This window comes from Hemitrygon akajei, unplaced genomic scaffold, assembly GCF_048418815.1.
Source record: "Hemitrygon akajei unplaced genomic scaffold, sHemAka1.3 Scf000041, whole genome shotgun sequence".
Taxonomy (NCBI): domain Eukaryota; kingdom Metazoa; phylum Chordata; class Chondrichthyes; order Myliobatiformes; family Dasyatidae; genus Hemitrygon; species Hemitrygon akajei.
Window position 1 is genome coordinate 4,802,784 of NW_027331927.1, and position 72,089 is coordinate 4,874,872.

Below are 72,089 nucleotides of genomic sequence, written 5' to 3' on the forward strand. Positions count from 1 at the left end.
CAGTCCCGACATTTTCACTGCCATCATATTTGACCTACCAAAATAAACCACCACACTTATCTGGGCTGAACTCCATCTGCCACTTCTCAGCCCTATTCTGCATCATATCAATGTCCCGCTGTAAACTCTGACAGCCATCCACACTATCCACAAAACATCCAACCTTTGTGTCATCAGCAAACTTACCAACCCATCCCTCCACTTCCTCATCCAGGTCATTTATAAAGAACACAAAGAGGTAAGGGTCCCAGAACAGATCCCTGAGGCACTCCACTGGTCACCGGCCTCCATGCAGAACATGACCCGTCTACAACCACTCTTTGCCTTCAGTGGGCAAGCCAGTTAATGTCCCCTTGGATCCCATGGCTCCTTACTTTCTCAATAAGCCTTACATGGGTTACCTTATCAAATGCCTTGCTGAAATCCATATACACTACATTTACTGCTCTTTCTTCATCAATGTGTTTAGTTACATCATCAAAAAATTCAATCGGGCTCGTAAGGCACGACCTGTCCTGCACAAAGTCATGCTGACTATTACTAATCATATTATACCTCTCCAAATGTTCATATCCATAGCGACTTATCCAACTTGATGCTTTCCAAAAGCTGCAACACATCCTCTTTCTTAATATCTACATGCTCAAGCTTTTCAGTCTGCTGCAAGTCATCAGTACAATCACTAAGATCCTTTTCCATAGAGAATACTGAAGTAAAGTATTCATTAAGTACCTCTGCTATTTCCTCCGGTTCAATACACACTTTCCCACTGTCACACTTGATATTTCAGGGTGAATGGTGAAATATTTTGGGGGAATCTGAAGGGGAGTTCTTCATTCAGAGGTTGGTGAGAGTGTGCAATGAGCTGCCAGTGAATGTGGTGGATGTGGGTTCGAGTTAGACACTAAAGAGAAATTTGGTTAAGGACATGGATGGGAAGTGTATGCAGGTAGTTGGCAGTAAAAACACAAACGGGTCGGTATTGACTAGAAGGGCCGAAATGCCTGTTTCAGTGCTGCTGGGCTCCGTGACTCTAATAAAATTCTGATTTGTAATTTCCACAGTCATGTGCTTTGCTGCTAATTATCGAACCCAGTAATTTACAGCATGGGTGTAGAGGCTGCCCAGTTACTGTTCCTGTGATCAAAGTCACTGGGACGTCTCATCATTGAGCAGATAATGTCTTCACCATTCTCCTTCACTCAGTCCGTCACTCAACACGTTCCATGTTTACAGGAAATCACATAACTCACAGAGAAGGAAACCGCGACAGAGTAATCCCCGCTTTTCCTCAGACCTGGTGATGGGGAAAGGCTCCCAGTCCCAGAGAGTGATGTGGGAATCAGGAATGAGTTTGCAAAGTTGGACAAAAGGCTGAAAGAATTTCTGCAGCTCGGTACGGTAAAACAATGCACCGAACTGAAAATGACATTGAAATATTGCTGACGTAACAAAGTACGTCAACAAAGTTCGGCCCATCATGTTGAGCTCAGCCAAATAAATTAGCAACCAAATGGCCACTAAACTGATTCCTTGTGCCTGCACAATGTCCATCTCCCTCCATGTTCTTCACATTTATGTGCCTGTCTCAGCGTCTCTTAAAAGTGTCTAATATATCTGCCTCTACCATCACCCCAGGCATTCCAGACACCCACCAATCTCTGTGTGAAAGAACTTGCCTCTCACATCTCCTTTGAACTTACCCCCTCTCAGATTAACTGAGAAAAAGAATCACAATAAACATGCGATTGTACTGGAGTGAGTGTCATGGTCCGGTCCGTGAAATCCGCATTCCGGTTCACGGTCCGGTTAATCGATCCTCATTCCGGGATTTCCTGTTTTCCCTGGGTCCAGTGGCTGCCTTAATTGAGGCACCTGATTCTCGTTTTGCGCTGGCTCCATAAATAGCTTCGGGATTCATCTTCCGTCTGCTGGACTGTTCTCTCCTTTCTTCCTGTCCCTGCACATCTGAAATTCTGGCAGTTAGTTCGGCATCTTATCTCAACAGTTATTTTGGCACTAACCTTCGTCAGTGTCCTGCGCCTGCTACCTTGCCTGTAACCTCGCCTGATACCTTGCCTGTATCGCCGTCAAGTTCAACCGCCGGAGTGAGACTGGAGCCTCGGCATGCCAAGATATGGAGGTATCTATTACTGAGTTTGGATCTGTCCCTTTGTGTCCCTGTGTTTAGTGTCCGTCAAGGAAAGAGTCCCGGCCTTAGGAGGGTCCTGACTCTGCATAGATCCCCGGCCCTAAGTCCTGTTCCCAAGGAGGGGTCCTGGTTCAGTGTTCTGTGTAGAACCCCGGCTCTCAGACCTGTTCCCAAGGAGGGGTCCTGGTTCTGTGTAGAACTCCAGCTCTCAGACCTGTTCCCAAGGAGGTGTCCCGACTCTGTGACCCTGTATTCCAACACCAAGGCTCTGTGTTCCAAGATCAAGGCAGGGCGCCGTGTTCCAGCCCCGTCCAAGTCCGAGCTTCGTGTCCTCATCCAGTTCTGGTGCCTCACTGAGCCCAGGAGTACCTCGCCCAGCCTGGTGCTGGGGATTCCTCGTCCAGCCCTAGCCACGTCCAAGATCCTGGTCTAGTCCAAGCCACGTCCCTGTGATCCCAGTGCTATCTTGTGTCTAGTCTGTTCCTAGTCCCGAGTCCTCGACTGAATCCGGGTTCCGAGCCCGAGTCAAGACCCATGTTCCGGGTCACTGTCCAGTCTCTGTCTCGGAGTCCTAGTCCAGACATCTAGTTCCAAGTTCCTCATCCAGGTCCCGCTTTCACAGTCTGAGTCCTAGACCCGGCTCGGTGTGCTTGTCTCGTCCAGGGCCTGTATCCATGTCCAGCATCCTTTCCTCCTGACTTCCCTTGCATTCTGGATAATCTTAGCCCTGCTCCCAGTACTTCAGTGTCTGTGTCTTGCATTTGGATCCACTACCAGCGCCCCCCCCCCTCCCCCCGCTGGCAACATACATAAACCAGCCCTAACTGTTCCTAACTGTGATTTCCTCAATATAACGGACATTACCGAGAATCTGGAATCTGCAGCGTTCGCGGTTACAGAGCTACTGACTTGTTAAGTGATCTTTATATGAGGGTGGAGGTAGAGGTAGAACGCTACCTCCCTCCATTGCTGAGGAATGGGAGGAGAGTGAGGTGTTGAGAAAGTTGTGTGTGGAAAGTGGAGATCGGGTAGCTGCAGATGAAAGTGAGTGTGTGGAGAGATGGTGGGGAAAAGAGAGGAGGAGAAAGAGAGACCATAAGACATGGGAGCAGAATGAGGCCATCTGGCCAATCGAGTCTGCTCCGCCATTTAATCATGACTAAACCTTTTCCCCTCCTCCTCAATCCCAGTTCCCGCTCTTCTCCCCGTAATGTTCATTGCCATGTCTAATCAAGAACTTGTCAATCTCTGCCTTAAACATACCCAATGATCTGGCCATCACCGCTGCACGTGGCAACGAATTCCACACATTCAACATACTTTAGCTTGGGAAATTTTTCTGGATCTGTTTTGAAAGGGCGCCCCTCTATCCTGAGGCTGTGCTCTCTTGTCCTAGACTGTCCCACGATGGAAAATATCCTTTCTACACCCACTCTGTCCAGGCCTTTCGACATTCGAAAGGTTTCAATGAGATTCCCCCTCATCCTTCTGAATTCCAGCGAGTACAGACCCAGAGCCATGTAACGCTCCTTGTGTGATAACCCTTTCATTCCTGGAATCATCCTTGTGAACCTCCTCTGGACTCTCTCCAATGGCAGCAGATCTTTTCTAAGATGACGGGCTCGAAGCTGTTCAAAATACTCAAGGTGAGGCCTCACCAGTGCCTTATAAGGCCTCAGCATCACATCCTTGCTCTTGTATGCTAGACCTCTTGAAATGAATGCTAACATGGCATTTGCCTTCCTCACCACCGAATGAGCCTGCAAGATAACCTTCATGGTGTTTTGCACAAGGACTCCCATCTCCCCCTGCATCTTAGATTCCTGGAATTTCTCACAGTTTAAAAAATAGTCCGCACATTTGTTTCTGCTACCAAATTGCATGACCGTGCATTTTCCCACATTGTACTTCATTTGCCACTTTCTTCCCCATTCTCCTAAACTAAATCATTCTTCATCCTTCCTGTTTCCTCAACACTATTGCCCGTTCACCAACCTTCGCATCATCTGAAAACTTGGCAGCAAAACAATCTATTTCATCATCTAAATCATTTATATAAAGCATAAAAAGAAGCGGTCCCATTACTGACCCCTGCGGAACTAGTGACTGGCAAACAACCAGAAAAGGGTCCTTTTTATTTTAACTCCCTGCGTCCTGCCAATCAGCCAATGCTCTAACCACTTTAGTGAATTTCCTGTAATACCATGGACTCTTCACTTGGTAAGCAGTTCATGTGTGTGCACCTGGTCAAAGGGCTTCTGGAGTTCCAAATGTACAGCATCCAATTCATCACCTTTATCTAATCTACTTGTGATCTCCTTCGAGAATTCCGAAAGAGTCGCCAGGCAGGATTGTCCCTGAAGGAAACCATGCTGACTTTGTATTATCTTGTCCTGTGTCACCAGGTACTCCATCACCTCATCCTTAACAATTGATTCTAACATCTTCCCAACAACTGAGATCAGGCTAACTGGTCTATAGTTGCCTTTCTGCTGCCTTCCTCCTTTCTTAAAGAGTGGAGTGGCATCTGCAATTTTCCAGTCCTCCGACACCATGCCGGAGTCTAATGATTATCGCAAGATAATTTCTAATGCCAGCAGAATCTCTAACGCTACCTCTTTCAGCACCCCTGGGTGCAGTTCTTCTGGTCACGGTGACTTGTGTACCTTTAGGTCTTTCAGTATTTTGAGCACCTTCTCTCTTGTAATAGTAACTGCACCCACTTCTCTTCCTTCACACACCACAACATCAGGCGTGTTGTTAGTGTCTTCCACAGTGAAGAATGATGCAAAATACTCAATTAGTTTCATCAGCCATCTCATTGTACCCGGTTATTATTTCTCCTGCCTCGTTTTCTAGCGGTCCTTGATCCACTCCAATTTCTCTTTTATTTTTAATATACACTTGGGGAAAAACTTTTATATTCCACGTTGATATTATTTCTCAGCTTGCTTTCATATTTCATCTTTTTCCCTTCTGATGATTTTAGTTGCTCGCACTCGTGTTGCGATCACATTTTCCAAAGGTTCTTCTACTTTAAGCTCCCTAATCGCCTCCCGTTCATTGTATAGCACCCAATCCAGTACAGCTGATTCCGTAGTAGGCTCAACGACAAACTGTTCTGAAAGGCTATCCCTCGGGCATTCAACAAACTCACTCCCTTGAGATCCATTACTAACTTGATTTTCCCAGTTGACCTTCGTGTTAACATGTCCCATGACTGCCATAACATTGCCCTTTTGACTCGCCTTTTCTATTACCTGTTGTAACCTGTGGTCCACCTCCCAGCCACTGTTAGAGGCCTCTATATAACTGCCATCAGCGTCTTTTTACACTTGCTGTTTCTTAACTCAATCCACAAGGATTCAACATCTTCCAGTCCTATGTAACATCTCCCTGCCTTTACCAGTAGAGCCGCACTACCCACTCTGCCTGCCTTCCTATCCCTCTGATATAACATGTAACCTTGGGCATTCAGCTCCCAGCTGCAATCATCCTTCAGCCACGATTCAGTGATGGCCGCATCATCATACCTGGCAATGTATGATGTTGAGAGTGGACAGTCACGGGGGATATAGAGAGGGGGATTTAGAGATGGTTGGAGCAAGGGCAGAGAGCTGGAGAGTGAGGAGAGCGAGGTAGAGAGAAAGGGATAGAGGGCTAAAAGAAAGGGAGTGGGAGGTTTTTTTTTTACGGAGACTGGGATGGAAAGGTGGAATTGGTGGGGGGGGAGGCGGCGTGGTGGGCTACAGAAAGGGGTGAGGAAGGATGGGTGTGCAGGATACCGAGGTGGTGCGGGTGAGCCATAGGGGTGGCGAGGAAGATGAGGTGAGTGAAAATGGCGTCAAGAGAAAGGAGAGGGGGAGACGAGTTTGCAGCGTAAATGAGTGCAGTGTGGAAGGTGTGGTAAACTGACCGGGTTCATAGAAAGGAGGGTTCAGTGTTTTGGGTGGCGAGGAGAGTGGAGCGATTTGGAAGGGAAGAGGGAGAGGCTGGAAGAAGAGTCCACTGCGAAGGGGAGCGACAGTGAGGAGTCATGGATGAGTGAGAGGTGGTGCGTCTGGTCAGAATGATTAAACTAACCAGTTATTTATCCACAGTGGCGAATATGTTAGTCACGGTTGAGATTGTGGCCCTCGTCTCGGGATCCCACAGCGACAGTTTTACCGTACGTGGCCCCGGTTCTGCAACCCGACGCTGGGGTGGGGTAGGGGGTGTTGTGGGGTGAGGCGAGGGTTGGGGGTATTGCGTTTCCACGCACTGCTCCCGATCACTGTGTCGAACTGTAAATCCGTCAGATCATGCCCTCCCGTCCATGTACTTAACCAAGTTTCTGTATGTACACCAAGTGAGTGCATATTGGACAGCGAAGGAGGCCATCATATCTTGCAGAGGGATTTGGATCAGCTGGATAAATAGCAAATGGACCTTCGGTAGGAACCAGGAGGCTAGGGTTTACAGATTAAAAGTAGGACACTGATGAGTGTGTACAACAATGGGTTCGGGGAATACAAGGTCACAATACGTTGGAAATGGCGTCCTATGTGGATAGGGTCGTAAGGAAATGTTTTGACGCATTGGACTTCATGTACTGGGTGCAGGAGATGGGATGTTATGTTGAAGTTGGTGAGGCCTAATGTAGAGTATTGTCTGCAGTTTTGGTCACTTAACTGCATGAAATATGTAAATAGGTTTGTAAGAATACTTTGAGAATTTACAAGGATAATGCCACGATTGGAGGACCTACGATATAAGGAAAGATTGAATAGGTTAGGACTTTATTCCTTGGAATGTAGATTTCCGGGACATTTGATAGAGATTATACAAATTATGAGGATTACAGGTAGGGTTAATGGAGCGGAGGGATGGGAAGAGAGGGATAGGCTGGGGGAAAGGGGAATGAAGGACAAAGGATGTGCAGAGGAGAGTACAGTGGTGGTGAGGGGGGTGCTGACGGAGCGGTGCAGAGCTAGAGGCGAGAGTGTGGGCGGAGAGCGAGGGGGTTGAGAGAGTGCAGAGTGGGTGGAAAGACTGGTGGAGAGAGGGACAGAAATGTGAAGGGTAAGTGGAGATGGAGCACACAGGGGTGATGATGGTTTCACTCATCTTTCCTCCTCTTCTACACTTCGCTTTCCCCACTCTCTTCCCCAATCTCTTCCCATCACCCTCTCCCGCTCTCCATGTCCCCTGTAGAAGATGGTCTTGATTGACGCTAACCAACTCGCACCTTTAAACCTCGCCTCCAGTTGGCACAGAAATCCATTGAAGACACCTTCCCCGGTCTACAGCCTGAAGAGGTCAGTGCATTTCATCACAGGTGGCCATTTTCAATCCGCGGCTCACTCCTTCGCTGATTGTTAATCAGGTCGTCATACCCTCCCTTCGGGCATTTTAACACAGGTGAAAATTTTCAGTGAATGCATCTCTCCCTCCCAGACGACATTCTGACAACAATTTTTTACTGAAGTTCGTGCCTCACTCCCTCCATGGTTCCCATTTTGGATCAGCCCATCACTCTTTCCCGTGTTAAATCATTTGGCCCTTTGAAATAAGCGACATTCCAAGAGGATATCGAAAGTTTCTTTCGAAACACACAGTCGGAAGCAAAATGCGAGACTAGGTGTCGGACACTGGGAAAAGACGCTGGAGAGATAGTAATGGGGAAAGGAAATGGCGGACGAACTGTTTGAGTATTTTGCATCAGTCTTCACTGTGGACGACACGAGCAATATGGTGGAATTTCCCGGTGTCATGGTTCATGAAGTGTGTGAAGTTACCATCATTAGAGCGAAGGTTGTTGGGGAACTAAAAGGTCTGAAGGAAGATAAGTCACTTGGACCAGATGGTGAGATCCCAGGATTCTGAAAGAGGTGTCTGAAGAGATTGTGGAAGCATTAGTAATGATCATTCAAGAAGCACTGGGATCTGGAAAGGTTCCAGAACACTGGAAGTTTGCATGTGTCACTCCACTCTTCCAGAAGGGAAAGAGTCAGAAGAAAGGAAATTGTAGGCCAGTGAGTCTGATCTCGGGTTGGAAAGGTGTTGGAGTCTATTATTAAGTAGCTCTGACGGTACTTGGAATCACATGGTAAGATAAGCCGTCGTCAGCATGGTTTCCTCAAAGGACAATCTCGACTGATAAATCTGTTGGAATTATCTGAAGATATAACAAGCAGGAGAGGCAAAGGAGAATCGATCGAAACTGTGTACTCGGATTTTCAGAAGGCCTTTGACAAGATTCCATACATAGAACATAGAATAGTACAGCACATTACAGGCATTTCGGCCCAGAATGTTGTTCTAACCCTCAAACCCTGCCTCCCATATAACACTCCACCTTAAATTCCTCCATATACCTGTCTAGTAGTCTCTTAAACTTCACTAGTAGATCTGCCTCCACCACTGACTCAGCCAGTGCATTCCACGCACCAACCACTCTCTGAGTGAAAAACCTTCCTCTAATATCCCCCTTGAACTTCCCTCCCCTTACCTTAAAGCCATGTCCTCTTGTACTGAGCAGTGGTGCCCTGGGGCAGAGGCGCTGGCTATCCACTCTATCTATTCCTCTTAATATCTTGTACACCTCTATCATGTCTCCTCCCATCCTCCTTCTCTCCAGAGAGTAAAGCCCTAGCTCCCTTAATCTCTGATCATCATCCATACTCTCTAAAACAGGCAGCATCCTGGTACATCTCCTCTGCACTCTTTCGAATGCTTCCACATCCTTCCTATAATGAGGCTGCTTAACAAGTTACGAACTCGTGGTATTACAGGAAAGATTCTGGCATAGATAAATCAGTGGCTGATTGGTAGGCGGCAAAGAGCGGGAATAAATCGAACCTGTTCTGGTTAGCTGGCGATGGCTAGCGGTGTTCCACAGGGACAGGTGTTGGGACTGCTTCTTTTTGCGTTGTACACCAGAATCAGGTAACTGATTACCTTGTTGAAAAGCTTCAGGTGAGATGAAGAAGGGTGGAGGGACAGGTAGTTTTGAGGAAGTTGAGGAGGTACAGGGGGACGGACAGCCAGATTAGGAGAGTGGACAAAGAAATGACAGTTGGAACACAGTGTCTGCAAATGTACTGTCAGGTACTTTGGTTGAAGAGGTGGAAGGATTGAATATTTTCGAAACGGAGGGAAATTACGAAAAAAACACGAGGGCGCCAATGCACTTGGGAGTCCTTGTGTAGGATTCCCTAAAGGTGAGATTTCCGGGTGAGTCCGTGGTGAGGAAGGCAGGTGCAATATTAGCATTCATTTCAAGAGGAATAGAATATAAAAGCAAAGATGTCCTGTTGAGACTTTGTAAAGCACTGGTGAGGCCGCACTGTCAGCAGTTCAGGCCATTACCTTAGAAAAAGTGTCGTGAACCTGGAAGAAGTTCAAACGAAGTTGACGAAAACGATTCTGCGATTGAATGGCTTGTCATATGAAAAGTGTTTGACTCTGGGCCTGTATTCACTGGATTTCAGAAGGATAAGAGGTGACGTCATTGAAGCCTGACTGAAGAGTTTGACGGAGTGGATGTGGAGAGGATGATTCCTCTGGTGGGAGAGTCTGAGACCAGAGGACGCAACCTCACAATGGAGAGGCGTCCTTCTGGAAGGCATTTATTTTGCCAGGAAGCGGTGAATGTGTAGAATTCTTTGTTACAGGCTGCTGTGGAGGCCAAATCTTTATGTATATTTAAGGAAGAGTTTGATCGACTCTTGATTGGTCAGGGCATGAATGGATGCACGGAGAAGGCAGGAGACTGGGACTCAGACGGAAACTGAATCAGTCATGATGAAATGGCGGCGCAGACTCGATGGATCTGATGGGCTGATTCTGCACCGATGTCTTATGGTCATTTTGTCTTGTGGACTTTCAGGGAGACAAATTCCACAAATGATTCCGGTTGGGTGGGGTCAAAAACCCCTGCTTGTGAAATAAAACACGCTGTTTACCGTGGAGGGCGTTTCTTGCGACAGCAGTTGTCCGGATGGTATGGCTATAATATGGCTTAATGTTTGTGTTAAATAATGAACGTGAATAGACTCCTTTAGTTCTAGAATCACTGAGAAAATAATTGACAACATTTGTTCCTGTTGAGTGGGAGTTAATTGTCGAACGTGTTTTCTCTAATTTCAGCTGAGATTCTAACTCCCCATCTTCCCGATTTATTAATCTAATACCAAATACACATGGACGGGAGGGATATGAAGGACTCTCCATATTCCAGTTCTAGCTCCAGAGGACCATAAGATCAGAAGACGAAATGACAGAATTGGGCCATTCAGCCCATCGAGACTGCTCCGCCAGTTCATGGCTGATCCCGGATTCCACGCAACCCCATACACCTGTCTTCACACTATATCCTTTCATGCCCTGACCGTTCAGGAAACGATAGACTTGCGCTTGAGATGTAAGCAAAACTTGTCCTCCACCGCAGACTGTAGCAGAGCGTTCCACAGACTCTCATGCTCCATGATAGGTAATTGTAGTATGGCAAGCGGCTGCGGATTGTAACATTAACTCCGTGGTCACACTGGCACTGCTCAGAATTCTGCATTCTGAGAGGCATAACTACCTCTCAAAACTTCAGGAGCTTCACCGCACAGTCGGCGGTGACGTCACATGAAGCGGCCGCTGTGCAGAACGACTTTGAGGAACCTGCTTACAATCATGGGCACAGTATATCCCTCGGTTACTGACAGAGGTAAACAGACAGGGCTCTCCATTACTTTAACCTCAGTAACACCTGCTCTCTATGCTCCGGCAAACATGGAACATTATTTACTGCATTACTAAAATGGATATTTTAAATATCTGGCAAATTCACTTATAAATAAATAATTTCAGACCGCCGTTATATCTGTTTCTGTGCTCCATATTCACTGTCCCTGACGACACTGAAACATTCTTTAATCTGACCGAAGAGCACATCGCGGGAATTGCAAAACTTCGACGTTGAAGCGGTCGATTGAAGTGGAATATGGACAGAAACTTCACAGAAAGGCCCTGTCCTGTGGTCACATAATCTGTCGCATTGCGCTGTCTATAGTCAGCAGTTAGAATTGATTGGGCAGAAATAGTTTCTGATTGTAACAATATCTGGCACCAATAGAATCTGCTGCTGAACCTAGGTTTTGTCTGAAATCGAGATGGTATGTTGTTTCTGTAATCGGTACTATTGAATGGAAACTAATGCAATGAGCTACCCGCACAATCACAGTTAATTTGCAGGTAGATCCCTGCGCTGTCGCGGTTGTAGCCATTGCTCACGGTCCATTTATATTTTTCCTGTCATTTTTGTACAGATGTACATCTACAACCTGGCCGCGGTTCCGTCACCCAGCTTACAGCATCGCGTCCTCTCTCCCTCATCCCCTCGGGCCGACTCCCCAAAAGCCCGCCAAAACAGCTTACAGACCCAGAAGAGAGAATATGATTAATCCAAATTGGTTAACAAATGAATACAATTCTCGTTATCAGTAAATTTTAACCCAAACAAGCTTCCAGCGCTCTTTTATAACAAAGAAGCATTCTTACTTTTAACAAGAAAAAGAAGCCATTTTGATTAACAGACGGAGTAACAAAGAAGAAACGCCCTTTACACTCCCCTCCCACCAAATAAAAGTCATGTCCTCATGACTTCTAAATAACTCCCCAACCCTTCCTGCCAATACACACCCTAACCCAGGCACAAACAGTGACATTGCTCCCCAAACAGTAGACCTCACGCCCTGTTCCTCAGGCGCTACACAGGTCAACTTATCTGGGAGTTCCTTAACCCTCCGAGACCTCCGTACCCCTTCAGCAAAACCCTCCAGGCTCGGACACAACCGGGGATACCTCGGGTCCGCTTGCCAACTTCTCTCTCAATCTATCACTCATAACCCCTTGCAACTCTGAGCCCCCCGCTGTCCACGGCTAATCCTCCCCACTACACCTGACTCAGTGGTAGAAGGGCCAAAAGGTCTCTTCCTCAATCGAGGAGAATTTAGCAAAAGGCAGCATGTACCACACATCCAGCGCATCATCCTTCGAATCCGTATTCTTCCTCACTTCTGCGATCGGTTGCTGCTGTTTGATCTTCTCCAAACGGAAGCACGTGGCCTGCACTGTTCCCCCAGTATCTTCAGCCTCCCGCAATCGAGACATCAGCTTCCTCTCTGGCTCCTCCAACTCCCGCCACAGTCTCAACAATTCTGTATTCACTGCACTTACCTCCAGCTTTTCCTTCCTGATGACTTCTTCAAGGTCAACCTTCAGGGTTTCCACTTCATTTGGACTGTCGATGGTCATCTTCAGGTTCCCTTCAAACTTCCGCTTCCCTCTTCCAAGATCTGTCCGCAATTGCTTCACCTCCTCAAACTCCTCTCTCCGGGCTCTCGGTTTGCTGTTACTCTTAATCAGATAACTTTCTTGGTCTTCCAACTGATTCCGGATCACTTTCTCCGGTTTCTGCTGAGAATTCGGCCTCTCCATCTCCACATCAAACTTGATTCCGTAGAGACAGTCACTCACGAGCTGCGACCTTCGCCAGACCTGACACGTGTCCAGAGAAAGCTTTAGCTCTTTAGTTCTCAGTCGCTCCTGCAACAGTCTCGCTTCAGATTCTCCCGAGGCAAATCCAAATACCAGGAGAACATCCACATACGCCAAAACTCCAAAGACCTCCACATCCCCCATGGTCTTCCACATGCCCCGCGGGAAGGTTGCAAGGGCTCCGGATATGCCCTCTGGCATCTTTTCGTACCGGAAGAATCCTAGGGGAACTATAAAGGCCGTCTTCTCCTTGTCGGCCTCACTCATCGGGATCTGGCAACATTCGCTCCTCAGATCCAGCACCTTAAACCACTTCGCACCACCCAGACAGGCCATCGCCTCTTCGGCCCTCGGGGCCGTATTCTGGTCACTGACAGTGCACCTCTTCAGCGCACTATACTCCACACACAGGCTACGTCTCCCACGGCTTCAGGGCCCAGTCGCCGCGACCCCTCTCTCTCACCGAGGTATCTTCAGCGGTCAACTCCCCTCCCTCGTGGTATTTCGGAGCGTCCACTAAGAGGGTCTCACCCTCAGGTTCTTGCCCCTGGCCGTACCACCACCGGCTCTCGTTTGAATTCGGTACCGGCCCGTGGCTATTACACAAGTCCTCCCAAGCAGCTCGAAACTCTGGGTTTAATAAATAATAATAGACAGTACACCATATGCCATTAAATGATACCACTTTATAGATATTACTAGAACTATGTGATTAATAATGATACAATATATATAAAGGAAAAGAAAATAAAGAAAAGGCGCCAAGACTTATCAAAGTCCAAACCACTTCGTGTACAACCGTTGGAGCTCAATTAACAAAGTCTTCTGGCCACTATTTGATCCCCTCCGAACTCCTCGACTCGTAGCTCAGGACCACCCGAAGTGATCAACCAAGCACGTCTCTCCTCGCCGAACATCCTGGCCTCGGACCCCCACTCGGGGTCCGTTCCTCACCCAGTTTACAGCATCGCGTCCTCTCTCTCTCACCCCCTCGCGGCGATCTCCCCAAAAGCCCGCCAACAATAGCTTACAGACCCAGAAGAGAGAATAACATTAATTCCAATTGGTTAACAAATGAATACAATTTCCGTTATCAGTTAATTTAACTCAAACAAGCTTCCAGCACTCTTTTATAACACAACTAAGAAGCCATTTGATTAACATACGCAGTAACAAAAAAGAAAAATAAACCCTCACAAAGAAGAAACCCTCTTATACTAATAAGAAACCCCCTCTACACAACGTTCTCATGGATGCTGCCCGACCTGCTGAGTTCCTCCAGTGTGTTGTACGTGTTGCCTTTCCCAGCGTTTGAATGCCACCAATCCTTGAATGTGGAGTTGGAGATGCGAGAGAAGACAGCGCCCCACTGGCGTTTAATATTGTGGATCTGTGAAAGATAAATCAATTCTGTATCAAATCCCATGTCGCAGGTACTTACTGTCACTGCCAAACTCACAATGTACACCAGAAAGGCCACTCGGTCTATCTGCTCTCTGCCCAGGTTTCTGTTCCATATCCGTATTTTAAAAATTATCTCTCACTCTCCCTGTTGCAACTTGTCACCACTCCGTGGGAGAAGAGATTTCCCTTGAATTTCTTAGAATCAGAGAAATCTGCAGCAAATTACAGGCCCTTCGGCCCACAGCAACCAACTCTAGAAAATGCCTAGAATTACCCTACGACAGAACCCTCTATTTTCCTAAGCTCCATGTACCTCTCTAAGATTCTCTTAAAAGACTCAATTGTACCCGTCTATACCACCGTCGCTGGCAGTGCAGTCCACACACCCACCACCATCTGTATAAAAAAATATGTCTCTGACACCTCCATTGAACTACTTCCAAGCACCTTAACTATGCCCCCCCCCCCTTTTGCTGAGTTCTTCCAGCGTTGTGTACGTAACTATGTCCCCCACGTGTTCGCCATCTCAGTCCTGGGGGGAAAAAAGCCTCTGACTTTTCACACGATCAATGCCTCTCATCATCTGATACACCTGCATGAATTTCCTGCATGATTTTCCCCAGGCTAATTAACACGATGATCTCGCTGAGTATTTGACCTTCCCCAGGGCTCTGGACTAAGGTGGTTAAACTCCTATTTCCCTGCTCTTTTTAAATTTTGTGTCATTTTCACCAATTTCAAAGGACTGTGCCTCAGACAGCTGGGTTGCTGCAATGCACCTCTAAAGCCTGACAGCAGACTATCGAGTGAATCTTCAGTGGAGCAGAGTCAGAAACCAAAGAGTTACCAGCACCAATCAGGGCTTTGGGGCTCTGGAAAGAGATGGGGTCTGGAGGTTACGAGCATTAGGAGGAAGAGGAACCAGATCAGCAGGATGTGGCTATGAATGAAAGATGAGAAACATTTGGAAACTGGTTAATTGAAAAACAAAATGGTTAATTTCTACAAAACATTGCAGGTAATCAGCGGGTCAGGCAGCAAATGTGGAGAGGAATAAATGGGCAGCATTAAATCCGAGCCCCTTCAGCATGTCTAGACTGTGTACTCCTCTGCTTAGTTGCTGCCTGAACTGCAGAGTTCCTCCAGTATTGTGTGTGTGTGTGTGTGTGTGTGTGTGTGTGTGTGCGCGTCTCTGTATTTCCAGCAAGTGCAGAATCTCTTTTGTTTCACATCTGCATTTGTAAGGGGAGTGAACTTTGGCATTAGATACACGAAATGCCTGTTGATATTGAGTGTATCGTTTATGGGAGCCGCTTTTTGCGTTAAGAAAGCTGCTGAGTTTTCTACACACAAAAAAAAACTGAGATATGGACATGAAACCGAAGCTTCCAGAACTTTTTAATGGCACCGTGAGTACCCATAAAGCCGCGCGATTAAAATTTCGCTGTTGTTTGAAGCACCGATCAAATGCGCAGGCGCAGGGTTGCTGCCGTCTCCGATAACTACGCATGCGCGCAGTATACAAAATGTCGGGAGGAGCGGAAAGGTAAGGGCTTTTTCGACTCTAATTGAGTGACAATTGCTGTGAGAACCGGAGACTGTAGCCCGCAAACTCGGCACAGGCAGGTCTTTTTCCTCTCTCTCAGCCCCACGATCCGTACGCGGGCCCCGGGGAGCTTCCGGCTAATCAGGGAATGGGAGCAGATAGATCTCACAAACAGAGCTGAGCTCGAGCAATCTGAATGCAAGGATTAGGAACTCGGAAAAAAGAGAACAAAATCTTTCTATCAGCTGTTGAGAAAATCACCTTTGTTCTGCCTCCAACCGCAGCAAGAGAAAACCGCAGCTGCTGGAAATCCGGAGGAATTTCACACAAAATGCCGGAGGAACTCAGCATTAGTACTCTTTCCCATAGATGCTGCCCGGCCTGCTGAGTTCCTCCAGCATTTTGTGTGTGTTGCTTGTTCTGGAGTTTTCTACACGTGAGGATATGTTTTGACCTATTCTGTCTGGGTACATAATGATATCAAACAACTTTGCCCTGGGCAACAAGTAGCTTTCAGATCACAAATGTGCCAGACTCCAATGAGACAGACTACTGCCCTTCCCTTCATATTCATTGGCATCACCAAGTTCATCACCGTCAGTCACCTGAGGGAGGGTTCAGGGGAAATATTTATGCCCAATACAGAAACTGGTGTTACCTGTGTGTATTGTGGTGATGCAAAAATTGCTGGAGAATTTGCAAGTGGGAAGAAGGGGAGTGATATTTGGAAGTCCGACTTTTTAAAGCATCATTTAGCAAGAAAATTGCATACAGTGACATGCAAAAATTTGGGCTCCTTTCTGTTCCTGTGAATAGCTAAGCGAGTAAAACAATGACCTGATTTCCAAAAGGCATAAAGTTAAAGATGACACACTCTTTAATATTTTAAGCAAGATTACTCTTTTGTATCCATCATTTACAGTTTCAAAATAATAAAAAAGGAAAAGGGCCTGAAGTGAAAGTTTGGGCACCCTGCATGGTCAGTACTTAGTAGCAACCCCTTTGGCAAGTATCACAACTTTAAATGCTTTCTGTAGCCAGCTCAGAGTCTTTCAATTCTTGTTTGGGGATTTTTGCCCATTCTTCCTAGCAAAAGGCTTCTAGTTCTGTGAGATTCTTGGGCCGTCTTGCATGCACTGCTCTTTTGAGGTCTATCCACAGATTTTTGATGATGTTTAGGTCGGGGGACTGTGAGGTCCATGGCAAAATGTTCAGCTTGCGCTTCCTGAGGTAGTCCATTGTGGATTTTGAAGTGCATTTAGGATCATTATCCTGTTGTAGAAGCCATCCTCTTTTAATTTTCAGCTTTTTTACAGACGGTGTGATGTTTGCTTCCAGAATTTGCTGGTATTGAATGGAATTCAGTCTTCCCTCTACCAGTGAAATGTTCCCTGTGCCAATTGGCTGCAACACAAGCCCAAAGCATGATCAATCCACTCCCATGCTTAACAGGTGGGAGAGGTGTTCTTTTCATGAAATTCTGCACCCTTTTTTCTCCAAACATACCTTTGCTCATTGCGGCCAAAAAGTTCTTTTCTAACTTCATCAGTCCAGAGGACTTGTTTCCAAAATGCGTAAGGCTTGTTTAGATATCTGAAGCTGAATTTTGTGGCGAGGGCACAGGAAAGGTTTTCTTCTGATGTTTCTTCCATGAAAGTCATAGGTGTCCCTGTCGAGCACTCAAGTGTAGGTATCCCTGCGCAGTAGAGCAGTGCACCAACACTTCAGAGTCGGCTAAATATTCCTGAAGGTCTTTTGCAGTCAAACGGGGGTTTTGATTTCCCTTTCTGGTAATCCTACGAGCAGTTCTCTCTGAAGGATTTCTTGGTCATCCAGACCTCAACTTGACCTCCACCATTCCTGTTAACTGCCATTTCTTAATTACATTACGAACTAAGGAAATGGCTACCTGAAAATGCTTTGCTGTCTTCTTATAGCCTTCTCCTGCTTCGTGGGCATCATGTATTTTAATTTTCAGAGTGCTAGGCAGGGACTTAGAGGAGCCCATGGCTCTGATTGTTGGGATGAGGTTTGTGGAGTCAGGGTATTTATAGAGCTTTGAAATTTGCAACATCTGGCTTTTCCTAATGAAGACTGTGAACATGCCATTGCTCTAACAAGCTAATTAAGGTCTGAGACCTTGGTAAAAGTTATCTGAGAGCTCAAATCTCTTGGGGTTCCCAAACTTTTGCATGGTGCTCCTTTCCTTTTTTTTTTCCACTCTGAAATTGTAAAAACAAAAGTAATACTCTAATCTTGCTTAAAATGTTGAAAATAATGTTTCATCTTTAACTTCATGACTTTTAGAGATCAGTTCATCTTCTCAGGACTTTATTCCTTGGAATGTCGAAGATTGAGGGGCGATTTGATTGTGAAAGAGGGGCATAGATGGTGTAAATTCATTTTGCAATCTTTTTTATTGATTTCCAAATAAAGAATATACAAATCAGAAGAGGTGTTTAACAAGTAGATAATATAAAAGACATATAAACAGCAATAGTAAAAACAAAAATTATATAATATCAAAATCAAATAAGTAAAATATTATGCTGTTATATATACAATGGTAAAAAAAAAACTACAACTCATAATAATCAGAAAAAAAGGATTGGAGATTTTATTGATAAGGAAAAAAACCCACTAACTAAACTGAAACAAAAAACAAAAAAAAGAAAGAGAAAAAAAAGGAAAGAAAAAGAAAGATTGGGCAGTCCAATTGAGGATAAAATTAAAGAAAACAGAGAGATAGAGAAAAAAACACATCCTTCCAGTCATCTCCAAACCATCATGGATAAGGATTTTCCCCAAAGAGAATTAAAAAAAAAATAAAAATAAATTAAATCATGTGAAAATATTGAATAAAAGGTCGCCAGAATAGTTCAAAATTAAAGGATGGATCAAATGTTCGGCTTCTAATTTTCTCCAAGCTTAGACATGACATAATGGAGGAGAGCCAATAGAAAACAGTAGGTGGGTTAGATTCTTTCCAATGTAGCAAAATAGCTCCCCTAGGCAGTAAAGTTGAAAAAGCTATCACATGTTGGGTGGAAGCAGACACTTTGCTTGCTTCCTCTGGAATAATCCCAAAAATTGCTGTAAGTGGATTAGGTTGAACATCCATATCTATAACTTTAGATAATATTCCAAACACATCCCTCCAAAAATGATTTAAACTTACACATGACCAAAACATATGAGTTAAAGTAGCCATTTCTGTGTTACATCTGTCACAAATAGGGCTTATATTCGGAAATATATGCACCAATTTATCTTTGGACATATGGGCCCTATGTACTATCTTAAACTGCATTAAGATATGTCGTGCGCAGATAAATGAACTATTGACTAAATAATAAATTTTACTCCATTGATTATTTGAAAGTGAATGTTGAAGTTCTACTTCCCAGGTACGTATCATTAGGCGACATGCGAGCATTCATTAACTGTTTATAAATGATAGCTATTAATCGTTTTTGAAAAGGTTTAAACTGAAAAATAACATAAGCCAAATTTGAACAGCAGGCCAAGGGGTAATACGGTAAAAAATCGCGTAAGAAATTCCTAACCTGTAAATACCTGAAAAAATGTGTATTAGAGATATCATCTTTATCCATTAACTGTGAGAAAGACATTAAACAGTCTTGTAAAAACAAATCTAAAAAAGTTTTAATTCCCTTAATTTTCCATGTTAAAAAAGCCTTATCTAAAGTTGATGGTATAAAAAAGAAATTAGAATAAATATTACGAGGAAGTAAAGAATCATTTAATTAAAAAAATCTACGAAATTGAAACCAAATTTTTAAAGTATGTTTAAGAATAGGGTTAAGAGCTTGTCTACCTATTCTGGAGAACAAAAACGGAAGAGGAGCTCCTAATAAAGAAGCTAACGAAAACCCCATTACTGAATTTTCCTCCAACTGTAGCCATGAAGGGCGATCTTGGTCGTCTGTATCATAAATCCAAAAAGTAATATAACTAATATTAATTGCCCAATAATAAAATCTAAAGTTTGGTAAAGCCAGTCCTCCATCTTTTTTGATTTTTGTAATGAAAGTTTATTTACTCTAGAGCTTTTATTATTCCAAACCTAAGATAAAATCAAAGAATCTATTTTATCAAAAAATGTTTTTGGAACAAAAGAGGCAACTGCTTGAAATATATATAAAAATTTCATTAGAATAACCATTTTTATAGCATTTATTCGACCTGTCAATGACATCAACATAGGTGACCATTTAGAAAGCGCCTGTTGAGTATTTTCAACTAAAGTGAAGGTGTAAATTCAAGCTGGCTTTTACCACTGATTGATGTGGGACTACAACCAGTGGCCATGGGTTAAGCGTGAAAGGTGAAGTGTTAAGGGGAACATGAGGGGAAACTTCTTCACACAGACGGTCATCCGGGTGTGGGATGAACAGCCATCATGAGTGGTGCATGTGAGCTCAATTTCAATATTTAAGAGGTTTGTATAGGTACCTGGATGGTAGGGATATGGGAGTGGGCAATTTAAATAGTTCAGCACAAACTAGATGGCCCAAAGGGCCTGTTTCTGTGTTGTACTTTTCTACAAGAACCTGAAATATTACAAAAATTCACTCTAAGATCTTTTAACAGCTGTGTGGACCAACCATTCATTTTAGCAGGAATTTTTTATATGGCTTTAAAATTGTGGCACTTTAAGTTAATAATACATAAAAGAAGATCCCAGCTGCATGTCAAGAAAGATTGTTTGCGTGAGACTGTTTCAGTTACTGTGGGACCAGGCACCCATGCAGCTCAGCAGGAGCAGGGAATAATACCAATGGAGAGAGTCAAACTGAGCCAAGGCACAAAGTGGAGACAGCAGAAATGCCCCATTCTTTTAGAGACAGGAAGAGCATCAGGGAATTGATGGTCTTTCCAGATACCAGCACTCTGCCCAGTCAGGAGATGATTTCTCTGTCCAACTTGGGGAGAACCTCACTGTAACAGTGTGATACAGATCAAACCTTGGCAACTCAAGTAATCTCATCTGTAATGTTGTCCTACACCCATTGATGGATTTTATAAATCTTTTTACAGGTTAAAAATGAGAAGGAATTTGTCTCCAGGAATCTCAAACATGGCATGCCAATTTTGTTGTCTCTGTCTAGATGTTTAAGAAATGGGGCAAGGGATTCAATCGACCGTTCTTCATTTGACCAACCGTCATTTTATACAGGAGAAAGGCTGTTCACCTGCTCAGACAGTGGGAGTGGATTGACTCAGTTATCACAATTGAAGGTACATCAACAAGTTCACATTGGCCAAGGCCATTCATCTGTTCTGTGTGTGAGAAAGGATTCAGTTGGTCTTCCCACCTGTGGACACACCAGTCAGTTCACACCACACCGGGCAGAGGTTGGCCATCTGCTGAACTTCTGGGAAAGGATTCACTCAGTCATCTGACCTAATGGCTCACCAGCGAGTTCACACCAGGGAGCAGCTGTACACCTGCTCAGTCTGTGAGAAGAGATTCACTCACTCTTCCACGCTATGGAAACATCAGCGAGTTCACACTGGGGAGAAGCCGTACACCTGTTCAGTCTGTGGGAAGGGATTCACTGAGTCATCCACCCTACTGGTACATCAGCGAGTTCACACTGGGGAGAGGCCATTCACCTGCTCAGTCTGTGAGAAGAGATTCACTCGGTTATCCCACCTCCAGAGTCATCAGCGAGTTCACACTGGGGAGAGGCCGTTCACCTGCTCAGAATGTGGGAAGGGATTCACTGAGTTATCCAACCTACAGAGTCATCAGCGAGTTCACACTGGGGAGAAGCCGTTCACCTGCTCAGAATGTGGGAAGAGATTCACTGAGTTATCCAACCTACAAAGTCATCAGCGAGTTCACACTGGGGAGAGGCCGTACTCCTGCTCAGAATGTGGGAAAGGATTCACTGAGTTATCCACCCTACAGAGACATCAGCAAGTTCACACTGGGGAGAAGCCATTCACTTGCTCAGTCTGTGGGAAGAGATTCACTCAGTTATCCACCCTACAGAGTCACCAGCGAGTTCACACTGGGGAGAAACCGTTCACCTGTTCAGAATGTGGGAAGAGATTCACTCAGTCATCCACCCTACAGAGACACCAGCGAGTTCACACTGGGGAGAAGCCGTTCACCTGTTCAATCTGTGGGAAGAGATTCACTGATTCATCCACCCTACAGAGACACCAGCAAATTCACACTGGGGAGAAGCCGTTCACCTGCTCAGTCTGTGGGAAGGGATTCACTCATTCATCCACCCTGCAGAGTCACCAGCGAGTTCACACTGGGGATAGGCCGTTCACCTGCTCAGTCTGTAGGAAGAGATTCACTCATTTATCCAGCCTACAGAGACATCTGCAAATTCACACTGGGGAGAAGCCGTTCACCTGCACAGTCTGTGGGAAGGGATTCACTCAGTCATCCACCCTACAGAGTCACCAGCGAGTTCACACTGGGGAGAAACCGTTCACCTGCTCAGACTGTGGGAAGGGATTCATTTATTTATCCAGCCTACAGAGACATCAGCGCGTTCACACCGAGGAGAAGCCGTTCACCTGCTCAGAATGTGGGATAGCATTCACTCAGTCATCCCAACTGCTGGCACACCAGTCAGTTCACAATGGGGAGTGGCCATTGTTATGAATTGCTAGGTTTCGTTTGCTGTAGGCTGTCATTCTGAGAGAGAGATATTAAGGTGATTCAGTCTGATTTGCAGCTTGTTTAGTTTTAAGCGAGGACACAGACACTCAAGAGTCAGACGGAGATGAAAGAGGTAAAATGGAAGGATGAAAACCAGGGAACTAATGGCCAAGGATCACTGTTTGGAACTTTCCTATGCCCACAAGTGTGGATTAATCATCGATTCACCGTACATCGAATGTGTGGTTGTCACCTCGTTTGATCCATAGGAGTGGATCTGATTTGGGGTATCCTGTGAAGACTGCTGATGTGTTAACCCTTGCCTGGGTGTGGTGTGGTAATTCACTTGAAGATGATACCCCTTGTGACAAGTCACTTTGTGTGATAATTAGTATGTGAGATTTTGGAATGATGACAGATAAAATCTACAGCGACAGTTCTCTCATTTTGCCACCATGGAACCTGAGGAATTTGACATAATTGCCTTCTCTCAACATTTACCCTGGATTACAAATATCTCTCTCATCACCTATTCTGTGGATAATCTGAACTTGCCTACTTTACCATCTCAAGACTCTAAGCCTTGATTCCCCCGAGCTCAATAGTTTGGGCAACACACACAAAATGCTGGTGGAACACAGCAGGCCAGGCAGCATCTATAGGGAGAAGCTCTGTCGACGTTTCGGGCCGAGTCCCTTCATCAGGACTAACTGAAAGGAAAGATAGTAAGAGATTTGAAAGTAGGAGGGGGAGGGGGAAATGTGAAAGATAGAAGACCGGAGGGGGTGGGGTGAAGCTGAGAGCCGGAAAGGTGATTGGCAAAAGGGATACAAAACTGGAGAAGGGACAGCATCATGGGACGGGAGGCCTAGGGAGAAAGAAAGGGGGAGGGGGGCACCAGAGGGAGATGGAGAACAGGCAGAGTGATGGGCAGAGAAAGAGGGAACAAAAAATCAAAATATATCACGGATGGAGTGAGAAGGTGAGGAGTGGTGTTAACGGAAGTTAGAAAAGTCAATGTTCACGCCATCAGGTTGGAGGCTACCGGTAGATAAGGTGTTGTTCCTCCAACCTGAGTGTGGCTTCATCTTGACAGTAGAGGAGGCCATGGCCTGTTCTGCTTTGATAGTTGATGAAGCAGCTGATTATGACATAGTGAAACAGGCTGTGCTCAAAGCTTACGAGTTGGTCCCAGAATCACACAGGAAAAAATTTGGAAATTTGTGAATCAGACTTATCTGGCATTTGCTTCTCAGAAGTCTGTGTGTTTTGACCACAGGTGCATGTATAAAAATATAAATGATGATTTCACAGATAGAAAGAGTTGGTTTTAATTGAAGAATTCGAAAGGTGCGTCCCTGATGACATAAAGACATATTTAAATGAAAAGGATGCTGCCACTTTGCAGGAGTCTGCTAGATTAGCAGATGAGTTTGCTTTAACTCCTAAGGTTAAGTTTATCCCGAATAAGAGCTTCCAAAAGAGTAGCAGGGATAACCAGGGCAAACCAGAAATTAAAGTTTGGACTAGTGATAAGAGTAAGGATGAAGGGAAGCAGTTGAAGGAGAAATATTCTGGTCTTACTTGTTACTGTTGTAGGAAAGCTGGTTATGTGATGGCTAATTGTTCTGTCCTGAAGAAGAAAAAGGAAAAGGAGACAGTCCCAAATGCCTGTGTTCAGTCTGTTGAAGCACCTATAAACCCACAGGGTTCTGAACATTCTGTTGAGGCTCAGTTAAGGTCTGAGTTAAGAAAGGATTTGAACATTTTATGTCAGATGGGATTGTATTAGTAAATGAATGGTCAACCCCGGTACCAGTGAAAATTCTTCGAGTTACTGGGGCTCCTCAGTTACTCGTTCTAGGAGGCTGTGGTGGCCAGTGCTATAATATTTGCTGTTGTGTGCTGGGGCAGCAGGCTAGGGTAGCAGTATCAACAAACTCATAAGGCCAGTGATGTTGTGGGGGTGGAACTGGACTCTCTGACGGTGGTGTCTGAAAAGAGGATGCTGTCCAAGTTGCATGCCATCTTGAACAATGACTCCCATCCACTCCTTAATGTACTGGTTAGACACAGGAGTACATTCAGCCAGAGACTCATTCCACCGAGATGTAACACTGAGTGTCCTAGGAAGTCATTCCTACCTCTGGCCATCAAACTTTACAACTCCTCCCTCGGAGTGTCAGTCACCCAGAGCCAATAGGCTGGTCCTGGACTTATTTCCACTTGCATGATTAACTTATTATTATTTAATTATTTATGGTTTTATATTGCTATATTTCTTCACTATTCTTGGTTGGTGCGGCTGTAACCAAACCCAATTTCCCTCGGGATCAATAAAGTATGTCTGTCTGTCTGTACGTTAGACAGCGTTCTAAAGTTTGGTAATGAGACTGACACTGCTGAGGTAAATCTTATTAAAGGCATTGGGGGCGGCATGGTTTCCGTGCCATTGCACAAGGTAACTTTACTGTCAGGATTGGTTTCGGGACCTGTTAAGATCAGATTATGCTCCAGTTTACCGGTGGGAGATATTACTTTGCTGTTAGGGAATGACCTGGCAGATGGTAAAGTTGTTCCTGCAGTGCAGTTGACAACTAACCCAACCACTGACGACCCACAGATGGATTTTAACATTTATCCTTCCTGCACAGTAACTTGAAGTATGGCTAAACAGTCTGCTGATGCAGACGGTTCTGTGCAGCATGATTCTGATACCCGTGATAGCCAAAATCGGGATTCAGGTTATAATGACTTGTCAGGGACTTTTCTGCCTTCATTGTTTCAACAGGATTCAGGTAGTAAGTCTGATGAGGAAGATTTATGCCAGCCTAGGAAGGTGTTTATAGCAGAACGGAACTGAGAACCTGAGATTGAAGCTTTAAAAGAAACAGCTCTCTCAGATGATGTGATTAAGAAAGTGTCAGTTGGGTATTATCTCAAGGATGGAGTGTTAATGAGGAAGTGAGGGCCTCCTGCTATACCAGCGAGTGAGGAATGGAAATTGTTCACCAAGTTGTAGTTCCTATAGTTTATAGGGCTGAAATTTTAACTTTGGCCCACAGTATACCCTTACGTCGACATTTTGGAGTGAATAAAACTAAACAGGATTATCAAAAAAATGTTACTGGCCTAATTTGAGGACAGATGTTGTGACCTTTCGCAGAACCTATCACACTTGTTAAGTTGTGGGTAAACCTAATCAGGTCACCCCAGTGGCCCCACTGCAGTCTAAACCTGCATTTGGTGAGTCCTCTTCAAAATTTATAGTGGATTGTGCTGGCCCTTTGCCAAAGACTAAAGCTGGCCATCAGTATCTGCTAACTATTATGTGTACTGCATCCAGATTCCCAGAGGCAATACCTCTCAGAAATAATAAAGGTAAAACTGGCGAAGGCTATTACCAAGTTTTTTTTTACTTTATTTGGTTTGCCGAATGAAATCCAGTCTGATCAAGGAAGTAATTTTACATCTGGGTTATTCCAGCAGGTAGTTTATGAACTGGGAACTAAACAAATTACAACATTTGCATACCATCCAGAATCACAAGGGGCTTTGGAAAGATTTCATTCTGCCCTCAAAACAATGATTAAGACATATTGTGTTGAAAATGGAAAAGACTGGAATGAAGGAATACATTTGCTTTTGTTCACAGTAAGAGAGTTGGTACAATAATCACTGGGATTTACTCCATTTGGACTTGTACTTGGTTGTAGAGTGAGGGGACCTTTGTCCTTGTTAAAGGAACAATGGATTGATGGGGATGTACCTGTTAAATTGTTAGACTATGTTTAGATCTGGATCTGTTGTTGTTTGTCATCTATATCTGTAATCTGGATGATAGTGTGGTTAACTGGATCAGCAAATTTGTGGATGACAACAAGACTGGGGGTTTAGCGGACTCCGAGAAGACTATCATGGCTTGCAGTGTGATCTGGACCAGATGGGAAAATGGTTTTAGAAATGGAAAATGGAATTTAATGCAGACCAGTGTGAGTTGTTGCACTTTGGTATGACCTACCAAGGGAGGTCGTTCACAGTGATTGGTCGGGCACGGAGGAGTGTTGTGGAAGAAAGGGACCTGGGAATACAAGTCCTTAATTCACTGAAAGTGGTAGATAGGGATGGAAAGAATGATTTCAGCCCATTGCCTTTAATGAACCAAAGTACTGATAACAATAGATGGATGTTATGTTGACTTCTAGAAGACATTGGTGAGGCCTAATTTGAAGTATTGTGTGCAGTTTTGGTCACCTACCTACAGGAAAGATGTAAAAGAAGTTCAGAGATTTCAGAGAAAATTCACAAGGATGTTGCCATGTCTGGAGGACTTGGGTTATAAGGAAAGATTGAACAAACCAGGACTTTATTCCTTGGAATGCAGAAGATTGAGGGGAGATTTGATTGTGATATGGAGGCACAGATAGTGTTAATGCAAACTGGCTTTTTCCACGAAGATTGGGTGGGATGACAACCAGAGGCCATGGGTTAAGGGTGAAAGGTGAAATGTTAAGGGGAACATGAGGGGAAACTTCTTCACACAGACGGTTATCCGGCTGTGGAATGAGCAGCCAGCACAAGTGGTGCATACGAGCTCGATTTCAACATTTAAGAGGTTTGTGTTGGTACCTGGATGGTAGAGGTGTGGGAGTGGGCTGTTTAAATAGTTCAGCACAAACTAGATGGCCCAAAGGGCCTGTTTCTGTGTTGAAATTTTCTATGATTGTGACAAGAACCTGAAATAATACAAACATTCACTCTAACCCCTTTTGACAGCTGTGTGAACCAACCAGTCATTTCAGCAGGAATTTTTCATATGGCGTTAAAACTGTGGCACTTAAATTAAATACGGAAGAACAGAAGGGATTAGGTATGCCTTTTACAGTGAAGGAGGTTGAAGAAGCTCTGGGATCACTTCAAAGTAATAAATCTCCAGGAGAAGATGGTTTTCCACCTGAATTTTATAAAAAGTTTAAAGATTTATTAATTTCTCCCTTTATGGAGTTAATACATCAAGTGGAAAGAACGCATAGACTTCCAGAATCTTTTTCAACAGCTATTTTAATAGTATTGCCAAAAAAAGATAGAGACCTTTTAAAGCCAGCATCATATAGACCTATTTCTTTATTAAATACTGATTATAAAATTTGAAAACAATAAAAAAAGTTTAAAAAAATCTTATCTAATAGATTATCTAAATGCTTATCAAAATTAGTGCATATGGATCAAACAGGATTTATCAAAAATAGAGAATTGGCAGATAATGTAACCCGGTTAATCAGTATAATCCTTTTAGCGCAAAAGAGGGAGGAAACGAGTGTGGCAGTTGCTTTAGATGCAGAAAAAGCATTTGAAAGATTGGAATGGGATTTTTTATTTAAGGTATTGGAAAAATATGGATTAGGAACATCATTTATAAAATGGATTAAAACCTTAAATACTAATCCCAAAGCTAAAGTAGTGACAAATGGTCAAATTTCGACACCATTTCAGTTAACAAGATCAACTAGGCAAGGTTGACCATTATCACCTGCTTTGTTTGTGTTGGCAATAGAGCCATTAGCTGAATTAATTAGAATGGACCCAGATATTAAGGGTTTCAGAGTTAATCAGGAAGAATACAAGATTAATTTATTTGCTGATGATGTTCTACTTTATTTAACAGATCCATTACATTCATTATGTAAATTATCTTATAGATTAGAAGAATATGGGAAAATATCAGGTTATAAAGTAAATTGGGATGAAAGTGAAATTTTACCTCTTACTAATGGAGATTATAGTCAATGTCGATTAATAACTCAATTTAGATGGCCGGCAAATGGTATAAAATATTTAGGTATAAGAGTTGATAATGATATAAAAAACTTATACAAATTAAATTATTCACCACTTTTGAAAAAAATTCAGGAGGATCTTGATAAATGGATGGCATTACCAATAACATTAGTAGGTAGAGTAAATACTATAAAAATGAATATATTCCCGAGACTACAATATTTATTTCAATCATTACCAATACAATTACCCCAGAAGTTTTTTCAAGAGTTAAACAAATATGTGAGGAGGTTTCTCTGGAAAGGTAAGATGTCAAGAATATTGTTGGAAAAATTGACATGGAAATTTGATCCAGGAGGGTTACAACTTCCAAATTTTAAGAATTATTATAAAGCAAATCAACTTAGATTTATTGCATCTTTTTTTGAGAAAGATAAACCGGCATGGATTAGAATAGAACTAGATAAAATAGGAGAAAACGTACCAGAAGATTTTATATATAAATGGGAATCTAAATGGATACGGGAAAAGAAAGAAGCTTCTATATTAAAACATTTGATTAATTTATGGAATAAGATAAATGTTGATGATGAGACAAAAAAATCTTTATAAGCAAAGAGATCTTTAATTCAAAATAGACTTATTCCTTTTCCAATGGACAATCAACTTTTATATAATTGGTTTCAAAAAGGGATTAGATACATAGGAGATTGTTTTGAAGGAGGTATATTAATGTCATTCGATCAATTAAATAATAAATATAAAGTATCAAGAAACACTTTATTTTGTTACTTTCAACTAAGGGCTTATATAAGAGAAAATCTAGGTTAAACAATGTTATTGCCGAAATCTAATGAAATAGAAATTTTAATTCAAAAAGGAAATATTAAAAAATTTATATCTTGTATGTATAATTTGATTCAAAACCAGGCAATTAAACAAGGAGTCCATAAGTCAAGACAAAAATGGGAAAGTGATTTGAATATTAAAATTGAAGAAACAAATTGGTCAAGAATATGTCTTGATAGTATGACAAATACAAAAAATGTTCGGTTAAGATTAGTGCAATATAACTTTCTACATCAATTATATATTACACCACAAAAAATAAATAAATTAAATCCAAGTTTATCTGATCAGTGTTTCAGATGTAACCAAGAAACTGGTACATTTTTATATTCTACATGGTCTTGTTCTAAAATTCAACATTTTTGGACAAATTTAAGAATTTTACTGGAACAAATTACGGGAATACAACTTCCTCATAATCCAATATTACTTTTATAAGGTGATATTGAAGGGATAAAACCGAAACTCAAACTAAATAAATATCAGAAAGAATTCATAAAAATTGCACTGGCAGTAGCCAAAAAGGCTATTGCAGTTACTTGGAAATCAGATACATATTTAAGTATAGATTGTTGGAAGAAAGAAATCTATGGCTGTATTCCATTAGAGAAAATTACTTATAATTTAAGAGATAAATATGAAACATTTTTGAAAATTTGGTGCCCTTATTTACAAAAGACAGGACTAAATATATAGGTGCTCTGAAGATGAAACAATTGGTTACTTGGGGAAAGAAATAAATATACATACTAAAGTTATTAAGAACTCCATGGAGCATGTGGAGATCTTCCAACAACCAGGCACTTTCTTTTTCTTTCTTTCTAACTTTCTCTTCTTTTGATATAGGGAAGTTAGAGGGGAGGGGGGAAGGGATATATACATTTTTTTCCACACTTGTAATTACTTAAGAACACAATTAAATATTTAAAAAAAAACTGTGGCACTTTAAGTTAATAATACATAAAAAGAAGATCCCAGCTGCACGTCAAGAAAAACTATTTGTGTGAGAGTGTTTCAGTTACTGTGGGGCGAGGAACCCATGCAGCTCAGTGGGAACAGGGAATAATACCAATGGAGAGAGTGAAACTGAGCCAGGAGACGGCAGAAATGCCCCATTCTTATAGAGACAGGAAGAGCATCAGGGATTTGATGGTCATTCCAGATACCAGCACTCTGCCCAGTCAGGAGATGATTTCTCTGTCCAACTTTCGTTGAACCTCACTGTAACAGTGTGATACCAGATCACACCTTGACAACTCAAGTGATCTCATCTGAAATGTTGAACTACACCCATTGATGGATTTTGTAAATCTTTTTACAGGTTAAAAATGAGAAGGAATTTGTCTCCAGGAAGCTCAAACATGGCACGCCAGTTTTGTTGTCTCTGTCGAGATATTTAAGAAGTGGAGCAAGGGATCCAATTGACCATCCTTCCTGCTGAGACTGTGGGGAAGGATTTACTCGGTCATTTGACCAACTGGCACGCCTGTAATTTACACAGGAGAAAGGCCTTTCACCTGCTCAGACAGTGGGAATGGATTCACTCGGTTATCACAATTGAAGGTACATCAGCAAATTCACACTGGGCAAGGCCATTCACCTGTTCTGTGTGTGGGAAGGGGTTCAGTCGGTCTTCCCACCTGTGGACACACCAATCAGTTCACACCACACTGGGCAGAGGCTGGTCATCTGCTGAATTTCTGGGAAAGGATTCACTCAGTCATCTGACCTAATGGCTCACCAGTGGGTTCACACTGGGGAGAAGCCATTCACCTGCTCAGTCTGTGGGAAGGGATTCACTCATTTATCCCAACTACAGAGTCACCAGCGAGTTCACACTGGGGAGAGGCCATTCACCTGCTCAGAATGTGGAAAGGGATTTACTCAGTTATCCCACCTACAGAGTCACCAGCAAGTTCACACCGGGGAGAAAGCGTTCACCTGCTCAGAATGTGGGAAGAGATTCACTCGCTCATCCACCCTACAGAGACACCGGCGAGTTCACACTGGGGAGAAGCTATTCACCTGCTCAGTCTGTGGGAAAGGATTCACTCAGTCATCTGCCCTACTGGTACATCAGCGAGTTCACACTGGGGAGAAGCCGTTCACCTGCTCAGTCTGTGGGAAGAGATTCACTAATTTATCCAGCCTACAGAGACATCAGCGAGATCACACTGGGGAGAAGCCGTTCACCTGCTCAGTCTGTGGGAAAAGATTCACTAATTTATCCAGCCTACAGAGACATCAGCGAGTTCACACTGGGGAGAAGCCATTCACCTGCTCAGAATGTGGGAAGAGATACGCTGACTCTTCCGCCCTAAAGAGTCATCAGCGAGTTCACACTGGGGAGAGGCCGTTCACCTGCTCAGTCTGTGGGAAGCGATTCACTCATTCATCTCACCTACAGAGTCATCAGCAAGTTCACACTGGGGAGAGGCCGTTCACTTGCTCAGTCTGTGGGAAGGGATTCACTCGGTTAGCTAACCTACAGAGACACCAGCGAGTTTACACTGGGGAGAAGCCATTCACCTGCTCAGTCTGTGGGAAGGGATTCACTCATACATCCCACCTACAGAATCACCTGCGAGTTCACACTGGGGAGAGGCCGTTCACCTGCTCAGTCTGTGGGAAGAGATTCACTCATTTATCCCAACTACAGAGTCACCAGCGAGTTCACACTGGGGAGAAAGCATTCACCTGCTCAGAATGTGGGAAGAGATTCCCTCACTCATCCACCCTACAGAGACACCAGCGAGTTCACATTGGGGAGAAGCCATTCACCTGCTCAGTCTGTGGGAAAGGATTCACTCAGTCATCTACCCTATTGGTACATCAGCGAGTTCACACTGGGCAGAGGCCGTTCACCTGCTCAGTCTGTGGGAAGGGATTCACTCGGTTAGCTAACCTACAGAGACATCAGCGAGTTCACACTGGGGAGAAGCCGTTCACCTGCTCATTCTGTGGGAAGGGATTCACTCAGTCATCTACCCTACTGGTACATCAGCGAGTTCATACTGGGGAGAGGCCGTTCACCTGCTCAGTCTGTGGGAAGGGATTCACTCAGTCATTCACCCTACGGAGACACCAGCAAGTTCACACTAGAGAGAGGCCGTTCACCTGCTGAGAATGTGGGAAAGGATTCACTCAGTCATCCCACCTACTGGCACACCTGTCAGCACACAATGGGGAGTGGCCATTGTTATGAATCCCTAGGTTTTGTTTGATGTGGATTGTCATTTTAAGAGAGAGAGATTAAGAAGGTGAATCAGTCTGACTTGCAGCTTGTTTACATCATGTGCAGCTTGTTTAGTTTTAACCGAGGACACAGACACTCAGAGTCAAACGGAGACGAAGGAGGAAAAATGGAAGAATCGAAACCAGGGAACTAGTGGCCAAGGGTCATTGTTTGGAACTTTCCTTTGCCCACAAGGGTGGGCTAATTATCGATTCACCGTACATCGAATGTGTGGTTGTCACCTCATTTGACCCATAGGAGTGGATCTGATTTGGGGTATCCTCTGGAGACCACTTATGTGTTAACCATTGCCTGGCTGTGGTGTGGTAATTCATTAAGATGATACCAATTATGACAAGTCACTTCGGGTGATAATTAGTATGTGGATTTGGAAGGATGACAGATAAACTCTACAGCGACTGTTGGTCTCATTTTACCACCATGGAACCTGTGGAATACGACATAATTGCCTTCTCTCGACATTTACCCTGGATTACAAATATCTCTCTCTCATCACCTATTCTGTGGTTGAACTGAACTTTCATACTTTACCATCTCAAGACTCCAAGCCTTGTTTCCCCCGAGCTCAATAGTTTGGGAGTTATATTTATACACATAACACTCACGAGGAAATCTGCAGATGCTGGAAATTCAAACAACACACACAAAATGCTGGTGGAACATAGCAGGCCAGGCAGTATCAATAAGGAGAAGAACTGTCAACGTTTCAGGCTGAGACCCTTCGTCAGGACTAACTGAAAGGAAAGATACTAAGAGATTTGAATGTAATGCGGGGAGGGGGAAATGCGAAATGATAGGAGAAGACTGGAGTGGGTGGGATGAAGCTAAGAGCTGGAAAGGTGATTGGCGAAAGTGATACAGAGCTGGAGATGGGAAAGGATCATCGGACAGGAGGCCTCGGGAGAAAGAAAGGTGGGGGGGAAGCACCAGAGAGACATGGAAAACAGGCAAACAATTAAGTATGTCAGTGATGGGGTAAGAAGGGGAAGAGGGGCATTAACGGAAGTTGGTGAAGTCAATGTTCATCCCATCAGGTTGGAGGCTACCCAGCTGGTATATAAGGTGTTGTTCCTCCAACCTGAGTTTGGATTAATTTTGACAGTAGAGGAGGCCATGGGTAGACATATCAGAATGGGAATAGGACATGGAATTAAAATGTGTGGCCACTGGGAGTAGTCTGTTGCTGCTGGTTCGTTTCTAAAGCATTACGGTTTGTAAGAAAATGGGTCCTGCGTCTGGGATATGAACAAATTTAAGGATTGATTTAATATCGATTTCATTGGGGAAATCCCTTTTGATTTATTTGTGTGTGGAAAATCAGCAGCAATGGATGTTGATAGATATCTGGAAATGTGAACCTCTCAGGCATTAGAGGACACCAGAAGGATTGAGTATTGCTAAAACGTTAATACTTGCTAAGGTGAAATTGACAATGAGGAGGGCACAGATGCAGAGGATAATAGCTGAACATTATGTATCTGAGGGTGTGTTTAAAGTGGAGGAGCTGGAGGTGTTTCCTGAAAGTAAACCTCGTGAGCTTGAGCTCCAGTACAAGTTAGAAAAATTAAAGATGGGAGGCTCTGGAAAGGCAGAGGCAGTTTCAGGCTGGAGAGGCAGAAAAGCAGAAAGAAAATTCTCTTACAAAGTGTAATTAAGGGGAAGGCTTAGCAAGCCTATTGTGCTTTGACAGTTGCTGAAGCAGCTTATTATTTATTTATTTATGCTGCCCCAATCATCGCCACTGGGCTATAAATGTGCAGGAGCAGTGTGTGGTTCAGTGCTTTGCTCAAGGACACACACGCTGCCTCAGCTGAGGCTCGAACTTATGACTTTCAGATCGCTAGTTCAACACCTTAACCACATGGTCACGCGCCACACATTATGACATAGTGAAACAGGCTGTGCTCAAAGCTTACGAGTTGGTCCCAGAAGCAGACAGGCAAAAGTTTAGAAATTTGAAGAAATCTGTGAACCAGACATACGGAATTTGCTTATGAGAAATTTGTGTGCATTGACCGCTGGTGCACATCTGAACATGTAAATGATGATTTTAACAGCTTGAAAGAGTTGGTTTTAATTGAAGAATTCAGAGGGTGCGTCCCTGATGACATAAAGACGTATTTAGATGTAAATGATGCTGCCACTATGCAGGAATCTGCTAGATTAGCAGATCAGTTTGCTTTAACTCATGAAGTTATGTTTACCCTGAATAAGAGTTTCCAAAAGGCAATTGTCAAGTTGTGGGTAAACCTAATGAGCTCACCCCAGTGGACTATACCTGCATTCGGTGAACCCTTTTCCAACGTTATAGTTGATTGTGTTGGCCCATTGCTAAAGACTAAAGCAGGCCATCAGTTTCTGCTAACTATTATGTGTACTGCATCCAGATTCCCAGAGGCAATACCTCTCAGAAATATTAAAGCTAAAACTGTCGCGAAGGCTCTTACCAAAATTTTCAGTTTATTCGAATTGCCTAAAGAAATCCAGTCTGATCAAGGATGTAATTTTACATCTGGATTATTCCAGCAGGTAGTTTCTGAACTGGGAGCAAAACAAATTGCATCATCTGCGTACCATACAGAATCACAAGGGGCTTTAGAAAGATTTCATTCTACCCTCAAAACAATGATTAAGACATATTGTGTTGAAAATGGAAAAGACTGGGATGAAGGAATACATTTGCTTTTGTCCAGATGAAGGAAGACATTTGCTTTTGTCCACAGAAAGAGAGTCAGTACAGGAATCACTGGGCTTTACTCCATTTGAACTTATATTTGGTCACAGAGGGACCTTTGACCTTGTTAAAAGGAACGGTGGATTGATGGGGATGTACATGTTAACTCGTTAGACTATGTTTTGAAGTTCAAAAATAAACTACTCCAAGCCTGTAGTCTAGCGAGACAAAACTTAAAGATTTCTCAAAACAAAATGAAGTGTTGGTTTGATAACAGGGCTCGCAAAAGAAAATACCAGGTGGGAAATAAGGTGCTTGTCTTATGTTGACGAATCCACTTCAGGTGAAATTCGTATGACATAGTCTCCCAAATTAATGATGTGAATTATGTTATTAAAACACCCAACTGACTTGAACTAACACAGGTGGTACACATAAATATGATAAAGCCTGTTTTGACAAGCAGGTACCATCTGTGGGTGTTGTTGTCAAAACAAATGAAACTGGCAACCCTGAGAATGAAACAATTGACTCGTCTGAGACTTTTCACAAGCCAAACATGGTCCCAGTTAGGCTAATGAACTCAGTTGTTCCAGAAAACATTGCTAACAAGTTGTCTCATCTGCAGCAAAAGCAACATCCACAGCTAAAGGAATTAATTCTGAAGTTTAAAGATTTATTTCCCGATGTCCCTAAGCAAACCACGGTCACGGTACATGATGTAGATGTTGGTCAAGCCAAACTGATTAAACAACACCCATATAGCATGAACGTAGAAAAGTGTAAACTGGCTGACCAGGGAATTGAGTATATGCTGGAGAATGGTATTATTAGGCCTTCAAAATGAGATTGGAGTCACCCTGCGTTATTGTGCCCAAACCTGATGGTCATGTTAGATTTTGCACTGAATATAGAAAGGTAAATGCAGTAACAAAAACAGATGCCTATTCTATCCCTAGAGTGGATGATTGCATCGATGAGGCTGGAAAACCCAATTTCTTACAAAGATTGATTTGTTGAAAGGGTATTGGTGTGTTCCATTGACGGACAGAGGTAGAGAAATTTCTGCGTTTGTGACACCATCTGGGTTGTATGAATACAATGTTTTGCCTTTTGGAAGGAAAAATGCTCCAGTAACATCCCAGAGAATGATTGATTTTGTAATTCGAGGGTTAGAACACACAGAAACCTATATTGATGACTTAGTTACAGGGAGTGGCACTTGGGAAGAGCATATCTCTGCAGTAGAAAAGCTATTTGACAGGCTTTCCTAGGACAACCTTACAGTTAACTTGGCTAAGAGTGAATTTGGCCATGCCAGTGTGACCTGTCTTGGCTATGTTGTAGGTCAAAGCAAGTTGGCTCCTGTTCAGGCAAAAGTCCAGGCAATTTCTCAAGTTCTTATTCTGACTGCTAAGAAGGCTCTTAGAAGGTTTCTGGGAATGGATGGATGTTACTGTAAGTTCTGTAAGAACTTTGCTGCTATCGCTCTGCCTCTGACTAATCTCCTGAAGAAGGGTGAAAAGTTTATTTGGACTGAGCCTTGTCAGAAGGCATTTGATTGATTGTTATCAGTATTTGAGATTAGGCCAATCAATGTAATGCTGTCAGCAAAATTTAATTAGCAGATTGGAGGTGTGGGTGGCAACACAAGTCATGGGTGCACAGAGAGTAAAGGAGGGGGCCAAAGTGACAACCCTGTGGGGTATGTGTGCTGAGGGTCAGAGAGACAGAGGAGATGGAGCCCACTCTTACCACCTGCCGGCGATCTGACAGGAAGTCCAGGATTCAGCTACACAAGGCAGGGTGAAGGCCGAGGTCTCTGAGCTCCTTGTCGATACTTCACGCCTTTGTATGGCTACTGTTCCGCCCATGACTGCAAGGAACTGCAGAGAACTTTGGAGAGCAGAGATCATCAGAGAAACAAGCCTCCACTCCATGGACTCTTCCTACACTTCCCCTCCCTTGGAAAAGCAGGCCATGTACTCAAAGAACCTCATTACCTGACATTCTTGCTGCAAACCCGCTCCCCCATCGGGGAAGAGATACAAAAGCCTTAAAGCGCGTAACACCAGGCTAAAGGATGGCTTCCTGTCTGCAGTTACAAGCCAAATGAATGATAAAATGGACTCAACCTCACAATGTAACTCGACGTGACCCTGCACCATATGTCAATCTGCACTGCACTTTCTCTGCAGCCATAATGCTTTGTTACAGTGAGTGTTTTGTCGTATATCAGCTCAATGTACTGTTATAATGTATCTGTCTGTGTGGATGGTACATCAGGCAAGATTTCCACTGTAGCTCAGTACATGATGATAATAAACAAATTTCCCATTTTAATTGTGTGGAAATATTATACAGACTGAGCTTCTGCTCTGGAACCTCAGAAGGAAACTGAATTGTTGTCATTTCTGTGGAAAGCAAATATATGGAAAATGCTTCAATCTCACATTACGATCTACGGTAACTGGGATCAGGTGACCGGTGGTGGGTCTCCCATATCAATATCAGAATCAGGTTTAATAGCACCGGCATATGTCATGAAATTCGTTGTCCCTGCGGTAGCAGTAGAACCTAATTCATAACAATAGTTTTTAACAATTGTGATTTAAAATAAGAATATACATATATAGTACAAAAATAGAAAAAAAAATTAAAGATATAATAAACTATCTTAATTGTGTGGAACTATTTGACTGACTGGGTTGTTGCTTTGGAAATTCTGAGGTGAAGCTGAATTAAACTTTTCACATTTATGAGAAGCTCAGATAAATAGAAAAGGCTAAATTCTCACATAAACGGGTCAGCCACCCAGAAACATCGGCTGCACTTCAGCACCTCAAAACAGTGGAATGAAACATGCAGAAACTATTGCAGAGAAAAAGACATTGTCCACCCACAACGAGAGGACGTGACAGATCCGGATCTCACTGACTTGTCTGAACGGGGAAAGGTGAAGCTACACGTACACGTAGAGCAGTGACCCGCAGATGCTGCAGATCTGCGGAAAAAATATGAACGGGAAACGGGATCAGGTGACGGGTGGAGGGTCTCCCACCTGAACCGGTGACTCTGCTCCTCTCCCCTCACACGCTGCCCGACTCATCCACCACATTCCCCACATTATTCCATACTTACCCCAGATACATGATTATTTTTCCACACCATATCTTCCCCGATCCCTTTCCCTCCACCCCCAGGTCACAGAGTCACCAGCTCAATTCCCATCCCGGACGGAAACATAATTCAGACCCAAACAGGAAATGTTCACATTTCATTTAAATCAGTTCTGTGTTTATAAACACTAATTTCTATTCACATTCCTCCGGAGCCTTGCTGGACAGGAACACTGAAACATCAAATGAGAAACAGCAGGAGGCCATTCAGCCCCTCTAACCATCAGCAAGGTGGCGGCTGTTCTCCCATCTCAGCCACATGTTTCTGTCCGATCCTCATTTCCTCCATCCCTTCGGTCTCCACACTTCTGCCGGCCTCTGTTTTATGTGAGGACAATCACTGAGTCTTCACCGCCCTCTGTGGAGGGGATTTACAGATATTCACCACCCTCGGAATGGAGACATTTCCCCTCATCTCAGTCCCGGACAGTCCATCCCTGTTTCAGAGACTGGGATCCCTGGTTCAGCCGGTGTTTGCCCCACAATGTGTTGAATCCCTCTGCTCGACACCACCGTGGGCTCAGACATTTCCACAGATGAGCCCCTCCTGTCCCCACCGGGACAAACATCCTGTCCGCCCCCTCTCTCACCATCTTCATCCTTTCAATAAAATCCCCCCCTCCCCGGGGAACCGGCATCAAACCGACGGGCCGAGCGGTCTCCTCCTACCTCTCAGCGATGCATCAGACTCTGGCCGGAGGAGACGCTTCACAAACGCCCCAACTTCCCTCGGAGGGAAATGGAAATAAATCAGAAAGCGGACATTTACTTTGAGGTTTTCTCCGCTCAGAGGAGGCCGTCGGCGCTCGAGCGGGAGACGAACTCAGCGGGGTAACGCCCACTCGGCTTGTCCGCCTCCGCGACTGGTTGTAACCAGTGATTGACATCGCTCCGCACCAATGGAAATAGCGCAGCTCCTGAATCCTCTGTTGACAGCGGTGGGGGAAGGGCTGGTCACGTGATTATTAGCCCAGCCATTCAACCGATAAAGCTCGAGCACAGCAGCGCGTGGGTGACGTAAGACACCGCGCACGTGAGGGCAGATCCCGGTGTGGGGAGCCCATGTGTGACGTCAGGCGCGTGGGGAGCTGTGTCTGACGTCACCTGTGTGCGAGCGCTGGCATTTAATGGACCTTTCAGTGGGACAACGACATTAATCACGGGTTTCATCACTGAATCCAGTGTTGTGGGATGTAAAGTCCCCTGTTATGTGTCCGGCTGTGCCGTGTTGTCGGTGGAGTGGGCAGCGTGATGTTTGTCTCGATTCGGGTCACAACACCAGAATTGCCAGCAGGGTCCACACACAGTGTATTAGTCAACAGAAAACCTCTCGTCCCTGCAGTCTTTGTCTCCTGGTAAACTCAACACCCTGACAGTGTGGACCATAGACACCCCTTCCTCTCAGAGTCAGGGAATCAGTCAGACAGCTGATCGCTGAGAGGAATTATATTTATTGGTCATTAAAGTTCGCCCAGATTCGTTTGGACGGATTTGATGTGGAGTTCGGAGTGTCACAGTGAAAGGGCCGGACGGTCGATCTCTCTCCGTTGTCCAAACATCCTTCCAGGTGAGGCGACACTTCACCTGTCAATCTTCCGGGGTCGCCTGTTGTGTCCGCTGCTCCCGGTGCGGCCGCCTCGACACTGGTGACACCGGCTCCTCCGCAGTTGTGCGGGCTAGGGTTGTCTCGATGTTATTGTTCCCTTTTGTGCGGGAGGGGGGCGCGTTGTGGATTGATGATCGGGATACCGTTCTTTTTTAAGCTGGGGGTGGGGTTGGAGTTTGATTTTTCTATCTGAACGACTTTCATGCTCTTTCTTTGTTTCTTGGCGAAGAAAAAAAACCTCAACCGTTCACCTGCTCCGTGTGTGCGAAGAGACTCATTCAGTTAACCCACCTTGTGATGCTCCGGTGAGTTCACAATAAATAGAGGCCACATTTCTGTCCGGAGTGAGCAAAGAGTTTTACTCATTCATCCCAGCTGCTGCAACACCAGCAACTTCACATCAGGGAGGAAGTTCAGATCAGCTCTGTGTTAAATGTTTAACCATCACGGTGACTGAAGGCAGCTGCAGGTTCATGAGGGACTGTTACTGTCAGATTCTGCAGTTCTTGCGGCTGCTCATCGCACCCAGGACTGAACCCTGGTCACTGAGCATTGGAGGAGTCTGTTCTGCTGATGTTAGCCTTAAACTAGACTGCTGTTTAATATTGTGGAGCTGTGATAGATAAATCAGTTCTGTATCAAATTCCGTGCCTCACTGGAGAGGCCACGCGGCCCATCTTGTCCCTGCCCATGTTTCTGTTCCATATCAGTATATGAAAATATATCCCGGCCATTCCCCTCTTGCTCTCCCTGAGATGACAGGTTGCAACTAGTCACCACTCTGTGGGATAGGAGATTTGTTACGTACCCCGTAACTGGGTGTTTAAACAGCAGAGAAAGAAGAATCCGTTGGAGTCTGTTGGTACCAAACTAAAGGTGTTTATTAATAAAAATAAGCAAAACCATATCAATAATGCAAATATACATATAAAACAAGTTAGCAGTAATAAACCTAAAAGTGTAGGAATAATAATAAGCAATAATAAACAAGCTCTATCGAAGTCTCGGGGTAAATGATTTGTCATAGAAAAATATAAAGTTCAGTTCAGTTCATGAGTGCTGATGTAGCTATGGTTGTTGTATTGAGAGAGAGAGAGAGAGAGAGAGAGAGAGAGAGAGAGAGAGAGAGAGAGAGAGCGAGCGAGCAAGATTTAACAACTACCGCAGCCAAACCTTCCTTTGCTTGCTTAATCCGTCGTACCGTTGTGGTCATTCAGTTATGACCCCTCTGGTCTTCAGCTAGACCGTTCTTCTGTGGTGGACTTGTCACTCTGGCATGAGTGGACATGCACACAAGCCCCCACCAGCCCTGTTTTTACACTGATGGCCTTAATGACCGACCACCTGGTTCGGTCTTCGAAGCCCCCACCTTTCTTGTGGGTTCCAACACTCAATCAGTGTCCACTGGCGTGTCTGGAGGGTGTCTCTCCAGACCTGTCTTTTATCCCTACCTCCGGGGACTCAGCTATCCATCACTCCTGAATGACTGTGTCCATCAAATCAGGCCACTCCTTCAGTCCACTGAGGACTGTTTATGAGCAAAATAGTAGAAGAAAAATAACCCTTGCAGAAGTCATAATACAGTAAATCAACAGTCTCTCCCTCCTCTCTTATCTGTAGCGAATGTTCTTGCCTGTTTTTCGTCTCTTTCTCATGGTCAGCATAGCAACAGTAATAGTTGGTGTTTCTCGGGGGGGGGGAGGATGGTTAACTCTTCACCCCATTGTCCATCAGATCTGTTCATCACTCATAACAGATTTCCCTTGAATCTCATAGAATCATAGAAATCTACAACACATTACAGACGCTTTGGTCCACAGTGTTGTGCCAATCATGTAACTTACTCTAGTAACTGCTTTACTCTGCCGCATAGCCCTCTATTTTCCTAAGCTCCATGTACCTATCTGAGAGTCTCTTAAAAGACCCTATTGTATCCGCCTCTACCACCGTCGCTGGCAGTGCATTCCATACACCCACCACTCTTTGCTTAAAAAACTGAGCTCTGACATCTCCTCTGTACCTACTTCCAAGCAGCTTAAACCTATTCCCCCTCGTGTTAGCCGTTTCAGCCCTGGGAAAAAGCCTCTGACTATCCACACGACCAATGCCTCTCATCATCTTATACACCTGCATGAATTTCCTGCATGATTTTCTCCAGACTGAATAAGACGATGAGCTCACTGTGGTTGTGACGTTCTTCAGGGCTCCGGACGAATTTGGTTAAACTCCTTCTTCCCTGCTCTTTTCAACATTTTGGGTCATTTTCACCAATTTTAAAGGACTGTGCCTCAGACAGCTGGGTTGTTGCAATTGTTACGTACCACTAACGGAGTCTGGTTTCGATGTCAAAACCACTATCTTTATTAGTATTGTGACCGGGTCCTGAATTACCCCTATGAAGTGTGTTTTTGAAAAGAGAGAGGGAGTTGTTGTTCAACACCGAACACCTTGTTGGAGAGAGGGAGAGGTGGGGGGGGGGGAGGAGAGGGGGGAGAGGGAGAGAGAGAGAGAGAGAGAGAGAGAGAGAGAGAGAGAGAGAGAGAGAGAGAGAGAGAGAGAGAGAGAGAGATGGTTTCTCTGCAAGCTTGTTTACACTTTTACAAGGACACTGTCAGCTTCTGTGTTACAGAGAGAGAAGGGAGGAACTGTTTGATGGACAGCTGGGGCTCAGCACGGTGAGATAAGTAGGAAGTCCGCTGATAGACCTCCAGACACATGGTTTTGGACACTGAATGAGCTTTGTTGTGTCCACAGAAAAAGGTGGACTTTGGAAGATCGATCAGGACCATCGATCAGTGGCTCTCGCAGTGTGAAAAGTCTGTGACCGGTGGGGAGTTATTCGTGTGTCCATCCCTCGCCTGGGTTAATAACTCCACGACAGAAGGACGGTCCCGTTTGTAGTGTCACAGTCGGTGACTTCCAAAGGATTTCGGAGGACGACGGGACTATCGACGGCGTCAGCTTACCTGAAGACTCAAACCTCTCCCTCTCTCTCCATCACTACTCGACTCAATCCCACGAACTGAACTGAACTTCACTCATCACCGTAAGACGGTATCCATTCACCCCGAGGCGTGAAGAAGCTTGGCTTTCCTATTTCCACACACACACACACACACACACACACACACACACACACACACACACACACACACACACACACACACACACACACACACACACACACACACACACATATCGTTGCTAACCTGTTTGATATATCTGCATTTATATTGCTGTATCGCGTAATTACTAATAAATAGCATTAGTTATAACAATACCAGACTCCACGGTGTTTTCCATTTCTGCTGGTTCTTTGACCCGTCACGGGGTACGTAACAGTATCTACTCCAAATATAAAAGATTAAATGAAATAAACAGAAGTAAACAGTGTTATGCGTATATAGATAGATAGATAGATAGATAGATAGATAGATAGATAGATAGATAGATAGATAGATAGATAGATAGATAGATAGATAGATAGATAGATAGATAGATAGATAGATAGATAGATACTTTATTCATCCCCATGGGGAAATTCAACATTTTTTCCAATGTCCCATACACTTGTTGTAGCAAAACTAATTACATACAATACTTAACTCAGTAAAAATATGATATGCATCTAAATCACTCTCTCAAAAAGCATTAATAATAGCTTTTAAAAAGTTCTTAAGTAGTTTACTTAAATACATTAAATACAATCAACCCCGGCACTTCAACATATCTTACTCCTGGCGGTTGAATTGTAAAGCCTAATGGCATTGGGGAGTATTGACCTCTTCATCCTGTCTGAGGAGCATTGCATCGATAGCAACCTGTCGCTGAAACTGCTTCTCTGTCTATGTAGAGGATGTTCAGTGTTTTCCATAATTGACCGTAGCCTACTCAGCGCCCTTCGCTCAGCTACCGATGTTATACTCTCCAGTACTTTGCCCACGACAGAGCCCGCCTTCCTTACCAGCTTATTAAGACGTGAGGCGTCCCTCTTCTTAATGCTGCCTCCCCAACACGCCACCACAAAGAAGAGGGCGCTCTCCACAACTGACCTATAGAACATCTTCAGCATCTCACTACAGACATTGAATGACGCCAACCTTCTAAGGAAGTAAAGTCGACTCTGTGCCTTCCTGCACAAGGCAACTGTGTTGGCAGTCCAGTCTAGCTTCTCGTCTAACTGTACTCCCAGATACTTGTAGGTCTTAACCTGCTCCACACATTCTCCATTAATGATCACTGGCTCCATATGAGGCCTAGATCTCCTAAAGTCCACCACCATCTCCTTGGTCTTCGTGATATTGAGACGCAGGTAGTTTGAGTTGCACCATAACACAAAGTCCCGTATCACTGTATCCTGTATCACAAAGTCCTATATAGCTCCCAAACTATCAAGCTTGGGAAACAATGCTTAAAGTCTTCAGATGGTAAAGTGGAAAAGTTCAGTAATCCGCGGAATAAGTGAGTGAGAGGAGAGATTTGTAAATCCACACGAAAGTGTAGAGAGAAGGCAATTACGAAGAATTCCACACACATTCCACGCTGGGTAAATGAAATAACAGTCGCCGAAGATCTTATCCGTCGATTAGTTCCGAAATCCACTTAGAAATGTCACAAGGTGACAGTCACAGGAATATCGTCTTCAAGTGGTTACCACAGAGCACCCCGATTCCACGTCAGGGCCAACAAAAGTGATACCACAGGATACTCCAGCAAATCCACACATATGGATGATACGAAGTGACAGTCACACATCCGTTGTGCACTGCGTGCCGATGATCAGATCAACCCAACCTTTTGGGAATGGAAGAATTGCAGCCTATAGCAGTCACACGCTGAAGTTCCAACAGCTTGTCTCCCTCTCCCTCTCCCTCTCCCGCTCCCTCAGGCTGCCGCAGCTTGTGTCTGCCGTCACAGCCCCGCCTCACTCAGGCACCTAAAGCGACACTCACAGTAAACGAACCTGCGGTCTCGTAACACAATGCACCTCTAAAGTCTGACAGCAGACTAGCGAGTGAATCTTCGATGGTGCAGAGTCAGAAACCGAAGATTTGCCAGCCTGAGTCAGGGGCTCCAGAGAGAGATGGGGTCCAGAGGAGGAGGACGAATAAGACCAGCAGGATGTGGTCAAAAGTGAAAGATTAGAAGCATTTGGAAACTGGTTGATCGAAAAAAAGGGTGGTTAATTTCTGCAAAACACAGGTGGAAATCAACAGATCAGGCAGAAATTTTGGAGAGGAATAAATAGAAAACGTTTAGGCAGAGCCCCTTCCGCATGTCTAGACTGTGTACTCCGCTGCTTAGTTGCTCTCTGAATTGCAGAGTTCCTCCAGCGTTTTGTGTGTGTGCGTCTCTGTATTTCCAGCAACTGCAGAATCTCCTGTGTTTTATATCTGCATTTTACTTTGGCATTAGATACACGTTGATAATGAGTATATTGCTTACGGGAGCCGCTTTCTGCGTTAAAACAGCTGCAGATTTTTTCTATACCCAAGGTTAAAAAAAAATGAGGTATGGACATTGAACCAGTGCTTGCAGAAATGTTCAATGGCACCGTGATTACCCATAGGGCCATGCGTTAAGAATTTCGCCGGATGAAATGCGCAGGCGTCAGACTGAGGACGTCCCTGAGTTTCACGCATGCGCGCAGTACACTGAAGGCCTTGAAAATGTCGGTTGCAGGTAAGAGCGTTTCTCCGTGTTTTTATCTTAAACACCGACTTCGGGATAATTCCTCTGAATTTCTGACACCGTGGCCAGCAACCCCGGGACAGTCCTGCCCTCTTCCCTCTCTCTCAGCCCCACGATCCGTACACGGGCCCCGTGGAGCTTCCGACTGATGAGGGAATCGGAACCGGTGGATCTCTCAGACGGAGCTGAGCTCCAGCTATCTAAATGCAAGGATTAGGAACTCGGAGAAAGGGAACAAAATCTTTTACATCAGCAGTTGAGAAAATCGGCATTAGTACTCTTTTCCGTAGATGCTGCCTGGCCTGCTGAGCTCCTCCAGTATTTTGTGTGTGTTGCTTCCTCCACCTCCTCTTGCTCTGGACTTTTCTACCGGTGAGAACATGTTTTGTCCCATTCTCTCTGGGTACGTAATGATATCAAACACCTTTGCCCTGGGCAACAAGTAGATTTCACATCCCAAATGTGCCAGACACCAGTGAGACAGACTACTGCCCTTCCCTTCATATTCATTGACATTGTATTCACTGAGTACACCACCGTCAGTCATTGGGGGAGGGTTCAGAGGAAATATTTATGTAGAGTACAGAAACTAGTGATGCCTGTTTGCATTTTGGTGATGCAAAAGTTGCTGGAGAATTTGCAAGTGGGAAGAAGTGGAATGATATTTGGAAATCTGACTTTTTAAAGCATAATTTAGCAAGTGAACCACATATGGACAATGTGCAAAAGCTTTGGTGAGAAAATCCTTCATTACCCGTTCCAGGCCTGCTACATAGGTTGTGTGAGAGTGCAGATGAACTCGATCAAACCCAGAGGAGATCAAAGTTCCTATTGACAGTAATTTGCTAGCTGTGAAAATGAATACCTCTCTATATAAAATTCCCTGTGCACATCTTGTCACTGGGTAAAAAATGCACAGTACAAGATTTATCTGCACACTGGTTATTACAAATTAGAGGGGTATTGGAGGGAAGGAGGGGAGACCTCCAGTGTCCCTGATGCCTTCACCTACAAGATGTGCAGCTTGTAACCCTGCACTTCAATGAGCTGCAACTTGAAATGGGTGAATTCCAGGTCATCCAGCAGTTGGAGGGGGTGATAGATATGACATGAAGAGAGGTGAGTTACACCCAAGGTGCAGGACACAGGAAACTGGGTGAGAATCAGGAAGGGGAATGAGGTTAAATATCCATCGCAGAGTACTCTAGTGGCCATCCCCCAAAAACAACAGGTGGACCACTTTAGAAGCTGTTGGGGGGAAATTACCTGGCAGAGGAAAGTCAAAAGGCTTATAGGGGATTCATTAGTTAGAGGAACAGAACAAGAGGGGATGAATATCCTAGTGGTAAGGCTTGCTGGTGGTAGTGAACAGGGGAGGGGGTGATGTGGTTAAAATAGGGGGAATGTAGGGGGAATGGGAGCCAGAATGACAGAATAGATAGTGGAGAGGGTGAATTGAATTGACTTTATTAAATACCTACTACATAAACATGAGTAGAAATATTTACCTTACATCTCCATCTAAATGTGCAATGTGTAATTTATAGTAATTTATAATAGATCGTCTGTACATAGGACAGTCACTATAACATCGAAATGCAATTGTATCAGCATGAATTAATCAGTCTGATGGCCTGGTAGAAGATGATGTCCCGGAGCCTGTTGCTCCTTTTGCTGTGATCCTGTTTCCTGGATGGTAGCAGCAGGAACAGTTTGTGGTTGTGGTGAATTAGGCCAGTTTGTCCCTGATATTCGTTGGTCCCTTTTTACACACCTGTCCGTGTAAATGTACTGAATCGTGGAAAGTAGATTCTGCAATGTATAATTTCCTTGTTTATATTTAGAGACATTTTTTGGTGTATAAAATGATGAGGGGTATTGAGCGTGTGAGTGACCAGAGGAGTGTTTTTTTCCCCCAGGGTTGAAATGGTTAACGCCGCTTTTCCACACTCCCATAGACCCTTTGTCCATCTCCTGAGTAAATAGAGTTTGAAAATTATTTAAGATCTCCCCCATCTGCTTTGTTTCCACACGTGGATTGCCATTCCGGTCTTCCAGAGGACCAACTTTGTGCCTTGCAATCCTTTTGCTCTTAATCTATCACTAGAATCCCTGAGGATTATCCTTCACCTTTTCTGTGACAGCAACCTCATGCCATCTTTTAGCCATCCTAATTTATTTCTTATGTGTTCTCTTGCATTTCTTATACTCCATAAGAAACTGACTGCCTATCCCTGTTATGCAATTCCATTTTGTGCTTTACCAGGGTCTCAATATCTCTTGCAATCCAAGTTTCCCTACAGTTTCTATCTTTACCTTTTATTCTGACATACCCACTTACTACTTTCAAAATTTCGCTTTGAAGGCCTCCCATTTACCAAGCACACTTTTGCCATAAAGCAGCCTGTCCCAATCAACAGTTGCCAGATCCTAGTATCTTAATTCAAGGTGTTGATCCATGCCCTGAACACATCCACCTTTCCTACGCTGCTCCTTGTATTGAAATATACAGGGCTCAGCATATTCACTGCACCATGCTCAACGTTTTCATTCCTGACTTTGTTTGAGGACTGAACAACATCTGTCTTCACAACCTCTCCACTACCATTCAGGCTCCCATTCCCCCTGCAACTTTAGTTTAACCCCCCTTACCCCCACCTCCCACCAGGCAATCTATCACCCCTTTGGCTTTCCTCTCCGAGATCAATAAAAAGGAGGTGCATACCAGGTACAGGCAGATAGGAACAAATGGGGTACTTATGAAATACAGGAAATTCAAGTGAACACCTATGAAAGAAATAAAGGCATGAGGTTGCCCCAGCAGACAAGGTGATGGAGAATCCTCAGGGATTCTGCAGACTTGTTAAGAGCAAAAAGATTGCAAGGGAAAAAAATAATTCTCTGGAAGATCAGAATGGTAATCCATATGAAGGGATAACATAGACTTGGGGAGATTTTTTTTGCATCCGTATTTACTCAACAGATGGACACAGAGTCTATAGAAGTGAGGCAAAGCCGCATCAACTTCATGGACCCTGGACAGATTACAGAGGTTGAGGGGTTTGCTGCCTTGAGGCAAATTAGTGTGGATCAATCCCCAGGGCCTGACAAGTTGTTCACTAGGACCCTGCGGAAGACAAGTGCAGAAATTATTGGGGCCTTAGCACAGATATTTAAATCATCCTTAGTGACAGGTGAGGTACTGGAGGATTGGAGGACAGACAATGTTGTTCTGCTGTTCAAGAAAGGCTTTAAAAATGAACTAGGAAGTTATACGTTGGTGGGCTTAACATCAGAACTGGGAAAGTTATTGGAATGTGTGTGCAGGAACCAAGTATATACTGTAAGTATTTGGATAGGTGTGGACTGATAAAGGATAGACAGCATGGCTCTGGCCAATCTTTCAGAGTCTCTCGAGGAAGTTATCAGGGAAGTGGATGAAGGCAAGGCAGTGGTTGTTGTCTACATGAACGTCAGCAAGGCACTTGACAAAGTCTCATATAGGAGGTTGGTCAAGAAGGTTCAGTCACTCAGCATTCAAGATTAGACAGTAAATTGAATGAGACGCTGTCTTTGGGAGAAGCCAGAGTGTGGTAGCAGATGGTTGCCTCTCTGACTGGAACCTGTGTCTAGTGGTTGCCACAGGGATCAGTGCTGGATCTGTTGTTGTTTGTCATCTATATCAGTAATCTGGATGATAGTGTGGTTAACTGGATCAGAAAGTTTGTGGATTACAACAAGACTGGGGGTTTAGCGGACTGCAAGAGGACTATCATGGCTTGCAGTGTGATCTGGACCAGGTGGGAAATGGTTTTAGAAATGGAAAATGGAATTTAATGCAGACCAGTGTGAGTTGTTGCACTTTGGTATGACCTACCAAGTGAGGTCTTTCACAGTGATTGTTCGGGCACGGAGGAGTGTTGTGAAAGGAAGGGACCTGGGAATACAAGTCCTTAATTCACTGAAAGTGGTATCACAGGTAGATAGGGATAGAAAGAATAATTTCAGCCCATTGCCCTTCATGAACCAAAGTACTGACAACAATAGATGGATGTTACGTTGACTTCTAGAAGACATTGGTGAGGCCTAATTTGAAGTATTATGTGCAGTTTTGGTCACCTACCTACAGGAAAGATGTAAAAGAAGTTCAGAGATTTCAGAGAAAATTCACAAGGATGTTGCCATGTCTGGAGGACTTGGGTTATAAGGAAAGGTTGAACAAATCAGGACTTTATTCCTTGGAATGCAGAAGATTCAGGGGAGATTTGATTGTGACAGAGTGGCACAGATAGTGTTAATGCAAGCTGGCTTTTTCCATGAAGATTGGGGGGGACAACCAGAGGCCATGGGTTAAGGGTGAAAGGTGAAATGTTAAGGGGAACATGAGGGAAAACTTCTTCACACAGACGGTCATCCGGGTGTGGAATGAGCAGCCAGCACAAGCGGTGCATGTGAGCTCGATTTCAACATTTAAGAGGTTTGTGTTGGTACCTGGATGGTAGAGGTGTGGGAGTGAGCTGTTTAAATAGTTCAGCACAAACTAGATGGCCCAAAGGGCCTGTTTCTGTGTTGAAATTTTCTATGATTGTGACAAGAACCTGAAGTAACACAAAAACTCACTCTAACCCCTTTTGACAGCTGTGTGAACCAACCAGTCATTTCAGCAGGAATGTTTTATATGGCAATAAAACTGTGGCACTTTAAGTTAATAATACATAAAAGAAAATCCCAGCTGCACGTCAAGAAAAACTATTTGTGTGAGAGTGTTTCAGTTACTGTGGGGCGAAGAACCCATGCTGCTCAGCAGGAACAGGGAATAATACCAATGGAGAGACTAAAACTGAGCCAAGGCACAGATTGGAGACGGCTGAAATGCCCCATTCTTATAGAGACACGAAGAGCATCAGAGAATTGATGGTCATTCCAGATACCAGCACTCTGCCCAGTCAGACGATGATTTCTCTGTCCAACTTGGGTAGAACCTCACTGTAACAGTGTGATACCAGATCAAACGTTGGCAACTCAAGTAATCTCATCTGAAATGTTGTCTTCATCTGAAATCTTTTTACAGGTTAAAACTGAGAAGGAATTCATCTCCAGGAAGCTCAAACACGGCACAGCAGTTTTGTTGTCTCTGTCTAGATATTTAAGAAGTGGAGCAAAGGATCCAATTGACCACCCTTCCTGCTGAGACTGTGGGGAGGGATTCACGCGGTCATTTGACCAACTGGCACGCCTGTAATTTACACAGGAGAAAGGCCGTTCACCTGCTCAGACAGTGGGAATGGATTCACTCGGTTATCACAATTGAAGGTACATCAGCAAGTTCACACTGGGCAAGGCCATTCACCTGTTCTGTGTGTGAGAAAGGATTCACTCAGTTTTCCCACCTGTGGACACACCAGTCAGTTCACACCAGGCTGAGGCTGGTCATCTGTTGAATTTCTGGGAAAGGATTCACGCAGTCATCTGACCTAATGGCTCACCAGCGAGTTCACACTCTGGAGAAGCCATTCATCTGCTCAGTCTGTGGGAAGGGATTCACTCTGTCATCTAACCTACGGAGACACCAGCGGGTTCACACTGGGGAGAAGCCATTCACCTGCTCAGTCTGTGGGAAGAGATTCACTCAGTCATCCCACCTACAGAGACACCAGCGAGTTCACACTGGGGAGAAGCCATTCACCTGCTCAGTCTGTAGGAAAGGATTCACTCTGTCATCTACCCTACTGGTACATCAGCGAGTTCACACTGGGGAGAAGCCATTCACCTGCTCAGAATGTGGGAAAGGATTCACTCGGTCATCTACCCTACAGGTACATCAGCGAGTTCACACTGGGGAAAAGCCGTTCACCTGCTCAGTCTGTGGGAAGAGCTTCACTCATTTATCCACCCTATGGAATCATCAGCGAGTTCACACTGGGGAGAGGCCGTTCACCTGCTCAGTCTGTGGGAAAGGATTCACTCAGTCATCTACCCTACTGGTACATCAGCGAGTTCACACTGGGGAGAAGCCATTCACCTGCTCAGTCTGTGGGAAAGGATTCACTCAGTCATCTACCCTACTGGTACATCAGCGAGTTCACACTGGGGAGAAGCCATTCACCTGCTCAGTCTGTGGGAAAGGATTCACTCAGTCATCTACCCTACTGGTACATCAGCGAGTTCACACTGGGGAGAAGCCGTTCACCTGCTCAGTCTGTGGGAAGAGCTTCACTCATTTATCCACCCTATGGAATCATCAGCGAGTTCACACTGGGGAGAGGCCGTTCACCTGCTCAGTATGTGGGAAAGGATTCACTCAGTCATCTACCCTACTGGTACATCAGCGAGTTCACACTGGGGAGAGGCCGTTCACCTGCTCAGTCTGTGGGAAGGGATTCACTGAGTCATCTACCCTACTGGTACATCAGCGAGTTCACACTGGGGAGAGGCCGTTCACCTGCTCAGTCTGTGGGAAGGGATTCACTGAGTCATCTACCCTACTGGTACATCAGCGAGTTCACACTGCGGAGAGGCCGTTCACCTGCTGAGAATGTGGGAAAGGATTCACTCAGACATCCCATCTGCTGGCACACCTGTCAGCTCACAATGGGGAGTGGCCATTGTTTTGAATCCCTGGGTTTTGTTTGCTGTGGACTGTCATTTTAAGAGAGAGAGAGAGAGAGAGAGAGAGATTAAGAAGGCAAATCAGTCTGACTTGCAGCTTGTTTACATCGCGTGCAGCTTGTTTAGTTTTAACCGAGGACACAGACACTCAGAGTCAGACGGAGACGAAGGAGGAAAAATGGGAGAATCGAAACCAGGGAACTAGTGGCCAAGGGTCACTGTTTGGAACTTTCCTTTGCCCACAAGGGTGGGCTAATTATCGATTCACCGTACATCGAATGTGTGGTTGTCACCTCATTTGATCCATAGGAGTGGATCTGATTTGGCGCATCCTGTGGAGACCACTTATGTGTTAACCCTTGCCTGGCTGTGGTGTGGTAGTTCATTAAGACGATACCAATTATGACAAGTCACTTCGGTTGATAGTTAGTATGTGGATTTGGAAGGATGACAGATAAAATCTACAGTGACTGTTGGTCTCGTTTTACCACCATGGAACCTGTGGAATACGACATAATTGCCTTCTCTCAACATTTACCCTGGATTACAATGATCTCTCTCTCATCACCTATTCTGTGGTTGAACTGAACTTTCATACTTTACCATCTCAAGACTCCAAGCCTTGTTTCCCCCGAGCTCAATAGTTTGGGAGTTATATTTATACACATAACACTCACGAGGAAATCTGCAGAGGCTGGAAATTCAAACAACACACACAAAATGCTGGTGGAACACAGCAGGCCAGGCAGCATCTATAAGGAGAAGAACTGCCGACGTTTCAGGCTGAGACCCTTCGTCAGGACTAACTGAAAGGGAAAATACTAAGAGATTTGAAAGTAGTGGGGGGAGGGTGAAATGCGAAATGATAGGAGAAGACCGGAGGGGGTGGGATGAAGCTAAGAGCTGGGAAGGTGATTGGCGAAAGTGATACAGAGCTGGAGATGGGAAAGGATCATTGGACAGGAGGCCTCGGGAGAAAGAAAGGTGGGGGGGAAGCACCAGAGAGACATGGAAAACAGGCAAACAATTAAATATGTCAGTGATGAGGTAAGAAGGGGAAGAGGGGCATTAACGGAAGTTAGAGAAGTCAATGTTCATCCCATCAGGTTGGAGGCTACCCAGCCGGTATATAAGGTGTTGTTCCTCCAACCTGAGTTTGGATTAATTTTGACAGTAGAGGAGGCCATGGATAGACATATCAGAATGGGAATGGGACGTGGAATTAAAATGTGTGGCCACTGGGAGTAGTCTGTTGCTGCTGGTTCGTTTCTAAAGCGTTACGGTTTGTAACAAAATGGGGCCTGCATCTGGGATATGAACAAATTTAACGATTGATTTATTATCGATTGCATTGGGGAAATCCCTTTTGATTTATTTGTGTGTGGAAAATCAGCAGCAATGGATGTTGATAGATATCTGGAAGTGTGAACCTCTCAGGCATTAGAGGACACAAGAAGGATTGAGTATTGCTAAAACGTTAATACTTGCTAAGGTGAAATTGACAATGAGGAGGGCACAGATGCAGAGGATAATAGCTGAACATTATGTATCTGAGGGTGTATTTAAAGTGGAGGAGTTGGGGGTGTTTCCTGAAAGTAAACCTAGTGAGCTTGAGCTCCAGTACAAGTGAGAAAAATTACCCATTACCTGGACATTCCCATTACCCATTACCTGGACATTCTTGCTGCAAACCCGCTCCCCCATCGGGGAAGAGATACAAAAGCCTTAAAGTGCGTAACACCAGGCTAAAGGATGGCTTCCTGTCTGCAGTTATAAGCCAAATGAATGATAAAATGGACTCAACCTCACAATGTAACTCGACGTGACCCTGCACCATATGTCTATCTGCACTGCACTTTCTCTGCAGCCTTAATGCTTTGTTACAGTTATTGTTTTGTTGTATATCAGCTCAATGTACTGTTGTAATGTATCTGTCTGTGTGGATGGTACATCAGGCAAGATTTCCACTGTAGCTCAGTACATGATGATAATAAACAAATTTCCCACTTTAACTGTGTGGAAATATTAGACAGACTAAGCTTCTGCTCTGGCAGCTCAGAAGGAAACTGAACTGTTGTCATTTCTGTGGAAAGCAAATATATGGAAAATGCTTCAATCTCACATTACGATCTGCGGTAACTGGGATCAGTTGACCAGTGGTGGGTCTCCCATAACAATATCAGAATCAGGTTTAATAGCACCAACATGTGTCATGAAATTTGTTGTCCCTGCAGTAGTAGTAGAACCTAATTCATGACAATAGTTTTTAACAATTGTGATTTAAAATAAGAATATACATATATAGTACAAAAATAGAAAAAAAATTAAAGATATAATAACTATCTTAATTGTGTGGAACTATTTGACTGACTGGGTTGTTGCTTTGGAAATTCTGAGGTGAAGCTGAACTGAACTTTACACATTTATGAGAAGCTCAGATAAATAGAAAAGGCTAAATTCTCACATAAATGAGTCATACACCCAGAAACATCGGCTGCACTTCAGCGCCTCAAAACAGCGGAATGAAACATGCAGAAAATATTGCAGAGAAAAAGACATTGTCCACCCACAACGAGAGGATGTGACAGATCCGGATCTCACTGCCTTGTCTGAACGGGGAAAGGTGAAGCTACACGTACACGTAGAGCAGTGACCCGCAGATGCTGCAGATCTGCGGAAAAACATGAACGGGAAACGGGATCAGGTGACGGGTGGAGGGTCTCCCTCCTGAACCGGTGACTCCGTTTCTCACCCTTCACACACTGCCTGACCCATCCACCACATTCCCCACATTATTCCATATTTACACCAGATACATGATTATTTTTCCACACCATATCTTCCCCGATCCCTTTCCCTCCACCCCCAGGTCACAGAGTCACCAGCTCAATTCCCATCCCAGTCCAAAACATAATTCAGACCCAAACAGGAAATGTTCACGTTTCATTTAAATCAGTTCTGTGTTTATAAACACTAATTTCTATTCACATTCCTCCGGACTCAGTGGACAGGAACACTGAAACATCAAGTGAGAAACAGCAGGAGGTGGCCATTCGGCCCCTGTAACCATCAACAAGATGGTGGCTGCTCTTATCCACATGTTTCTTTCCATTCACCACCCTTGGAGTGGAGACATTTCCCCTCATTTCAGTCCCAGACAGTCCATCCCTGTTTCAGAGACTGGGATCCCTGGTTCAGCCGGTAATGATGTTGTGCATTTCAATGTGTTCACCTCTCAGTCCTCGATTCCCTAAATGACATTTAGAGTTATCACATTTGATCTTTCTTTATATGATGACCCCACCACTCCAGGGATCATTCTGGTGTATCTTCATTGCACTCTCTATAACAAATACTCTCTAACCTCTTTGTTCATCCTCTATGGAATTAATTTCCATCTTCTGCAGCCCCGTGTTGCCCCAACCACTCACCTCCCACCCCGTCACTATTTCCACCTTCCCACCTCCCCTCTCACCTGGATCCACCTCTCACTCCCCAGCTCTTGCCCCATCCCCACCCCTCACCTCTTTTCTCTGACTATTTCCCGTCCACTCTCAGTCCAGAGGGAGGGTCTCGGCCCGAAATGTTGACGGTCCATTTCCCTCCACAGATGCTGCCCGACCCACTGAGTTCCTCCGGCAGTTTGTCCTTTGGTCTGTATAACCCGTGTTAGTGTGGGGATCGGGATTTTACACCATATTCCAGGTACAATCACAACAAATCACAAATAATTGTCACTCTGCCCGGACCATCGGCCCCGCTTGCAGGGCAACAGTCTGCCGGTGTTTGCCCCCAATGTGGTGAATCCCTCTGCTCGACACCAACGTGGGTTCAGACATTTCCACAGATGAGCCCCTCCTGTCCCCACCGGGACAAACATCCTGTCCGACCCGTCTCTCACCATCTTCATCCTTTCAATAAAATCCCTCCCCGGGGAACCGGCATCAAACCGACGGGCCGAGCGGTCTCCTCCTACCTCTCAGCGATACATCAGACTCCGGCCGCGGGAGACGCTTCACAAACGCCCCAACTTCCCTCGGAGGGAAATGGAAATAAATCAGAAAGCGGACATTTACTTTGAGGTTTTCTCCGCTCTGAGGAGGCGGTCGGCGCTGGAGCGGGAGACGGACTCAGCGGGGTAACGCCCACTCGGCCTGTCCGCCTCCGCGAATGGTTGTAACCAGTGATTGATATCGCTTCGCACCAATGGGAATAGCGCAGCTCCTGAATCCCCTGTTGACAGCGGTGGGGGAGGGGCTGGTCACGTGATTATTAGCCCAGCCGTTAAACCGATAAAGCTCGAGCACAGCAGCGCGTGGGTGACGTAAGACACCGCGCACGTGAGGGCAGATCCCGGTGTGGGGAGCCCATGTGTGACGTCAGGCGCGTGGAGGGGGAGCTGTGTGACGTCACCTGTGGGAGAGGCTGGCATTGAAAAGCACCTTTATGGACTTTTCGGTGAGACAAGAACATTAATCACGGGTTTCATCACTGAATCCAGTGTTGTGGGATGTAAAGTCCCCTGTTATGTGTCCGGCTGTGCCGTGTTGTTAGTGGAGTGGGCAGCGTGGTATTTGTCTCGATTCGGGTCACAACACCAGAATTGCCAGCGGGGTCCACACACAGTCAACAGAAAACCTCCCGTCCCTGCAGTCTTTGTCTCCTGGTAAACTCAACACCCTGACAGTGTGGACCATAGATACCGCTTCCTCTCAGAGTCAGGGAATCATTCAGACAGCTGATCGCTGAGAGGAATTATATTTATTGGTCATTAAAGTTCACCCAGATTCGTTTGGACGGATTTGATGCGGAGTTCGGGGGTTTCACAGTGGACGGCCGAACTCTCTCCGTTGTCCAAACATCCTTCCAGGTGAGGCGACACTTCACCTGTGAATCTTCCGGGGTCGCCTGTTGTGTCCGCTGCTCCCGATGCGGCCGCCTCCACACTGGTGACACCGGCTCCTCCGCAGTTGTGCGGGGTAGGGTTTTTTTTTGGGGGGGGGGGGCTGTCGATGATATTGTTCCCTTTGTGCGGGAGGGGTGGGTTTTGGGGGTTTGATGATCGGGATGCTGTCTTTTTGATGCGGGGGTTGAGGTGGGAGTTTGATTTTTCTCTGTGAACGACTTTCATGCTCTTTCTTTGTTTCGTGGTTTTCTGGAGAAGAAAAAAAGCTCAAGAATTGTTTACGGACACCTGCTTTGATAATAAATTAACCTTTGGACTATCCGCTCCAAGCGGGACTTCCTGGTGTCCAAACATTTTCATTCCGATTCCCTTTCTCGTTCCGACGTGTCAGCCCATCTTGTGCCAAGATGAGTCCACCCTGAGTGTCCAGCAACTTATATTCCGTCTGCGTAACCCCCACCAAAAACTTGATGGCATAAATATCTATTTCTCCTTCCTCTGGGGAATCTATTGATGTTGAAAATTATCATAAACCTCTGATTGCATTGTTTTATGCGGGGGGTGGGGTGGAAGTGTGATTTTTCTCTCTAATAGATGCTGCCCGGCCGGCTGAGTCCCGCCAGCATTTTGTTTGTGGTGCTCTGAATTTCCAGCATCTGCCGACTTTGTCGTGTTTGTGATTTACCTCTCCGTTGTCCCTCCCGCCTCCGTCCACTGGTCCCTCTGTAGGGACCCCCGGCCACGGCTGGTGCAGCCCAGAACCTCCTGTTAAACGCAGGCGCAGTGCCGACTGGAGCTGTCGCCGGCGGTTCTTCTGTTCAGGCGTCCGTGAAGAAGGGTCTGATCTCGGGTTTGTGGAAATCGGGGGCCGGCTGCCGTGGAAGCACAACTTTGTGGGCCGAAGGGCCTGTATTGTGCTGTAGGTTTTCTATGTTTCTATGAAAAGTGCCGGGAACGAGCTCTGCCGGACGGCTGGGGGCTCCGGGCTCTCCGGTCCCGCAGCCCCGGTTTTAGCTTTGCGCCCGAGCCCGGGCTGTGGGATCAGTTAGTTGTGGTTCCCAGGCTGGGAGAGGTTTGGGGTGAAGAGGATCTGTCTGTGTGTGTGGGTAGAGGTTACGGTGGACTGTGGGTGTGTGGTGAGTGGAGGGAAGGTGTGTTACCGTATTCGGGGGGGGGGGTGGAGTTGCTGTTGTGAGAAAGTGGGATGATCGAATGTTCCGTGACCCGGGTAAAATAAAGTTGTGAACAGGGAAGGATCTGCTCCGTTGTATCGGACGCTCGCGTGTCCTTTCAGGGAGCAGCAATTCTCTCTTCAAATGAATTACTGTTTAATCTTGCTGTTAACATTGTGTTTGTTACAAAGCCCCAGTGTCTGGAAGAGCTGTCACCGTCATGGGCTGTTGGTGCAGATTGGGATGGCGGTGGGGTGTCAGTGACCTCTGTATCAGAGAACAACACGGGTTTCCACATCCTCCTGTGAGATATAAATGTCCTCACAGTGGATTCGGATCAGCTGGCATAGCTGGAGTTTGCAGAGGGAAAGGGAATTGGGAAGGGGCTGAGGAGAGAGAGTTTTAACCAGCAAACCATCGTCCGGGGTGGAGGGGTACCGGAGCTGTCTGACAGATCGTTTTACAGTGATTGTATTTTTATATAATCTCACAGACGGTGACTGAGGAAGAGGCTTGTTGAGGGAGGAGACCCGGGGGTGAGCAGGTCAGACACGGTATCAGGAGAGTGACAGAGATGTGATTTCCGTGTCACAGGTACAGACAGTCGTCTCAAGTGAGGAGTTTGTGTGGAAATGCAGCTTCCCTGGAGGTGGAGGAAAGAGGACACACCAACAGGTGGAACCAGCTGTGGGAGGACATGGTTTGTCAGGTCTGACGACGAGCTGAAAGTACCATAACCTTCAGACTGAATCAAAAAACCATTCTGAGAGTATTTGAAATGTCAGAAGCAGGGGAGATGTGATCCCATGTCTCCATCAGACCCTCAGTGAGATGGTTCCAGTTATAACGTGCAGGGATGAAATCACAGTGTTTGGGGTCTGATTTAATCACTGATTCTGACATAGTGAGAGGGTTAGTTTTGCTGTAAGGCAGCAACATTAATGGAAGAAGACACAGGAACTTCATCAATTGCCAGTTGTTTAGCAGAAGTGACCAATCTCTATGTTACCTTGACAGAAACTGATACTCACAGTGGTGACAAAGGGGTACAGTCTGCTTTATTTCAGGTTGGAGAGGGGTGTGGAGTTTTGATAGCATGTCCGGAGTGGAGGATCACACAGCACGGAAGCAAGCCTTTGGCCAGCCATACCTGTTCTGACCATCCACTCACTGTCTACACTGGTCCCATTTATCAGAACTTGGTTCACAGCCGACTGTAACTCGGCAGTTTCAATGCTCATCCTCTTCGTAAATGTTGTGAAGGGACCTGCCTCCACCACCACCTCGGGCAGTGTGTTCCAGTTTTCAGCTACGCTCTGAGTGAGAAATCTCTTCCTCAGATCCCTCTAAACCTCTTCATCCTCTGCTTAAATCCATGCCCTCTGATCGGTGACACCTCTGTCCCAGGATCGGGGCCGATATGGGCATCAGTGAGGCCTTTGATAAGGTTCACATGGTAAGTTGCTGTGGAAAGTCAGATCACACGGGATCCAGAGAGAGCTGGCTCACTGGATGCACAGTTGTCTTGATGGTAGGAAGCAGAGAGTGATGGTGGGAGGCTGTTTATTGGACTTGAGGCCCGGGCCTAGTGAGGTTCCCCAGGGTTACACCCCATTGCTCTCATTATTCATTGATATTTAATTATATTTGCATTTGCACAGTTGGTTGAATTCTGTGCTCTACTTGATCTTTCATTGATCCTGTTATTATTCGAAAGATTTGCTAAGTGTTCCTGTAGGAAAAACTATCTCAGGGTTTTATGTGGTATGTGACTATATAAAATTTATGTACTCTGATAATAAAATTTACTTTGAACATCAACCATTGCTACTTGACATCTCGATCAATAATCTGGTTAAGAATGTACAGGGTATGGAGAGTAGGTTTGCAGCAAGTTCAAACAATTAGTTTTTCTCAAAAATATTATGTATAATCTCTCTGCTCTGTTTCCCTCTCCACACTCGACCACCCCTCCCTTTACTGTCTTCCCTCTCTGCCCTGTCCTCCCTCTCACCCTAACATTGGACAAAAGTTCATGGTGAAAGTGAATTATTTTCAGGGAATCTGAAGGGGAATTCTTCACTGGGAGGTTGGTGAGAGGGTGGAATGAGCTGCCAGTGGAACTGGAGGATGTGGGTTTGATTTAGACACTAAAGAGGAATTTGGGTGAGGACGTGGATGGGAGGTGTATGGGGGCTCTGGTGCAGGTAGCTGGAAATGGGCAGTAACAACAAAAACTGATCGGCATTGACTAGAAGGGCTGATAGGCCTGTTTCATTGCTGCTTGGCTCTGTGATTCTAATAATATTGTGATTTGTAATTTCCACAGTAAGTACATTGCTACTAATATCTGAACCCAGAAATTTGCCCAAACAAGAATTGAAAGACTCTTGGCTGGCTACAAAAAGTGTCTACAAGCTGTGATACTTGCCAAAGGGGGTGCTACTGAACATGTAGGGCACCCAAACATTTGCTTCTGGCCCTTTTCCTTTTGTTGTTATTTTCAAACTGTAATAGATTGAAATAAAAATGTAATCTTCCTTAAATATTAAAGAAATGTGTCATCTCTAACTTTATGTCTTTTGGAAATCAGGTCGTCTTTTACTCGCTGATCTATTGACAGTAGCAGAAATTTTGACAAGGGGTCAAAATCAAGGAAAATCATTGGGAAAATCAGATCGCTACTGGAAGAGTGGATTGGGAAAATCAGGTCGGCAATGGATCTCAAGAGAGTGAATTTCTAGAATGTCTACGAGACGGCTTTTTAGAACAGCTTGTTGTTGAGCCCACTAGGGGATCGTCTGTACTGGATTGGGTATTGTGTAATGAACCAGAGGTAATTAGAGAGATGGAAGTGAAGGAACCCTTAGTGATGACAACATGATTGAGTTCACTGTGAAATTTGAGAAAGAGAAGCCGAAATCAGATGTGTCGGTATTTCAGTGGAGTAAAGGAAATTACAGTGGCATGAGAGAGGAACTGGCCAAGGTTGACTGGAAAGGGACACTAGCAGGAAGGACGACAGAGCAGCAGTGGCGGGAGTTTATGCGAGAAGTGAGGAAAGTGCAAGACAGATATATTCCAAAGAAAAAGAAGTTTTCGAATGGAAAAAGGATGTAACCGTGGCTGACAAGAGAAGTCAAAGCCAAAGTAAAAGCAGAGGGCATACAAGGAAGCAAAACTTAGTGTGAAGACAGAGGATTGGGAAGTTTTTTAAAAAACTTACGAAAGGAAAGTATGAAGGTCATTAATAGAGAAAAGAAGAACTATGAATGAAAGATAGCAAATAATATCAAAAAGGATACTAAAAGCTTTTTCAAGTATATAAAGAGTAAAAGACAGGTGAGAGTAGATATAGGACCAAAAGAAAATGATGCTGGAGAAATTGTAAATGGAGATAAGGATATGGCGGAGGAACTGAACAGACTCCATGTGTGTATATGCAATTATGATAAGAAATACAGACCAGAAAACTTAAATGAGAAGCTGGCTCAGAAAAATAAATCATCACTCTGGAAGAAAACATTAACCAGTGAAATGAGTATGACCCTCCATGGGAGATATCCCAATGATCTGAGCAGATAAGATGGTGACAAGGAAGCATCGAGCACCTAACTGAGCGTTGGAGACCTCTTCCCAAAAACAGAGGAGTTCCTTGCGGAAATACAGGACGAGGTGGGTAACAAAAGTAAAACAAATCGAAACTTCATGAAATACAAACAAACAAGGCAGTAAGTGCAGAAAAGGCCAAGAGAAACCAGACACAATCCAACACATTCCAGGATCCTGCAGCAGTTTAACTCAATCTGATTACTTACGCAGGTACAATCAAGTGGCAAATATCATTCACCAAAATCTTGCTTTAAAATACAAATGGATGAATGACCACGGTAACTTCATTAAGGCACCCTAAATTCAAGCCTGATTCAGTTAAGGACATAATCCACCAATTTATATGATATTCAATACATTATTTCAGATAGGATCATCTCAAATAACCATTTGGATATAATATTACAGGATAAACAAGCAGGAATAACTCCCTCAATAGGTATAACCATTCTCAACACACACATGTGCCTCCACCACAGGCATTGTTCGTCAGCCAGATAACCAAATTATTTTGTCTGCCAATTAGCGTCCAAATACAGGACAAAGTAGTTAACAAAAGAAAAAAAAATGCAGAATACTTGAAATATAAACAAACAAGGCAGTAAGTGCAGAAAAGGCCAAGTGAAACCAGACACAATCCAACACTTTCCAGGATCCTGCAGCAGTTTAACTCAATCTGATTACTTACAAAGGTACAATCAAGTGGCAAATATCATTCACCAAAATCTTGCTTTAAAACACAAACTCATGAATGCCCTCCATCACCTCATGAAGGCACCATAAATTCAAGCCTGATCCAGTTTTAGAGTCAAAATCTTACAAATTATATGATCATCAATACATTATTTCAGATAGGTCAATCCATCTGGTTATATTACAGGATAAACAAGCAGGAACAATTCCCCCAATAGATAAAACCTTTCCCAACACACGTGTTCCTCAACCAGTGGAGCACCTCACCACAGGTAGTGTTTGTGTCATCAGTCAGATAACCTAATTACTTTCTCTGTTAATCTGCTTCCAAATGTCATTCGTTGCCATGCCCCGCTGCTGAATCCCTTCTCCTCATCATACGTTCTTACCTCGACCATCGTTTAGAGCCCCAAACTCTGCTCTGTGCAGACTCGCCTCTGGTTTCTGACCCAGCTTCGTTGAAAATCCAATTGATGGTTTCCCACTCTGCTTTCAGTCTTTAGAGGACAGTGGTGTTCGCTAACAACACTTTAGAAGTGGGGAAAGTGACACATAATGTGGACATGAGTCGTGATTAAGGAGGTTAACTCCCAATGTCATTCTTCCTCAGCCCAGAGATTAGAGGGGCAAAAAACATCTCAGACAGATGTGCAGTCAGCTCCACTTCTTCAGTCTGCAGAAAATTCAAGGGAAACCTCTTTGCCCACACAGTGGTGACTATTTGGACCTCATCCCAGGGAGAGTGAGAGGTGAACAACAGGGTAAGATTTGAAAGATCTGTTGTGTAACAGAATCACTGGCAGGGTTCAGCCGGCCTGAGTTGACTCTCTACTGTATACTAGGTGTGTTATAAATTCACTAAGTACCGGAGACAGTGATTAAAATAGAGCTGATTCATTTGTCACAGATCTAGTCCCATTAAAGGTGAATATGCAGCAGAAGAAACTCCTCCCATGCCTGGTGAGCAGCAGCAATAATTGCAGAGTTCAGCACCGACAATCACTCTCGAAATTGCATTCAGCAACGGTGATGGACAAATATCCAGCATGCAGCTTATTGAAACTTTCTCCCCAGTGTGAACCCGGTAGTGTGTCATAAGTGTAACACACTGTAAGGTTTCACTGCTAATGTAATGGCCTCTCTGTAACGTTTCACTGCTGAGGTAGTGGTTTCTCTGTAGCAGCAATGTCGAGGTTACAACTAGAGATAACAGGGTTTTGGAGTGCTGGGCTATCCAATGACAGAAATGTTCTTTCCTGTGAGTCTGGATGAGAGAATTTCATGGGCTTTTTCTGGGGAGAGATGAGAAGCCACGAATGGGGAGAGTTTACTAACCCTATAGTCAAAGTAAGAATTATGAATCACATATTGTGTACTGTTTGTTATTTTGGGGTATTGATTTGTAACAGGGGACACGGCACAGCATCCACCCACATTTGGCCGAGCCAGGGGGCTATCACCCCCTATATTAAGCTGCTAGCCGGAGTGAGAGTTACATAAGTTTAGATGACTGAGTGAATACATTCCCACATTAACAGGAGGAGAACGGCCTCTCCCCAGTGTGAACTGACTGGTGTGTCAGTAGGCGAGATGACCGAGTGAATCCCTTCTCACAGTCTGAGCAGGTGAATGGCCTCTCCCCTGTGTGAATTCGCTCATGTACCTTCAATTGAGATGATTGAGTGAATCCCTTCCCACAGTCTAAGCAGGTGAACGGTCGTTCCCCAGCGTGAACTGACTGGTGTGCTTGTAGGCCAGCTAACTGTGTGAATCCCTTCCCACAGTCTGAGCAGGTGAACGGCCTCTCCCCAGTGTGAACTCGCTGATGTACCTTCAATTGAGATGACCGAGTGAATCCCTTCCCACAGTCTGAGCAGTTGAACGGCCTCTCCCCAGTGTGAACTAAATGGTGTGCTTGTAGAGTAGCTACCTGTGTGAATCCCTTCCCACAGTCTGAGCAGGTGAATGGCCTCTCCCCAGTGTGAACTCGATGATGGACCTTCAGTTGAGATGACGAAGTGAATCCCTTCCCACAGTCTGAGCAGGTGAATGGCCTCTCTCCAGTGTGAACTCGCTGATGTACCTTCAGTTGAGATGACCGAGTGAATCCCTTCCCACAATCTGAGCAAGTGAATGGCCACTCTCCAGTGTGAACTGACTGGTGTGTCAGTAGGGAAGATGACAGTGTGAATCCCTTCCCACAGTCTGAGCAGGTGAATGGCCTCTCGCCAGTGTGAACTGACTGGTGTGCTTGCAGGCTAGATAACTGTGTGAATCCCTTACCACAGTCTGAGCAGTTGAACGGCCTCTCCCCAGTGTGAACTGACTGGTGTGCTTGCAGGCCAGATAACTGTGTGAATCCCTTCCCACAGTCTGAGCAGGTGAATGGCTTCTCTCCAGTGTGAACTCGCTGATGTACCTTCAGTTGAGATGACAAAGTGAATCCCTTCCCACAGTTTGAGCAGGTGAATGGCCTCTCTCCAGAGTGAACTGACTGGTGTACCTTCAGTTGAGATGACCGAATGAACCCCTTCCCACATTCTAAGCAGGTGAACGGCCACTCTCCAGTGTGAACTGACTGGTGTGCTTGTAGGTTAGCTAACTGTGTGAATCCTTTCCCACAGTCTGAGCAGTTGAACGGCCTCTCCCCAGTGTGAACTCGCTGATGTACCTTCAGTTGAGATGACGAAGTGAATCCCTTCCCACAGTCTGAGCAGGTGAACGGCTTCTCCCCAGTGTGAACAGACTGGTGTGCTTGTAGGCCAGCTAATTGTGTGAATCCCTTCCCACAGTCTGAGCAGGTGAATGGCCTCTCCCCAGTGTGAACTCGCTGATGTATCTTCAGTTGGGATGAGTAGGTGAATCCCTTCCCACATTCCGAACAGGTGAACGGCCTCTGCCCAGTGTGAACTTGCTGGTGAGCCATCAGGTCAGAAGACCGAGTGAATCCTGCCCCACAACTTCAGCAGATGACCAGTCTCTGCCCAGTGTGAACTGACTGGTGTGTCCACAGGTGGGAAGACAACTGAATCCCTTCTCACCCACAGAACAGGTGAATGGCCTTGTCCAGTGTGAACTTGCTGATGTACATTCAGTTGAGAAGACCCACTGAATCCATTCCCACAGTCTGAGCAGATGAACGGCCTCTCCCCTGTGTAAAATGACCACTGTGCCAGTCGGTCAGATGACCAAATGAATCCCTCCTCACCGTCTAAGCATGAAGGATGATCGAGTGAATCCCTTGCTCCACTTATTAAATATCTGGACAGAGACAGCAAAATTGGCATGTTGTGCTCGAGATTCCCGTAGATAAATTCCTTGTTTTTAGCCTGTAAGAAGATTTACAAAATCCATCAATGTGTGTAGGGCAACTTTTCATATGAGATCACTTGAGTTGTCAAGGTGTGATCTGGCAACACACTGTTACAGTGAAGTTCAACCCAAGTTGGAGAGAGAAATCATCTAACTGGGCACAGTGCTGGTATCTGGAATGACCATCAAACTCTCTGATGCTCTTCCTGTCTCTATAAGAATGGGGCATCTCTGTCATCTCCAATCTGTGACCTGGCTCAGTTTGATTCTCGCCATTGGTATTGGTCCCTCTTCCCACTGAGCAGCACGGGCTCCTGGCCCCACAGTAACTGAAATACTCTCACACAAATAGCCTGCAGTGCATTCCATGCACCCACCACTCTCTGGGTAAAATTCTTACCCCTGACATCCCCTCGGTATCTATTTCCAAGCACCATAAAACTATGTCCCCTCGTGTTAGCCATTTCAGCCCTGGGAATAAACCTCTGGATATCCACATGATCAATGCCCCTCATCATCCTATACACCTAAAAAAGGCTCTAAACATAAACAAGGAAATTATACATTGCTTTGAGGATTTGTTAGAAGTATACAAGATTATGAGAGTATAGATAGGATAAATGCAAGCTGCTTTTTCCACTGAGGTTGGGTGGGATGTCAACCAGAGTCATGGGTAAGTGGGGAAGGTGAAAATTTAACAAGAACATTTGGAAAAGCTCTTTACTGAAATGGTCATGAGAGTGTGGAATGACATGTCAGCACAAGTGGTGAATATGAGCTCTGTTTCACCATTTCAAAGAGGTTTTGATGGAAGCCTGGATGGGAGGTGTATGGTGGGCGATGGTCTCGGTGCAGGTAGTTGCAATAGACAGCTTAAATGTTTTTTTTTTGGCATTGACTAGATGGGCCAAACAGCCTGTTTCCATATTGAACATCTCCATGATTCTATGACAGAGAAGCTGGACAAACTTGTTTGGAAGGGAAAAGTTGGAGTAACAACGGAGCAGCAATGGCTGGAGTTTCTGGGAGCAATTCGGGAGCTGAGTGATTGACACATCCCAAAGAAGTGAAAGCATTGGAAAGGCAGGAGGACACAACCATGGTTGAATTGAGAAGCTTAAGCCAACATAAAAGCCAAAGAGAGGGCAAACAAAACAGCAAAAGCTATTGGGAAGCTAGAAACCAACAGAAGACGATGAAAGAAAATGTTCAGATGAGCTCAGGGCATGGATGATGATTAATGAGTCTTGGTAGCACCCAAAAGTCTGAGGCTTTTAAAGGAAGAAAATATCCGGGGATTCAATATCTCCAGAAAGCCAAGGTTCGCTGCACCAGTTACGTTTCAACTTTTACATTGTTAGGCACATACAAACACTATACCCTCAAAATCTCACTTCTGAAGGTCTCCCACTTACAAAGTACTCCGTTGTCAGAAAACAGCCTGTTCCAATCCACACTTGTCAGATCCTTTCTGATACCATCAAAATTGACCTCTCTCCAATATAGAATCTCAACCCATGGTCCAGACCTCTCTTTTTCATCTTTATTTTGAATTTCATGGCATTATGATCACTAATTTCTGTCACCAGCCCTGATCATTGCCTAACAGCTTATTGCACACTTCTACATTGGGAATTTTACGTACCAATTAAGGGCACATTTGACAAACTCTACCCCATCTAGTCCTTTTACAGTATGGGAGTCCCAGTCAATATATGGAAAGTTAAAATTACTTACTGAATAACTTTTGTTCCTTGGCATGGTCTGCAATCTATCTACAAATTTGTTCCTCTAACTCCCTCAGACTATTGGGTGCAACCACGTCCCAATAATGTCTACAATATCATAATTCCCTGTCCTGAGCTCATCTGGATTTCCTACGATGCTTCTTGCATTGTGATATACACAGCTCAGCACATTCATCGCACCATGCTCAACCATTTGATTGCTGACTCTGTCTGAGGTCTGAACAACATCTGACTGGTGTCAAGAAAACAACCTCTCCCTCATTATCACAAAAACAAAGGAGCTGATTGTGGAGGACAGGAGGAGTGGAGACACAGATAAGGGTGTCACCCTGGGACTAGTGAACAACCGACAGCTTCCCCAGTTTCTGAACCCCCAGTGGTGGGCACTTAATCTGGACTCCACCACGTTTGAACCCCTTCCGCCAGTGCCCGACTCTTATGTGACTCTGTGCTATGACCCTACGGGGTGCTCATTGAGGAAAGCCAATATTATGCACGCCTCGAGCGAGAGAAGTTCCCAGTCATGGTGATTGGACAGGATTAAGGAAAAGAGGGCAGTGCATTACGGGCCGAAGTTCCGGATTTCCTTTGGTGACAGACAGGACTGGCGGCTCCCCATACCACCATTAGGGTTTGACCTGGGTTCAAGTCAAAGAGCCTAGAGTTCATTGCCTACATCCTGTCGAAACAAGCCTCCAGCACCAAGGGAGACTGGCAAGACTTGGCCGCGGGCCAGCTCTGATACTGGAAGGACTTTGAGGTGAAGACAGGACATCTGGTAAGACTCTCTTTTAATATTGATTGAACCCAAGACATTGCACACAATCTCTGCTCAATTTCAGGCAATGAAGTTGACTGCACCAACTGCCCCCCATCCAGATCACCATGAAAGGAGGACAGACTCTCCCATCCATTCCACAATACCCCCTCTAGCCTGAGGTAACGTTTCTTGAGGATGGAAGCTCTTTTGTGGATCCATCAGGAAAACGATATCCTGACTATGCGATAGTGACGGACAGTGAAGTAATTGAACAGGCCTCTTTTGAAGCAGCTGTCTCCACCCAGAAGGCTGAGCTGTTTGCTCCGACTCGTGCCTGTATCCCAGCAACAGACTAAAGTGGGAACATTTACACAGACTCCCGTTATGCATTTGGAATTGTACATGACTACGGGGCTCTCTGGGAACATGGGGATTCCTGACTTCTTCTGGCCACCTCATTAGTACTGCCACCTTTGTAAACAACCTACACAGTGCTCTACAGCCTCATCGAGTTTTGGCTATTATTAAATGAGCAGCCCACACCCACATGTCGACTGAGTCACTAAATGCAATTCTTTAGTGGATGAGACAGCGAAAAGTGCGGCACAATCCTCGGTAGTTGTAGTCCCCTCGGGTTCCTGTCAAGCAACCTTCCGTGACTTATGCAGAACAGGTTTGCCAGACATGAGGGAGGTATGTACTTTTCAGGGGGACGTCTCTGAGGAGGAGCGCAAATTGTGGTCCCAGATGGGGTGCCAGAAAGAACCCAACCTAGCTTTTTGGATCACCCAGCGGGACAGGTTTGTGTTCCTACACAGTTTTTACCAATATTGGTCAATCATATACATGATTTAACACACCTGGGAAAGGAGGGAATAGTTGGTAACCTGTACCCTGCACACCGGGTAAGACTCCTTGCCAGGTGGACCCTTTTTGTGTCTACAAGTTGATTTTATTGAATTGCCTAGAGTACATTGCTATAGATACTGCTTAGTTATTATCGATGTGTTTAGTAGATGGATTGAAGCTATTGCAACTACAAATAATACTGCTATGTCTGTTGTGAAGTTATTATTATGGGAAATAATTCTCATGTACGGCCTGCCAAAGAAGCTGAGCTCTCACAATGGCCCACACTTTGTGGTGAAAGTAAACAAAGGGGTACGTAACAAACTAGCTATCAAGCAACAATTCCATTGTGTACACCACCCACGGGCCGCTGGCAGAGTGGAAAGAGTCAATGGCATTCTGAAGAGTAAACTGGCCAGACTAACAGCGGAGACTGGACTCACTTGGTTGAAGGTCCGACCATTGGCCCGATTCCACATGAGGGTTACCCCACAGGGGAAAACAGGGTTGTCACCAGCTGAAATCATTTCTGGACGGCCCATGAAGACACCCTGGGGACTAAGACCTTGTGTACCATTGCTCCCAGAAAGTCTACCAGCAAAATTGGATATGCATACCCGAAGGGAAGAGATTGGGAAATATGTATGCCAACTAACCAAAAATTTCCAAGCATTACATTCACAGGTACGACAGGCTTACAAGGAAGAGAACCACCCCACAGAGAGGAGTGACTATCCCACCACAAAACATGGGAATTTTGTCCTAATCCAGAACTGGGATTGAGGGAAACTCTGACCTCAGTGGAGAGGAACATATCAGGTGTTACTGACCACTCTCACAGCTGTGAAACCGAAGGGGCAATCTCGATGGATACATTGAACAGACTGAAAATGTGTTACAGAAGGAACTGAGTAGAAGGGCTCTCTTGGACTTAAGGAAAATGTATTCGTTGATAGTGGTCTTTGTGTTTTGTCTTATTGCTCAAACAACATCCGTGGGCTCCCATGTTAACACCTTTCTGTCTCTCTGTCACACCTATGCCAAACAGGCAGAACTAGGGGCCTGCTGGGTTTGTGCTGCAATTCCACAGCATGATAAAACTATGATTCCAATGTCAGTAATCCCGCTCAACCAGCGTGAGGAACTCTCAGCCTGGGCTTTCTCAAACGACACTCGGGGAAGTGAGGTGAGTAACTGTGGTCCAGTCAGAGATGACTGTGACTGTCAGTGTTTTGAGGGATGGTATCTCAAGTTCCCATCAAATGGAACTTCCTACACTGGGAAACATGCATCCTGGTCTTACTTGCAAGGTGCCCAGCAGCGGAGAGGAATAACAGATTGAGTGCTTTTGGATAATCGCTTTTCTCTCCTATGGAGTAGCCAGGAATTCACGAGAGATAACCAAGTTACCTACAGCACTTGAGGAGCTGGGCACAATACTGCAGGGGCCCTGACAGAAACACAGGCCCAAGTAACAGAAATATCTACTGAAATGATTGCAATCTGGCAAACAGTCATGCAGAATTGTATGGCTTTAGATTTTATCCTAGCTGAGAAAGGGGGAACCTGTGGTATTATTGACACAGAATGCTGCACCTATATCCCTGATGAGTCTACATCCCTCTCCAAGTACACTGCCAAGGAGACTGACAGCATCTAGAAAGTAAGGCAGGATTTACACCGGTTCACTGAAGGGTTAAAATGGTGGTCTTTGTAGGTCAGTTCAGTAATACATGGAGCAGGATATTGCATTATGGCCTAATAATTGTCCATAACATTGTTATAAATACTGTTGTACGCTGTTTTTTCCCCACTGTTAAGTCAATGTAGTACTTGTTTGCTTTCCCTGCAAAAATTACTGCTTTGTTGATTATGTAATGATCAAAAGGAGGGAATGATAAAATGTGTAAAAGGGTTAACACTTTGTTAAAAAATAGCAGCCTGTTTTTCTGAAAGAAACTGCTGATAATCAACAGATGTTCTAAGCCATGCTGAGCCATATTTCTTCTTGCGGGTAGCTAGCTAGGGTTTCAAGATGCTTATCTCCTTGCGCATTCACATCTAGAGATAGGATAGCTTCGGTCTGTTCTGTGTGTGTAAGCCATTATGACTGTTTTGTAATCTGTCTTTAGGGGCTCCAGCTTGTCATGTAGTAAATAACTTTGGCTCCAGCCTGTCTTGTGTGGGGAGTATCTGGACGGATATATCTGTGGTGTAAGGGGAATTGTTAGTCAGTTAGTGGATTGGGCGGGAACAGTCATCAACTGTTCCTTTTTGAGCGACTAACTGAGTAAGCCCGATGCTTGGAATAAAGAGTTTGTACTTATACGGTCTCTGAGTGACTTTATCCGGATTCGACTTCCACATAATGGGAGTGGTTTCAAAGGGCTGGGCTGCTGGATGCACATTACCAGACCTGGAGTGATTGCAACTGGGTCTGACAGAGGCATAACTGGTTCTTCTGGGCATGTTCAGTCTCACCCCAGCTATTTCCTACCTTCCTTTGTACAGGTATGTAATGTCTAAAGAACAGTAAATGAGACTCACCAAACTTTCTCCTGACTGAATCACTGGAATCTCCAAGCCAGTTGAGTTCTCTCCAGTTGATGCTCACAATCCACGGGTTGGTTCACTTGTTGCTGTTCCCTCGTCTTCAGTCGTGGTTTGCTTCCAGTTGGGGTTTTTCTTCCAATAAATCTCTCACTGCAGGTCTAACTTTAAATTGAAAGATAATGACGCAAATTAACAACAAAAAAGAGAACCAAACATTTCTGCTTAATGTTATTAAGAACAAAATTCACTGAAATTTAAATATTGAAGGCAAACATACAGTAATGATCTCAATGAACAATCGTTTATTGTCCCACACATGTCACAAAACGATATGGGATAAGAAGGAGCCATCATTCAGTCATGGTAAGACATAAGCAACAGAATCAGATGATTCAATCCATCTGATCTGCTCCACCATTCAACCATGGCTGATTTTTATTCCGACACCATATTCCTGCCTTCCTCCTGTAACCCTGTAGCTACTTAGCAATCTTGAATGTATTAATCTCCGTCATAAATATATCCAAACGGCAGCCTCAACCAAACTCTGCGGCAACAAAT

General features: G+C 44.7%; 1 protein-coding gene and 1 long non-coding RNA gene across 2 annotated transcripts in view; one reads left to right on the forward strand and one right to left on the reverse strand.

Moving 5' to 3' along the window:
* The first annotated feature begins 15,553 nt into the window (after positions 1-15,553).
* Positions 15,554-51,847, forward strand: LOC140720315 (uncharacterized). The gene is made up of 2 exons (XM_073035179.1): positions 15,554-15,632; positions 50,769-51,847. The coding sequence occupies exons 1-2, from the start codon at positions 15,554-15,556 to the stop codon at positions 51,845-51,847; spliced, it is 1,158 nt and encodes a 385-aa protein (XP_072891280.1).
* Positions 51,848-65,305: 13,458 nt separating this feature from the next.
* The window catches only part of LOC140720343 (uncharacterized), a 7,482-nt gene continuing 698 nt past the window's right edge, over positions 65,306-72,089 (reverse strand). Inside the window, exons 2-3 of the long non-coding RNA XR_012097166.1 lie at positions 71,523-71,690; positions 65,306-65,635 (exon numbers count right to left, since the gene is read on the reverse strand). This is a non-coding gene — a long non-coding RNA (uncharacterized lncRNA). The remainder of the gene's footprint in view (positions 65,636-71,522; positions 71,691-72,089) is intronic.

Coding starts and splice junctions, on each gene's coding strand:
- LOC140720315 (XM_073035179.1), top strand. CDS start 15,554: ATGCGCAGGCGCAGGGTTGCTGCCGTCTCCGATAACTACGCATGCGCG. Junction 15,633..50,768: donor ATGTCGGGAGGAGCGGAAAG/GTAAGGGCTTTT, acceptor TTTCTGGGAAAG/GATTCACGCAGTCATCTGAC.